General features: G+C 35.5%; 1 protein-coding gene across 1 annotated transcript; it reads right to left on the reverse strand.

Annotated features, from left to right (window-relative positions):
• Positions 1–10,569: 10,569 nt before the first annotated feature.
• Positions 10,570–50,720, reverse strand: LOC148950644 (uncharacterized). Its single transcript, XM_089091912.1, has 4 exons — positions 50,678–50,720; positions 42,736–42,909; positions 11,810–12,116; positions 10,570–11,725 (listed from the first exon to the last, which is right to left on the reverse strand). Exons 1-4 carry the CDS (start codon positions 50,718–50,720, stop codon positions 10,570–10,572), a joined length of 1,680 nt encoding a protein of 559 aa, XP_088948038.1.
• Positions 50,721–72,089: the final 21,369 nt, after the last annotated feature.

Consider the following 72,089-nt stretch of genomic DNA (forward strand, 5'->3'; position numbering starts at 1 on the left):
AGACTAACTAGAAATAAAAAAAAACGAGACAGATAGTCTAAATGAGAAGTAAAGCTGGCACAAGCAAATTTACAAATTGTAACTGAGAGGACTGTGATGAAAAACTTGAGAGCCATGACTAACTATAAATAAAAAAAAACGAGACAGATAGTCTGAATGAGAGGTAAAGCTGGCACAAGCAAATTTACTAATTGTAAGTGGGAGGACTGTGATAAGAAAGTTGAGAGCCATGACTAACTGGAACTGAAAAAAAAAACAAGAAAGATAGTCTGAATGAGAGATAAAGCCGGCACAAGCAAATTTACGAATTGTAACTGGGAGGACTGTGATGAGAAAGTTGAGAGCCATGACTAACTAGAAATAAAATAACGAGACGGATATTCTGAATGAGAGGTAAAGCTGGCACAAGCAAATTTACGAATTGTAACTGGGAGGACTGTGATAAGAAAGTTGAGAGCCAAGGCTAACTATAAATAAAAAAACGAGACCGATATTCTGAATGAGAGTTAAAGCGGGCACAAGCAAATTTAAGAATTGTAACTAGGAGGACTGTGATGAGAAAGATGAGAGCCATGACTAACTGGAAATAAAAACGAGACAGATGGTCTGAATGAGAGGTAAAGCTGGTGCAAGCAAATTTACGAATTGTAACTGGGAGGACTGTGATGAAAAATTTGAGAGCCATGAGTAACTTGAAATAAAAAAACGAAACAGATAGTCTGAATGAGAGGTAAAGCTGGCACAAGCAAATTTACGAATAGTAACTGGGAGGACTGTGATGAGAAAGTTGAGAGCCATGACTAACTGAAATGAAAAAAAACGAGACAGATAGTCTGAATGAGAGGTAAAGCTGGCACAAGCAAATTTATGAATTGTAAATGGGAGGACTGTGATTAGAAAGCTGAGAGCCATGACTAACTGGAAATTAAGAAAAAACGAGACAGATAGTCTGAATGAGAGCTAAGGCTGGCACAAGAAAATTTAAGAATTGTAACTGGGAGGACTGTAATTATACAGTTGAGAGCCATGACTAACTGGACATGAAAAAAAAAAACGACAAAGAGAGTCTGAATGAGAGGTAAAGCTGGCACAAGCAAATTTACGAATTGTAACTGGGAGGACTGTGATGATAAAGTTGAGAACCATGACTAACTGGAAATTAATAAAAAACGAGACAGATAGTCTGAATGAGAGCTAAAGCTTGCACAAGCAAATTTACTAATTGTAACTGGGAGGAATTTTATGACAACGTTGTGAGCCATGACTAACTGGAAATTAAAAAAAAAACGAGACAGATAGTCTGAATGAGAGGTAAAGCTGGCAAACGCAAATTTACAAATTGTAACTGGGAGGAATGCGATGAAAAAGTTGAGAGCCATGACTAGTTGGAAATGAAAAAAAAACGAGACAGATAGTCTGAATGAGAGGTAAAGCTGGCAAAAGCATATTTACGAATTGTAACTGGGAGGACTGTGATGAGAAAGTTGAGAGCCATGACTAACTGGAAATGAAAAAAAAGAGACAGTCTGAATGAGAGGTAAAGCTGGCACAAGCAAATTTACGAATTATAACTGGTAGGACTGTGATGAAAAAGTTATGATCCATGACTAACTTAAAATAAAGAAAACGACACAGATATTCTGAATGAGAGGTAAAGCTGGCACAAGCAAATTTACGAATTGTAACTGGGAGGACTGTGATGAGAAAGTTGAGAGCCATGACTAACTGGAAATAAAAAAAAAACGAGACAGATAGTCTGAATGAGAGGTAAAGGTGGCAAACGCAAATTTAAAAATTGTAACTGGGAGGCCTGTGATTAAAAATTTGAGAGCAAAGACTAAATAGAAATAAAAAAAAAAAGATACAGATCGTCTAAATGAGAGGTAAAGCTGGCACAAGCGAATTTACAAATTGTAACTGAGAGGACTGTGATGACAAAGTTTAGAGCCATGAACAACTGTAAATAAAAAAAAACGAGACAGATAGTCTTAATGAGAGGTAAAGCTGGCACAAGCAAATTTACGAATTGTAAGTGGGAGGACTGTGATAAGAAAGTTGAGAGCCATGACTAACTGGAACTGAAAAAAAAAACTAGACAGATAGTCTGAATGAGAGATAAAGCCGGCACAAGCAAATTTACGAATTGTAACTGGGAGGACTGTGATGAGAAAGTTGAGAGCCAAGACTAACTAGAAAGAAAATAACGAGACGGATATTCTGAATGAGAGGTAAAGCTGGCACAAGCAAATTTACGAATTGTAACTGGGAGGACTGTGATAAGAAAGTTGAGAGCCACGACTAACTAGAAATAAAAAAACGAGACCGATATTCTGAATGAGAGTTAAAGCTGGCACAAGCAATTTTACGAATTGTAACTAGGAGGACTGTGATGAGAAAGTTGAGAGCCATGACTAACTGGAAAAAAAAACGAGACAGATGGTCTGAATGAGAGGTAAAGCTGGTGCAAGCAAATTTACGAATTGTAACTGGGAGGACTGTGATGAAAAAATTGAGAGCCATGAGTAACTTGAAATAAAAAAACGAAACAGATAGTCTGAATGAGAGGTAAAGCTGGCACAAGCAAATTTACGAATAGTAACTGGGAGGACTGTGATGAGAAAGTTGAGAGCCATGACTAACTGAAATGAAAAAAAACGAGACAGATAGTCTGAATGAGAGGTAAAGCTGGCACAAGCAAATTTAAGAATTGTAAATGGGAGGACTGTGATGAGAAAGATGAGATCCATGACTAACTGGAAATTAATAAAAAACGAGACAGATAGTCTGAATGAGAGGTAAAGCTGGCACAAGCAAATTTACGAATTGTAACTGGGAGGACTGTGATTATAAAGTTGAGAGCCATGACTAACTGGACATTAAAAAAAAAAACAACACAGATAGTCTGAATGAGAGGTAAAGCTGGCACAAGAAAATTTACGAATTGTAACTGGGAGGACTGTGATGATAAAGTTGAGAACCATGACTAACTGGAAATTAATAAAAAACGAGACAGATAGTCTGATTGAGAGCTAAAGCTGGCACAAGCAAATTTACGATTTGTAACTGGGAGGACTGTTATGACAACGTTGAGCGCCATTAATAACTGGAAATTAAAAAAAAAACGAGACAGATAGTCTGAATGAGAGGTAAAGCTGGCAAACGCAAATTTACAAATTGTAACTGGGAGGAATGCGATGAAAAAGTTGAGAGCCATGACTAGTTGGAAATGAAAAATAAACGAGACAGATAGTCTGAATGAGAGGTAAAGCTGGCACAAGCAAATTTGCGAATTGTAACTGGGAGGACTGTGATGAGAAAGTTGAGAGCCATGACTAACTGGAAATGAAAAAAAAGAGACAGTCTGAATGAGAGGTAAAGCTGGCACAAGCAAATTTACGAATTATAACTGGTAGGACTGTGATGAAAAAGTTATGATCCATGACTAACTGAAAATAAAGAAAACGAAACAGATAGTCTGAATGAGAGGTAAAGCTGGCACAAGCAAATTTACGAATTGTAACTGGGAGGACTGTGTTGAGAAAGTTGAGAGCCATGACTAACTGGAAATAAAAAAAAAAAACGAGACAGATAGTCTGAATGAGAGGTAAAGTTGGCACACGCAAATTTAAAAATTGTAACTGGGAGGCCTGTGATTAAAAATTTGATAGCAAAGACTAACTAGAAATAAAAAAAAAACGAGACAGATCGTATTAATGAGAGGTAAAGCTGGCACAAGCAAATTTACAAATTGTAAATGTGAGGACTGTGATGAAAAACTTTAGAGCCATGACCAACTTCAAATAAAAAAAAAACGAGACAGATAGTCTGAATGAGAGGTAAAGCTGGCACAAGCAAATTTACGAATTGTAAGTGGGAGGACTGTGATGAGAAAGTTGAGAGCCATGACTAACTATAACTGAAAAAAAACAAGACAGATAGTCTGAATGAGAGATAAAGCAGGCACAAGCAAATTTACGAATTGTAACTGGGAGGACTGTGATGAGAAAGTTGAGAGCCATGACTAACTAGAAATAAAAAAAACGAGATAGATAGTCTGAATGAGAGGCAAAGCTGGCACAAGCAAATTTACGAATTGTAACTGGGAGGACTGTGATAAGAAAGTTGAGAGCCACGGCTAACTAGAAATAAAAAAACGAGACAGATAGTCTGAATGAGAGGTAAAGCTGGCACAAGCAAATTTAAGAATTGTAACTAGGAGGACTGTGATGAGAAAGTTGAGAGCCATGACTAACTGGAAATGAAAAAAAAAACGAGACAGATGGTCTGAATGAGAGGTAAAGCTGGTACAAGCAAATTTACGAATTGTAACTGGGAGGACTGTGATGAAAAAATTGAGAGCCATGACTAACTTGAAATAAAAAAATTAAACAGATAGTCTGAATGAGAGGTAAAGCTGGCACAAGCAAATTTACGAATTGTAATTGGGAGGACTGTGATGAGACAGTTGAGAGCCATGACTAACTGGAAATGAAAAAAAACGAGACAGATAGTCTGAATGAGAGGTAAGGCTGGCACAAGCAAATTTACGAATTGTAACTGGGAGGACTGTGATGAGAAAGTTGAGAGCCATGACTAACTGGAAATGAAGAAAAAACGAGAAAGATAGTCTGAATGAGAGGTAAAGCTGGCACAAGCAAATTTACGAATTGTAACTGGGAGGACTGTGATGAGAAAGTTGAGAGCCATGACTAACTGGAAATGAAAAAAAAAAACTAGACAGATAGTCTGAATGAGAGGTTAAGCTGGCACAAGCAAATTTACGAGTTGTTACTGGGAGGACTGTGATGAGAAAGTTGAGAGCCATGACTAACTAGAAATGAAAAAAAAAACGAGACAGATAGTCTGAATGAGAGGTAAAGCTGGCACAAGCAAATTTACGAATTGTAACTGGGAGGACTGTGATGAGAAAGTTGAGAGCCATGACTAACTTGAAATGAAGAAAAAACGAGACAGATAGTCTGAATGAGAGCTAAAGCATGCGCAAGCATATTTACGAATTGTAACTGGGAGGACTGTGATGACAACGTTGAGAGCCATGACTAACTGGAAATGAAAAAAAACGAGAGAGATAGTCTGAATGAGAGGTAAAGCTGGCACAAGCAAATTTACGAATTGTAACTGGGAGGACTGTGATGAAAAAGTTGAGAGCCATGACTAACTGGAAAAAAAAGAAACAGATAGTATGAATGAGAGGTAAGGCTGGCTCAAGCAAATTTACGAATTGTAACTGGGAGGACTCTGATGAAAAAGTTGAGAGCCTGACTAACTGGAAATGAAAAAAAAAAAACGAGACAGATACCCTGAATGAGAGGTAAAGCTGGCACAAGCAAATTTATGAATTGTAACTGGGAGGCGTGTGATGAAAAAGTTGAGAGCCATGACTAATTGGAAATGAAAAAAAACCAAGACAGATAGTCTGAATAAGAGGCAAAGCTGGCGTCAGCCGTTTTACGAATTGTTTAAAATTGATTTCACTTCACTTGCTGATAGATAATTTGATACATCCTTTCACCATTCCCTCTCAACATCCCTGAAAATTTTACCCCAGTATTATTAGCCGTCCCAGAGATGTTACAGAGAAGTCCTTTTTTCATCCCCGATGCATATCGTTTCTGTTTAAAACATTCTGATCAAAGTTAAGAGCAAGGTTGAAACTTAAAACAGACAAAACTAATGCTTTGCAGTTTATCCAACATGTTTTTGATAAATTGCTTCGAACAAACTGGCTCGTGATTTTTCCAATATTGGCAGAATTCTGAAAAACTAACACTTTACTGAAAACAAATAACCAGCTAAACAAAATAGGAGGAGAAAGAGGGAAACCCTTAAAGGCCTCAAAAAAAAAATTGAATAGTTCTTAAAGTTCGAGTTCTAGTAAAACAATACTTTTTAACAATCCTCCAAATAAAAGAAAATTCTCTTGAATGTAGGGAAATGCCCATATTTGATGAACCTATGCACCCACTAAGACTGTTTTGATCAATTCTTGGATCCTGTAGTGCAAAACTGATCTTTGTTTGTATTAAGATCTCCCTGGCATAGAGACACTTGGTCTAAAGTTTCCAGTGGTTGGCAGTCAAAAAAAGAAAATTATTGGGATGCTGTGTTGTGGGAAAAAAAAAATTTTCTTTTTATATTTTCCACTCTGCTGAGCTCTAGTAGAGTCAGAGATCTCATGAACCCAAGATGTCAGGACATCTCTTAGGCGAATCGGATAAAATTGTTGTTTCTTTCTCGGGCCAACTTTTATTGGAGAGGATGGGAGAGGGGGATGCAGAAAAACCAAACCATTGTTTTACTTTATGTTCCTCTTGACCTTAAAACTCCTATTTGCTGGTTCTTTTGTCGGGTAAACTTTGATTCGCAGGGTTGGCATGAAAACCCAAGCCTGTTTTTGCATTATGTTCGTCTTGCCCCAAAGACTCGTGCTTGTAAGTTTCAAACCATTTTTTGGGAAAAAAGTTTTGTTTCCTATTTTCTGATATCCTTGCACTCACACCAGCTTGTATATTTCTCCACTCTCCCGTACTTTATGAAAGATATTCATTAATGTAAACGATCAACATCTTTTGGATCAACTGTTTTATAGTAAGCACCTATAAATAAAGCTCAACTTTTTCAATAAAATAGCATAACTCTATTTTTTTTTTGAAAATATATTCTCAGTGGTTTCACCTGCGTTAATAGACATATAGTATATATATATATATATATATATATATATATATATATATATATATATATATATATATATATATATATATATATATATATATATATATATATATATATATATATATATATATATATATATATATATATGTATATATATATATATATATATATATATATATATATCCTCCTGAGACCTCGTGTCCACGTCTGTGGACACCTCAATAAAATATTTTTTGTGCAAAGGCCTCACCATCTAGCAAAGGTTTCGTTGTTTCAACGTGCTTTTTGGACCTGAAATGCCATCGGTGATTTTTTTTTTTTAGAAAGTTTCTGCGACTTTTAATGGTGTTTTAACAATCTAGAAAAGGCTAAAATAAGGAGATGGAAAAAAGAAAAGGTAAGAAAAAAGAAAGTGATGAGTACGAGTTCTGAGAAAAATCAGGTGTATTCTCTTGATTGTAGACAGTGCTTAGATAGTTTTAAAAGCAGTTAGCTTGACAAGTGCCATCTTTTGGAACTTCGAAAACCTCCATGTCCACGCCTATGGCCGGGCGGTTCCAATCGAGTAAAAAGCTAGGGTTGATTTTTCGTAGTTCAAATCTCGATTCTAATGGGGTCAGCAGAGGTCAAGGATTGTTTTATTTACTAAATTGGCAACAACCTAGCCGCCACTCACCCATAAGAAATCGCCACCCCCATATAGTATCCCCACCCAGCCCCATCCTGTCTCCCATACCCTTTTCTACCTTACGTTATAAAAAACTTTTATTGCCTTTTTTACAAATAAAATCAACCAAAATCACAACCCGTAAGTCTGCTAAAAATTAAACTATTTTGTATATATTATTTTTCATTGTTGAATATTTGGTTATTTTATTTGTTACCCTTTCTACCTTTTAATATTATGACCGTTAAAATATTTTATAGTTACGACCTATATTTATGACTTTTGTATTTCGTATTTTCTGTCTGTTACCTGTCGTATTTTTGTTACAGTGGCAACTATGTGTTGTTATTGTATTATTTTGTTATTGTATTTTTTTTTTACTAAGAAATGCAAATTCGGTCCACTAGGTTCTGTGATAGTTATTTTGCCAATCACTATCTATCTATCTACCTATTAGTTTCAAGCTTACTGAACCTGTTCCTTTATTGTAGTTTCCCTTGATGACGCCCTCGGAATGCTCGATGAGAGCGACCTGGACCTCTCTGATTTAGATGATGATGAGAAATGGAAAAAAAAAACACTTTTTGTCGTCTTCAGACTCTGACGGTGAACCAGCTGTTGCAGCCATTCCGTCATCAAGCACTTATGCTGTTCTTCCAGATGTTGAGAGTGAAGAATCTGATGATAACGTACCCTTAGCAACCCGTGCCAAACGCTTGAAGGCTGACAAAGTAGCAGCAACCTTGTCCTGGAGGAAGTCTCGGCGGTTCGATAATCATCGTGGCCCGGACGTGGGCCCTGCTCATTTCCAGGACCACGACAACTGGAGTACAGAACGAATCTTTTTGCAATATTACCCGGAGATCTTCTTCGAACGTACAGCTTTTTGCATGAACGACAACTATCAGTTGGCCCACCACAAAAGCTTAAATGTAACTCCAGACGAGCTGAAAATTTTTGTTAGCATTGTCATCCTGATGGGCAACCTCAAGTTTCCTCGGTTCCGCATGTACTGGACTGGGAAGTTTGGGGTGGAAGCCATATCGCAAAAGATGACTCGAGACAGATTCTTCACAATCCAGTCGAACCTGAAGTTCGTTGTTGATTCAGAAATCTCAGACGAAGAAAAAACCAAAAATAGGCTTTGGAAGGTGCAGCCGATCCTTAACAACTTCAGGAATATCTGTCTCCAGTCGCCACGTGACAGGAACTGTTCAATTGACGAACAGATGATACCCTTCCAGGGTATGTCGACTCTCAAGCAATATGTCCCTAACAAGCCCAATCCAGTTGGATTAGAGAGTTTTGTCCTTGCCAGCTCCTCAGGGCTGATACTTGACTTCCAAATCTACCAGGGAACCACCACCCTGGGAGAACAGCTGGTAGCACAATGCTTGTCAGCTGGGATCGTACTGCGCTTGTCTGAGACCCTACCAGAAGGTACATACCTCTATTTTCACCGATTCTTCTCCTCTGTTAAGCTCCTCGACATGCTGTCTGAAAGAAAAATAAATGCGACCGGAACTATCATGAAGAACCGTTTGGGTGCCAACGGCCCATCACTTTTTACCGAAACAGAAATGAAAAGAAAGGGCAGAGGAACCTCTGTCATGTCTGTGCGCTCAGATAGAAAATTAGCCGTGACCCAGTGGTATGATAACAAAGTGGTTCTCCTGTCTTCAAACTGCAAAGGTATAGAAGAGGAGACAGAGGTAAACGGTATGACAAGCGCCAGGGGTCTTTCGAGCAAGTCAAATGTCCATAAGTAGTCTCCGACTACAACACTTACATGGGTGGGGTCAACCTTGTGGGCCGCATGATCAGCTATTACCGGTTTTAGACGAGTACTAAAAAATTGACTGTGCGTCTGTTTCATCATTTTGTCGATTCTGCACTAGCCAATACAATTTATGAGCTGAGGGGCCATGGCCCAGAACTTTCTGGTGACCTCAAACAGATCACTGATCTTCGGTTCAGCGTGGCCGAGTGTTTGCACAGTTCTAGAAGCTCAGAGTCACGAGGTCCGGAAAATAGCAACGAAAAACTCTTGGGTGAAACTCAACACCGTGTTTTGAGTGTGAAAAAGAGGCCAATCCCTCCACCATATGCCAGTGCTGCACTGCATCTACCAGAATTTTGTAACTTGGCGAATGCAGCCCGGTGCAGAAGGCCTGGATGCTGTAAAAGGTCACGATGGATGTGCTTGCAGTGTAAAATCATTCTCTGCTTGACACGAGACAACAACTCTTCAAGAAATTTCATGAAGAGTAATGTTTTGTTTTCAACGTTTTGACAAATCTCTTTTAATAGACGAAACAGATTTTTACTATACTCTTAGCTCGATAGGGACCCAATGTACACACCTGTGGACATCCTTCAGAGGGAGGGAGAGGGGGGGACTTTTTTTTAGTTGATCCATTGTCAAAATGATTTTTTTTTAAGTCAACTACAAAGAAATGAACATAATCAGAAAAGTATTTCTATAGTCAGGTCTCAGGAGGATATATATATATATATATATATATATATATATATATATATATATATATATATATATATATATATATATATATATATATATATATATATATATATATATATATATATATATATATATATATATATATATATATATATATATATATATATATATATATATATATATATATATATATATATATATATATATATATATATATATATATATATATATATATATATATTTTATATATATATATATATATATATATATATATATATATATATATATTTATTTTGCATACGATCAAAATTTATATTTTCGATAGTTTGAAAGTGAATAGCAAGTAGTCAAATAAAACAAAAGCATAAAATCAACACTAAAAATATACATAATAGACTTGTACAACAAAACCCAAGTTTTTCACTACAAGATAAATTACAGCTTGGTATAAAACGTTTCTCGCATATATCATGTTCGATCAGCTTTTAACATGTATGATTTCTCTGTCGATGAGATAAATCCAACCTAAAAGTAAAATTTTCTTACAAAAAGGATATTTGAAAGAATTTTCTCTTGTATGCGTTATTTGATGATTAGACAATGTGGAGCATGAAGTAATCGTTCCTTTTATTTATCACACTCCAAACTTTTTTTTTTCAGTACGAATTCTTTGAAGGGCAGATAGTGTGGACTTTTTGGGGAATGTTTTCTAAGATACTTAACATTAGAAAGGTTTTTCAGCAGCATGAGTTCTTTCATGGTCAGATAGTGAATTTTGCGCTGAATATTTTGTCTCATATAACACAATTCTATGGTTTTCACCAGTATGAGTTCTTAGATGTTTAGAAAAATTAGGACTATAAGCAAAACCCTTTTTACATATTTCACACTTGAAAGGTTTTTCTCCAGTATGACTTCCTCGATGAATAGATAGATACGATTTTTGGCTGAATGTTTTCTCACATTTAGTACATTCGAAAGGCTTTTCTCCAGTATGAATTCTTTGATGGATAGACAAAGTTGAATTTAAAATAAAACGTTTTTTACATATATTACATTCAAAAGGTTTTTCTCCAGTATGAGTCCTTCGATGATAGGATAGGGTCCATGTTTGGCTGAACCTTTTCTCACATAAATCGCATTTAAAAGGTGTTTCTTCTGTACGAATTCTTCGATGAGCAGACAAATGGGAACTTAAAGTAAAACATTTCTTACATATATCACATTCGAAAGGTTTTTCTCCAGTGTGAGTCCTTCGATGATAGGATAGGGTGCATTTATGGCTGAACTTTTTCTCACATAAATCACATTCAAACCTTTTCTCATATATGACATTCGTATGAGTTCTTTGATGTTTATGCAAATTGGTGTTTAAAGTAAAACGTTTCTTACATATATCACATTCGAAAGGTTTTTCTCCAGTGTGGGTCCTTCGATGATAGGATAGGGTGCATTTTTGGCTGAACTTTTTCTCACATATATCACATTCAAACCTTTTCTCATATATCACATTCGTATGCGTTCTTTGATGTTTATGCAAATTGGTGTTTAAAGTAAAACGTTTCTTACATATATCACATTCGAAAGGTTTTTCTTCAGTATGAGTCCTTCGATGATTTGATAGGGTACATTTTCGGTTGAACTTTTTATCACATATATCACATTCGAAAGGGTTTTGTTCAATATGAGTTCTTTGATGACGAGATAGGTCGAATTTTTGACGGAATTTTTTTTCACATATACTGCATTCGAAAGGCCTCTCTCCAGTATGAGTTCTTTGGTGTTTAGATAAACTTGAATTTAATATAAAACGTTTCTTACATATATCACATTCGAAGGGTTTTTCTCCAGTATGAGTCATTCGATGATAAGATAGATTACATTTTTGGCGGAATGTTTTTTGGCATATACTGCATTCGAAAGGCTTCTCTCCAGCATGAGTTCTTTGGTGTTTAGACAAACTTGAATTCAATATAAAACGTTTCTTACATATATCACATTCGAATGGTTTTTCTCCAGTATGAGTCATTCGATGATAAGATAGATTGCATTTTTGGCGGAATGTTTTATCACACACATCACACTTGAAAGATTTTTCTTCAGTATGAAAACTTTCAGGTTTTGCTAGATCATTTTCAGCAAATACACTAATGTTAGCTGGTATCACATGTTGAAAATTCAAATTCATTTCTTTTTTTAGAGATATTCTTGTCAGGCCGGACATGTTAGATGTTCCACATTCTCGTAGGGTGTTATCGTTATCATAGAACACTGCAACAGGGAAAAATAAAATAATATAAATTTTACTCATAATAAATCACCCCGCTTTTAACAAGTTTTACCTTACAAAGCTACATTCAGTTATTTTTAACGACCCTTTTGCAGGTAATTAGCTTGTGATAGCAAATTTGAGATGTTATTCTAATTCATAAATAAATTCTTTATTCCTCTGATACTGAATAGTGCCGAAGTATTATCCTTTGCAATTGTTCTTTACTCTAAACTTAGACTTTTAGTCCTTATTTCCTATTTATTTTAAACTCTTAAGCTTGAGGTTAGACATTAATCTCCTTAAACGTTGGGTTCGTTCAGTGAATTTCTACTTTTATCAATTAACGTAGTTTTTCCACATCGATTTGTAATAATTTCTAAGTCTACTACTCATTAGAAGCCTCCCCAGGCCACCCAGTGCGTCCACAAGTAGTAAATAGAGGAAAGTCCTACAAATATTTAAGGTACGTCCATAGGTGGCGCGGACCAAGCTGGGACCTAGTCGTTGGGCGTCTATAAAATAAACAGGGGTACCCGCGTCTGGGACCGCAAATATTGGCGAAAGAGGAAGAAAGCCCCTCGAGTGTACACTCGGCATGACTCACTGGCGTATGAACACACCTTGTGAGTTAAAAAGCAATCGGTTAAATTGCGAGGTGACGCAGAGCTCCATCTTATCGCAGAGATTCTTTGAAATGTTCTTTTCCTGAGGCCATAATAGTTTCACTGATTTACAGAATATGAAAATTACAAGTTGAATGTTACGATATTAAAGAATAACTATCGTATGAAAATTTTGACTGACGACTTCCGACACTTTGAACTGGACTTAATAGGAGTTTCAGAAACAGGAAGTAGGGCTCATGATGAATAAGGAAGCTGGTAAATCCTGTTTAGGTTGGGAAATTACTAATTATAGAATGCTAATCACTCATTTTATGACTAAAAAATGGAGGATTTCAGTCATAGTAGTATATGCCCCGGTGACTGACAGAGATAATAGTTACTCCGATGAATTGTACTTACAGTTACGGGAACAAATAGACAGAGTCCCAGATAGAGATATCATGTTTTTATTAGTTCAATTTCTTTCTTTTATTTAATAAATATAAAAAAAAAACACTGCAATCCGAAAAAATCCCAAAGGGCTCAGAGGCACGTTAACCGGAAAAAAGAAATTGAAACTACATATTAATCGTTTGCAGGTTACTGAACTAGGCCTAGACGAAAATAAATAAGAATTACTGCTCATACGAAGACAACCGATCCCTACGTCACCTAACACCAACAACAAATCATACTTTATCATCGATATAAAGCACCAACGCTAAAACAAACCAATAAAAATCCAATTTAAACTACAATATTTAGAAAATATTTTAATCCTTCTAGAACAGAAATCTTTTTATGTGATTTTTAAAAGAATCCAGCGTATGGGAATTCCGAACCCCAACAGCAATAGAGTTCGAGGTATGCCCCACAGCAACGGCAAGACCAAAGTCTGAACGTACTGAGGGGGTGGAAGGAATCGGTATATCCTCCCAATTTCAAAATCTGTATGGGTTGACTTCACTCAATCCTTGAAACATGCCAGAAAAACATTCTGGGATATATCCGTGGAAATAAAGGAATTCCATTGAACACAGCGAAAGTGTATAGATATCATCTGAATGGCAGGATCAATGCAAGAAACTAAGGTATATAGAAGTACTTTTATTAATAAAAAATTAAAGATCACCATCTAATAGTAGCTAGAGTCAATTTAAAGCTGAAATTTCAGAAGGGTAACTACCTTCCGGAAATCTAGGACGTTAGTAGAATCCAGGATGAGAATTTGAGAGAAACTTTCTCGGAACGGTTGAACACTAAACTGGAGAGTTTAAAATTTGACAATGTAGAAAATGGATGGAATAATGTTTCGAAAATAACTTGTGAAGTTGCTGACAGTGTTTTAGGGTAGAAAGTTCGGAACACAGCTTGGAATATTAGTGAAAATGCTTTATGTTTAATAAATAGGAGAAAGAGCTTATACAAGAATTATCTGAGTTATAGATAATATGAATATAAGAACAATGCAAAGAAAGTGGATAAAGTATCAAAATATTAACTAAGGAGGTGTGAAGGGGAGACCATGGATAAAATTGCCGAATCTTGAAAATGCAGCAATAGGACATAATAGTAAAATATTGTATGGACATATTAATAAGTTAGGAGGGAGCAGTTAATCTGGACTTGTCCCAGTTTAAGACAGGATCGGGGTCACAATTAGTGATTAGGAAAGAATTAAAAAGAGATGGCAGAACATTTTGAGGATGAGCTAAATCGGGAAGGAATTACAGGCAAAAGATATAGAAGAACATAAAAAACTTTGCGGCACCTTGAATGTGAACGAATTTCGCGAGAAAGAATTAGTACTAGCATTAAAAAGGATTAAAAATAAGGCCCCGGGTGCTGATAATGGGATAAATGAGTTTCTTCAAAATGAAGGCTATGAGGTTACAAATAATTTGCTGAAAAGTAGGAATAATTTTTTGAAAAACATGAAGCACCTAGCGATTTTAGGAAAACCTTAATTAAACCCCTGTACAAGAAAGATGACAAGAGTGAGTGTGGTAATTAAAGAGGCATTATTCTGGTTTCTGTAGGTTGCAAATTACTTAATATTATGATACTTTCTAGACTTTGAGATGCTCTAGACAAAGTTTTAAGAGAAGAACAGTGCAGTTTTAGAAAGGGTAGAAGATAATTCGACCGAATTTTCACCCTTAAGTAAATAATTGAGAAGTGACTGCGTCATCAAAACCTTTAGTCCTCAGTTCTATAGATTATGAGTAAGTGTTCGATTCAGCAGACAGAAGAGCTTTACCAAAGGTCTTCTCCTTGCATGGCATACCAGACAGATACATTAAAATGATTATTACTATGTACGAGAATAACACTGCTAAGATTAAAGTAGGAAATGACGTTAGCAGCTGGTTTCATATTCAATCAGGTGTTAAGCAGGGCTGCATTCTATCCCCATTTACATGGGTCATTTTGATGGACTTAGTCTTAAGGAGCACAGGAAATGTAATTGGAGAACACAGAATCATATGAATAAGAAAAATTTTTTGGACTTTGAATATCCTGATGAATTAAGCATCCTAGATGAAAATGTGACCAAAATGAATGAGCTTTTAAAGAATTTATCAATTCTGAGTGATAGAATAGGTTTGAAAAATTAATATTAAGAAGACTAGGTAACTAAGGCAAGGAATAAGAGAAAATGAAAAGTTGATGTTGGGTAACAAAAAAATTCATCGAGTGGATGGCTTCACTTACCATGGTAGTATCATACGTAGCGCAATAGCTCTCACTAAGTAAAGAACAAAGCGGACACAATGTATTATTATTTTTTTTTCTGACCAAGGTACTTCGTAATAGAAGCTGTCGTAGAAACTTCGAGAGTGTACCGTGAGTAACATGATATATTTAAAATACAAAGAATAAAGTTCCTTCTTTCTAAAGATAATTCCGACTTCCTCTAATTAAGTTTAAATCTAGTCCTTAATCAGCAAAGAGAAAAATTGCATTTAGCCTCAGAAAAAGAACGGCGCTATCCAAGCTTTGGATTTCACTAAGATAGTGGGCAATAAAAAAGATGCTACGCACAATATTTCGAAGGAAGTTTAAATTATAAGAGTCGTGTGAACGTTTGAATCGTCAGAAATATTTAAGACAGATTATTGGACGGAGGGTTTGGCCCGCCTCAGGACTTAGGCCAATCGTGGGGTAGTTCCCACGGCAAATGATCAGGACTTTGAATATATAGTGAAGAAAAGTGTTTTTCGTGCTCTGATTATTATTATTATTATTATCGAAAGAATTATTTCGGCGTTCAAGCTTTGCAATTCTATCATTGTTGTTATATCAGTCACCTTGTTTGTCATTTAATGTAACCCATTGCTGTTCATCAAATTATATAAGTCTCAATGAATCTATTACTTTTTACCTGTGTTTATTTTAATTTATATGTCTGTATCTAGTCTAACGACAGGTAATTAGTTCGTAGATCTCCAAGGTACGTTCCCAGGGAATCTGATCTCCAGATAGCTCAAGGAAAAGAGGTCACATTTATATTGCTACACATTTTATTTTCTCTCAATAATTGAGGGTGGCACGGTTATAAATTTACTTCACTCCCCATTGCTATGGCGCAGGCCCTGATGGCACAATCTTTAGCACTATAAGCGGCGCCATCGGAGAACTTATAAGGTGTAAGTTCACCTCTTTTAAGCATAATATTAAATTTGACGCGGTCAATATTTATGACCACAATTGCCTCAGTCATTTCATTTATCGCCACAAACAATCCATTTATCGCTACAAATGGCGCAGTCTAAAATTGGAGGAAAATTTGCGAGCTAGTTAGGGTATAAACCTTGCAATTTAAATTTAATCATTGGAAAGATACAGACATATAAGTAAAGTGATTAGGCCTATAACCGCTAAGCTACTACAGGAGACCCTTTAAAATGTCTCATAGGAGAAAATAGCCTCCCCCAAAATAGGTTAAGTGAAAAAATGCATTTATTTCGAATTATTTAAACGCAAAAAAAATGGCTGAGGATTTAGAAGAACAATTAATGACGCAAAAGTTGGTCGCAAAAAATATTGAAATAACAAAGTCTATCCCGGAGTACAATGGTCAATCAGATATTGACGAATTTAATATCCAATTGGCCCAGTTTGTAGAACTAACAAAAACAGAGCTAGAAACGTTAGTCCACATGCTTCTACTACGATTAAAAGGCCAGGACTTAACCTTTCTAAAGCAAATTGAACATACCACAGACGATGACGCCAACTTGCCAATAAATACGGTGGACAAATTGTTAAAATTATTTAAAGACATATTTATCAAAACATGTTCCATAAATAAATTAAAACACGGAATAGTGTGCTTTGACTATTCACAAAAAATAAGAGAATATCTTGATAATATACACATTTCAGTAGAGGCAAAATACGGAAGAGGTTCAGGACAACTTTATGAAAAAGTCATACTAAATACCTTTTTGCAAGGGCTACCTCCAAAACTATATAGAATGGTAATATCCAAAAATATTCAGACGTTGGATCTTGCAGTTCAGGAGATAGAGCGATTGATCGAAGTCGACACGATTGTCGCAAATCACAGTAAAGCAAAAATAAATAGCCTAGGTGATTCAAACGCGAACCTAATCTTCAAGGGCGATCAGGCATCTCCCAATTTCTTTTCAAGGGATAACTCCCCAGTGCCACAAAGAAATAAAACGCAAGGACCTTCTAGGCAGAAAACAGTACGTTTTCAGCCTGTCAAACAATCATATTACGAAAATAACCCTACAATAATAAGGTGCTATATTTGTAATCGTGTTGGGCATATTGCGAGAGAGTGCCGTTATGTCCCCAATCGGATACCACGAAGTGCTGTCGGTAGTACGCAAAATTACGGCAACCATTTGTTCGGAGGAAAAAATTTTAGCGCCGGTGGTGCACTAGGCTAAAGTCAGGGAAGATTGCGCCAATCAGTACCTTACAACGCGTACCAACCAATTTTGTATACCCCTCCCCCCAATAGACAAATACTTACCGATTTGAAAACCCAAATAATCGCCAAAGCCAATATAATGCGAGAATGCTATATAGAAATCAAGAAAATTTGCCGACGGGAAATGAAAATTTTGCAAGCCAACGGCATTGGCAGTCAGCGCCAGTAATGGCACTGACGCAAGACATCCAAGTTACCATAATAATATATGGCGAAGGCAGACAGATGTGAATAAATTAGATATGCATAATGAATCTAATATATCTGAACATCCGTTGCAGGCCCCACCGTTAGGAAAAAATTTCGCAAGAAAATATTTTAATCCCCTTAGAAACATAAATTGTTCCCGAAGGGCGCCCAGGAAATTTAATAGGTCCATACTGATGGTATTTCCATCTTGTAGTGATAGTATTAACAAGTTACCTATATTTAATGATTTTTGTGTAGCAAACGTTTACTTTAAGGCTTTAGGTGACAGTGGAACTTTAGTGACGGTTAATATCATAAGCTCATACGTATTTAATATGTTGCCTCTGCATATTAGGAAACAAAGTAATTTTAATAATCTCAATTTAACTAGCGTGACAGGGCATAAATTGGATGCAAGAGGTTCAATTCGGTTTAACGTAAAAAGGGATAATAGTATCTTTCCGGAAAGATTTATAATATGCGATAACATTCCGTAAGAGGCAATTATATGTGCAAATTTTTTAAGGTCTAATAGAGCACTAGTAGTCGTAGTAAAAGAAAGACTTGTCTACCCGGCTAAGGTAGGGGAAGAAATTTCTACCTTAAGAAATTGTAACAGAGGTTACGAAGACAACGTAACAGTAAATAATATTTCTGGCGGTATAATGTCGCAATCTTTTGAACCTCATGTCTCGCAAGGAGGAAAAGGAATATTTAGAAATTTGTTCAATTATTCTGAGAGACATTGCAGAGATGAAGTAAATTTAAATAATAAGTGTATTGAATCTGCGAAAATAAAACTAGGAGATATGCGACAGTATAGATCAAACGAAATTAAGAAAATAGCGGAATTATGGAAAAACATAGTAAAACCAAGTGTGACGCCGCAAGATGCCGCAATGGCGCAGCATAGCGCCAGTATGAATCTAATAAACAATGAAAATAAAGAGATATATTATGGATTCGCGATAAGAAAAACAAAAGTCCCTCCCAAAACGATGCAAAAAATTTAAATATCACAGGTGATTAAACCAGCGGTTAGCAAACCCGAAATATGGTTTGCGACCCCATCACATGAAATTCCTGAAAATCCGCATTGCGAGGAACAGATTATATCTTACGACAAAGAAGAAGTTTTTTTTTGGGTAACTAATAACCTCGAAAATGATAGAATTACAATAAAAAAGGGGACTTGTTTAGTTCAAATCCAAGTTTTATCGGAGAATGATTTAAATGGATGGGAGAATTCCAAAAGAAACCTAGTAAATGGCATTAAAACCTCAATTAACAAATACCCTCTAAATAAATCGCAATTTTTAAACAAATTTAATATGGATAATATTACGGACTTGTAACTTAAGAAAAAATTATGCTAATTATTTTGTATTTTTAATGATTTTTTTTCCGCATCTTAATATGACATCGGACTTATACCTTTTTTTGAACTATAAATTTTAACGAATGGTAATCCCGTAGCAAAACAGCCATATCGTGTGCCGTATAAGCACAAAGAATGGTTAAAAAATAAAATCCATGAATTAGAAAAAAATGAAATTATACGCCCAAGTATAAGTCCGTATAGTGCACCAGTGATCTTAGTACCAAAGAAGAATGGTGACCTTAGACTTGTAGTAGACTATAGAGCCCTTAACAAAAAAGTAGTTAGTGATAAATTTGCTCTACCAAGAATGGATGAAATTCTTGACTCTATTTCAAGCAAAAATAAAATTTTTACTTCTTTGGACCTTACCCAAGGCTACCACCAAGTGAAAATAGCCGAAAAAGATGTCCATAAAACTGCATTTTCAACATCCGAATGTGGTTCATATGAATACTTGAGAGTACCTTTTGGACTTAAAACAAGTTCAAGCGCGCTATGTAGACCCCTATTACACCTGTTAAGAGGATTAAAGAATAACATTCATTTTGTTGATGATATCATATGCGTGGGAGAAAACACAGAACAACACTTAGCAACATTAGCTAAGGTGTTCGAGAAGTTCAGACAGGGCAATTTAAAATGCCAGCCTGAGAAAGTAAATTTATTTCAACCCAAAATTAAATTTTTAGGAGTAGTAGTAACACAAGAAGAGATATCCCCAGACCCTGATAAAATAAAATGTGTTGAAAACCTCAAGCCCCCCAGAACTATCAAAGATTTAAGGGGAATTTTAGGTCTTACTGGCTACTTTAGAAAATTCGTGCGCAATTACTCCCAAGTTACGAAACCCCTCACGGAATTAACTAAAGGGAACTCCCGTAATGTTACCTGGTCCCAGGAAGCTCAAACTTCCCTAGACCGTCTCAAAAAGGCACTCACTTCTGAACCAATATTATCGCTTCCTGATTTCGAAAATGGACAATTTGTGGTCACAACCGATGCTAGTTCAAAGGGCATTGGCGCTATTCTTTCGCAAATAATTTCGGTAGAAAACCCTAATCCTCTAGTGGGAACGCCTAAACAAAAACAAATAGAAAAAGTTATATTATATTTGAGCAGAAATTTGTCAAAAGGTGAAAGTAGTTGTTCAACCACAAAATTAGAATTATTATCTATAATCCACCTCTTGGACAAGTTTAGACACTATTCATTCGGTAGAAAATTTATAATACGATCAAACCATAAAAGCTTGCAGTACCTGCGCACATTTGAAAACCCCACGGGTATTCTAGCTAGATGGATTATGAAAATCCAAGATCTAGATTAAGAATTTGAATATTTAAAAGTCAAACAAAATGCAGCTTGCGACTTTTTGAGTAGATACTCAGAAAATATTCCGTCGGAACTTGAAGAAAATGAAGTTAACGCTATCAATGCTAAGAGCAAACATGGACGAAAGAAAAACAAAGTCAAGGACGCGGTAAAAGAAAATAAGGTTAACTATTGTCCCCTGTTTTTATAAAATATAAAAAGAAAGCAAAAAAAGGACGAAATGTGTGTAGCAGTTATCAATTATTTTGTGAATGACGATGTGCTACTGGATAAATTCAAAACTATTAAAAAAGAGATAGATAATTTTCACTATGAACTTGATGAAGAAATACTAGGTAGAATCGTCACTTCTGAGACAAATAGAAATCTAACATCATTAATACCTGTATTACGCCAAAACTCGATAATACATGCCTTCAAGTATTTTCATTCAGATACAGGTGGACACTTAGGAGTAACGAAAACTTTCTATAAATTAAAACAACATTTTTACTTGCCGTCGGCAATAACAAAACTTAAAGAATTTGTAAGTACATGCGAAGCGTGTAACTTAAGAAAAAACTCCCAAGCTTATCCTAATCCTCCAATGGGAAGGGTCCCGGTAGCAAAGTACCCCTTCGATATTATCTCATTTGACTTATATGGAACCAGCGGAGGCTTGCCTGTTTCCAGCAGAGGCCATACTTGTATTCTTTCGGTTATAGATCACTTTTCAGGATTTAATTTTGTAAAAGCACAAAAAAATCAAGGTGCCTACGCCACCAGTAAGGCGTTAGCGAAATTACTTTTAAAATGTGGCATTCCAAATAAGGTTTTGAGCGACAACGGAAGCAATTTTGTTTCAAAGGTAACAAAAGATTTAATGATTTTTCTGAATATAGAGAAAATGGTGACAACTCCGTACCACCCACAAGCTAATGGTAAAATAGAAAATAGGCATAAAATATTTTCGAACGTATTAAGCGTTGATACAAAAGACAATAGGAATGATTGGGATCAATTTTTACCTTATTTAACTAACGTAATCAATACTGCTTATTCAGAAACAACTAAGGATAATCCTTTTTATTTACTTTTTGGTCGTGATTTTAGAATCCCGTTTAATGAGATTATTGAATCTCGGCAGTATTATAATAACTCGGAGGATTATAAACAAGAATTCCTAAATAGGATGAGGAAAACTTATAAAATAGTTAGGGAAGAGTTGGAAAACTGTAAAATAAACCGAGAGCTACGAAACCAACCCAAAGTCAAGGGGAGTATAGATTTCAAAGTAGGAGACTGCGTCTACCTAAAGAACGAAGCAAAAACGGAAGCCAAAACCTTTCCAATAAATATCCTGGACCGTACAGAATAGTCAAAAAGTACGATAACGACTATACATGTAAAATGGAGAACCCCGATGGCGGAAGAAATTACATGGCAAATGATAGCAGAATAAAAAGAGCCAAATTTCCAGAGAGATGGCCATCACATCCATCCTCTACTGATTCGTCAGATGCCGAAAAAGAGCCCCCTAAATCAAGATTGGCAGAGCTAAAACCCTAGAATTTTAAACAAGATTATTTTGAAGATGACAGTGATGAGGAAAACTTTAAAGAATTTTTAGCAATGAAAAATCTAGTTATTCCTAAGAAAAAAATCCCTAATACCAGGATTTTTCCCTGAAATAAAAACGCCAAAAGATCCAAAAAGTTATTCATCGGTGAGCACAGGAGAACTAGATTATAAATTTTTAAAAACCCAAATTTTCCCCGATAGAATTTCAACCCCTTGTCCCCCCAAAAGATTTCCAGGCAATATGGTTTCATTTTCAGGACAGATAGAAACGCCTCTATCTTTACAGGGGGAACTGATCAGATCTTTAAATAATACTAGTATTAATCCAAGGAAGACTCCTTCCAAGGATTTAAAGAGAACGAATCTGCAAGAAGCTCTTTATTTCATCAATATTCCCATAAAAACGTGTCAAAGTACATTGCCCGAGAATAAAACTCCCAAGGATGACCGGCAAGGACAATCTCATGATATAACTGTGTCCAAGGTCAAGCCTAAACAGTGGACTTCATGGAGGGAAATCCTAGGGCAAAAAATGCCTCATTCTCATGAAGACATGGCGTTGAAACAATAAAGAAACCCTGTGAAACCTACTGATTCCTCTCAAAGTCCTCAAGAGTCTTCCAAAACCCCCAGGCTGGACAATCAAACCGAGAACTTAGGGAATAAACCTTATAATTCCAGAGCAGTCGGAATTTACTAGGCAATGGGAGGCTATTCCTCAAAAATACAAGGTGCAACTTCTAAAACTTATAATACAGAATCATCGAAAACTCTGTTAGAATAGTCTGACAGTAATGAAGAAAATAAGGTAGCTAAGAATTAAGAGAAAGTAAAAACAACATCTTCAGCTGCGAATACAACGCAAAAGAACTGACAATAGGAAAAATTTTTGAAAAAGCTGTAAACAAAGTTTGACCTTTTGTCGCTAGAAGAACCGAAAAAGAAAAAACCGCAAGAAGTCGAGGAGAAAGTAACGACATAATCGGGTAGAACGGTTAAAAAACTCGATAGATGGAATTACACTTAATCAGTATAGGATTAAAATATTTTAATGGATAGGCGTCATAAAGGAATAATAATTTAAAGACTTTTAATTTACGAGTAAAAATCATAAAATTATAAAAATGCTGTAGAAAAATTTTGTTCAACATATAACATGGCTCCGCATGAATCAAAACCGTCTGATACCGTCTGTTCAACATTTATCAGTTCCCGAAAATAAATTCTAATTAAAAAGTTGCATATAATTAATTCGAATAATTTCCTTTAATATGAAAAGTCTACCCGTACCATTCCAGTACGATGCATCCAGTCTAACTGAAAGAAGCCGTGATAGGAAGTACTAAGCGAGAAATATTCATAAACCTTAGAAATGATCTTTGGTTATTTTCTGTTCCAAGAGAAACTGTTGGAACTTTGTCTTGTTATAATAATACAGAAAGAATAGACCCAAGTTACAAAACAGAGTTACTGTTACAAAATGTGGGTACGATAACCATAAAACAAGGATGTCGACTTGTAGCTAAGGAGTCAACTGTTCGAACGCCGTTAATTACCACGAGCACAAAGATAATAAGTCCCAAAATAACCAACTTCAAGGCAATTAACCTGTCGTACACTTTTCCCAATATAGAAAACGAGGAAATGAAAACCTCAATATGGTCCGAAATTGATAAGAATAAAGGGACAATAAGGCTTACAAAAATAAGAGAAGCATTAGATTCCCAGATTCCCCTATTTACAAATGAAGACCAGAGATTAACGTATGTGGATGATACATACGGGTTATTCTCAACAAATTTCTGGTGGAAAATACTATTGACCGTATGTTTCGTATTCGTGATATCTCTGACCATGAGAACCCTATTGATTTTTGATTATAGAAAAATCCTGAGACTAAAAAGACAAAAACCAAGAGAATAACACGGGAAAACAACTGAACTGCAGAGGTTAAACCTGGAACCCAATGAGAACGCCTAAGCCAATAAAAAGGGAAGACGTTAGAAAACGAATGGGTATAGAGGTCTCCACTCGTCCTCCAACACGACGCTCCAACGACACTCCAACATGCGTTTCTTAAACAGCACGGACGTGCGTGAACAATGCAGGCATACAATATGATGTAAATTAGACCTCAAAATTAATCATGTAGCATAAACTCTGTTTAAATGATTATTTTAAATCCAATGTAAAATTAGCTAAGTGTTGAAAGAAGTTAAAATAAAGTGTATGTAGTAGTGTATATTAGAAAGCATAATAAGAGACCACACTTAAAGTTAAAGAATTAATCTTTTATATCGTCGTTAGGCTATAACAACTTAGAAGAAACTTCTATGTATTGAATTTCCCAATGGGACCTTTACATATATATTTCAAACAACATGATACAAATTTCGTTTTGTGTACTAATATTAGTGTATTTATTCAACTCTGTCTCGTAGCGTAAAATTCATGTACCCAATCGATGCGTGACTTATTTGTACTATGAGTATTTACTTTAAAGAACGTGTGATTCTGCCTCGTTATTTTTATTACAGGAAGTGGATTGACATATTAGATATCGAGCATTACAATGAGTTGCCCAGTGCAGATACAACCTAGTAGCATCTATTTTCATCATACCTCAACCAACGAAGAGTACTCACCATACACTCCAGGCAATTTTCATTCCAGCTTCGTCTACGAAAACAACGATTACCTTTGATCGTTGTTTCTTCGACCACGAACCATGTTACGTATCAAGTAACATTATATTTGAATCTCAGTATCTAGTGCATTATCGAACTATATAATCACCTAAATTCTGAGAACCCCATCGATCAGTACATAAATATCGCCTTTGATAATCATTATGGACCCATATACCAAATGACCGTATAGTTATGATATTTGATGACCCCAAAAACTATTTATGTGTCACAGACTCACGCGTCGAATCCCTTTCGATCATCTCTCAGAATCCATCCTATCCCCTCTGTGTGGAAAGTTCATATCTCTGTTATTCCATAATTTTACGAGATAATTTCTTAAAAATGGACCTGGAAACCAACCATTGAATTACAGGAACCAAAATTAACCCCAGTGACTAACCCCTTAGTGACAATTTACCCCTCCCACAAGTTAGAGACAATATGTTAAAGGAGTCACTATAGTTTGATGTCGACCTGTTCCAAATCCAAATTTCAATTCCCCAGTGATTAACCTAGGAATTACCGCAAAGGTTAATAGACACAAGCCATGAGCTAACAATTTTATAAGAGACACAAATGAACAATTTTATACGAGAATACATTCTCTACTTGCCTCAAAATATCCCAAAAATGATATGCTGAGAAGAAAATAAACGCACTCCCAGTGTTCAACCCCTTAATGATAAGGCACCCTATGAACTGTCAAAAAGCAGGTGAGAATGAACTCTGATAGCATATTCCCATACCTGTAATTGGAAGCATCATTTCCCAGTTGACAATTAGAGAAAGCTTGTCGTGTGAATACAATCGTGCTTGAACTGTTCCATGAAGAAACCATAACGTAAGTGCTTTAAAAATTTTGCCAAGACGAAAAGAGTGAAGGACAATAATTTACAACAGAAGGATTGAGTACGCTAAAGACTAGAATGGTGATGAAATAGATGTTACTTCTTAATAACTTTGATAACTCAAAAATTCGAATGTTCTATCATTAATATTACATAGCAAACATCCCCAGTGAAAGTGTTTTAATGTTACCAGTAAACATGGTAAACCCAATATTGTGTATTTTAAATCGTTCTTATGCGTAGTGTTAGATGTTCAAATAGATTTATGTGTAACGTTGGCGAGCTATTAATTTAATGTAGCATAGATAGAAAGTAGTATGCCATATAGACAGCAAAATAAAAAAAAAGCCTTGTAAAAAGTGAATTCAAAAAAAATCTTAAGTAAAGGTAGAATAGCCCCAACCTTGTTACAAATGTAAAAGTAATCAATTTTAGTTGTAGAAAAAAAATCTTTAGTATAATAACTAGCCTGGAACCATGAATAATCTTAGTCCGGTAGATGAATTTTAGATAGGGATGTAGAATAAAATAAGAAGAGCAATAAAGAATATTATTATGACTCCTGATTAAGCCAAAATAAAAATATGAAATAATACAACACCAAACAAAATTAAGTATAATAAATAGCTCATAAGTATCGGACATTTCAAATGCCCAAACACAAACAAATCCTAATGTCGGGACGACATTAATTAATGGGAAGGGTAATATGTGCCGTGAGTAAAATGATATATTTAAAATACAAAGAATAAAGTTCCTTCTTTATAAATATAATTCCGACTTCCTCTAATTATGTTTAAATCTAGTCATTAAACAGCAAAGAGAAAAATTGCATTTAGCCACAGACAAAAAACGGCGCTATCCAAGCTTTGGATTTCGCTAAGATAGTGGGCAATAAAAAAGATGCTACGCACAATATTTCTAAGGAAGTTTAAATTATAAGAGCCGTGTGAACGTTTGAATCATCAGAAATAATTAAGACAGATTATTGGACGGAGGGTTTGGCCCGCCTCAGGACTTAGGCCAATCGTGGGGTAGCTCCCACGGCAAATGATCAGGACTTTGAATATATAGTGAAGAAAAGTGTTTTTCGTGCTCTGATTATTATTATTATTATTATCGAAAGAATTATTTTGGCGTTCAAGCTTTGCAATTCTATCATTGTTGTTATCTCAGTCACCGTTGTTGTCATTTGAAGTGACCCACTGCTGTTCACCTAAATATGTAAGTCTCAATAAATCTATTGCTTTTTGCCTGTGTATATTTCATTTTTTATGTATGTATCTAGTCTAATGACAGGTAACTAGTTCGTATATCTCGAAAGTACATTCCCAGGGAATCTGATCTCCAGACTGCTCAAGGAGAAGAGGTCTCATTTATACTGCTACACATTTTATTTTCTTTTATTAATTGAGGGTGGCGCGGTTATAAATTTACTTCACTCCCCATTGCTATGGCGCAGACCCTGATGGCACAATCTTTAGCGCTATAAGCGGCGCTATCGGAGAACTTATAAGGTGTAAGTTCACGTCTTTTAAGCATAATATTACATTTGACGCGGTCAATATTTATGACCACAACTGCCTCAGTCATTTCATTTATCGCCACAAACAATCTTTTATCGCTACAAGAGGAACTCATTCGATTGGCAATTGATATTCTAGCTCCCTTTTTTAGAGTTACGGGAATTAGCCTACCCTCCAACCCCTAAATTGACCATGCGGATTCGAAAATACCAATGGCACTTGCTTGCGAGTAGTGGGACGCTCCGAAACTTGACATTTTATTATATTTTGGTGTTTCATGCAAGAAAATGCATGTTCCACAAAGTTTGAGGTGCATTTTTCCGCTCAAATAGAAATGCCTTGAAGCCATAGAATGTTTTCATAACAAACCAACACGATTTTTTAGAAAAAATGGCAGAGTTAAAAAAAATGGCAAAACTATATGAGTCTTGAACAGTCTTGGAAAGCATAAACAAAATCAAATTGAATATTAGATATATAATGATATTAATTGTTGAAAGATCCATCAGTCCAAGATTTTTTTCAATGCTGTAGATTTTTTTCAATGCATTTTCAATGCTGTAAGAACTGGAAAATAATAAATTTGTAATATACGAGTAATTCGTTTTCAGTAAAGCACCAATGACGCAGAAGGCTTTAGGTTTTTACAGTTAAATAAGGGGCAGTATCCAAATTTTGTTTGTAGTGAAACTATATTTGTCTTGACTAATCTTGAAAAGAACTAATAAGTTAAACTGAATATTTGATGCATAATGATATTAATTGCCAAAAGCTCATCAGTTCAAAATTTTACTGTAATTTTAATATTTATTTTCAATATTAAGTACAAAAGAAAACATTTATAATATAATAAGTTTTCAGTAAAGCGCCATTGACGCAGTAGGTTTTAGGCTTCTGCAGTGAGGCGATACCCAAACTCTTGTTTGTAGTTATTTTTATTCGAGTCAAAATTGATTTGCGTATTAAATTTAAGTTTCACTCGTTTTAAGATTTATTTATTCATTTACATTAATATCTGTTGTATGTTTGTTCGCATTGATTGTTATTTAATTTCTGTTCGTTTTAAGTTTCATTTATACTTTAATAGCAAAATATTTGTTTTCGTTTTAAGCCTGATTTTCATATTCAATCTAAGCATTACTCGCTTTAAGATCTATTTATTCATTTATATTATTACTTGTTGTTTGTTTTTTGCTATGATTGTTTATTTAATTTCTGTTCGTTTTGGGTTTCATTTATTCTTTAATAGTAATTTCTGGTCGTTTTGAGTTTGAACTTTAACAGGTACTTGTATCTCCTGAGCTTAAGTTTAAAATGGCCTTTACTTTTCTTTGAAAAACATATTTTTCGGACAGTTTTTTTTAATTAATTTTTGGTCGTTTTTGATCGCAAAAAGTTTCAAGTTTTTATGGCATGGGGGGGGGGCGCTTACTGTCCGATTATTCTTAACTTTAAAAAACGAATCTAGAACTTTCAATTTAAATCGAATGAGGCTTTTTTCAAAGTCTATACGATTACCTCTTTGATAAAAACCTTATACATGAACGATAGACAGCTTGTATTACTTGTGGACAGCGATTGACAACAATGAATGGATTGAAAAAATAGCTCCAATAAGGGGGTTTAGAACATTTCACTTGCTGACACAAAGGGATCATGACTGTTTGGAATTGACCTTAATAGGATTTTGTGTGTCAAAGCAATTTTACATATATCTCAGAGTATGTATTTTAACCTTATAATTGGATAATTATAATAGATTTCCTATGTGTTCTTCCCATACAAAACCCCTTCCCATAAGTTAAAAATCCCTTTAATAAGTTATGCCCCTGGGAATAACTTATAACGCCTACCCCCGGGCCCTGGTGGGCTGTGTCGACACCGGAGTTTTTTGTTATCAGAACTTTGAACTATTTTAACAAAATGTCTATCTCAAAATTTTTACCTGATGCATTTAGGGCGGGGAGACGGGGGGGGGGGGCTAGTCACCCTCCAATCTCTTTTGACTCTTAAAAAGTGAATAAGAACTTTCAACTTTCAGTCAAATGAGACCTCTCCAAAGTTTATACAAGCATCCCTTCCATGAGAAATAATGGAAAGGATTCGGAGAATCCTTAAATTACAACTCTTGCCCTGAGGGCTGTGGGGGAGTTGTCATCCTCAAAGACCTAATTTCCAGAACTTAAAACTACGTTTAATAAAATGGATGTCTCAAAATTTTGATTGGATGTGTTTAGGGAAAAGGTGGGCGTGAGAGGGAGATTATTTACCTTCCGATCACTTTTGAAAGTTAAAAACGACACTCTCCCTTTGAATTTCCAATCGACTGAGCTTGTTCTGGTTTCTACGGTACGACCTTCTATAAAAACCTCATATGCCCCCATGGTATAAATTTCAACCCTTGCTCTGAGGGTTGTGGGGGATTGTCCTCCTAATAATTATATTTTCTATCTGGAAATCAACTATTCTGAACAAAATGGCTATCTCAAAATTTTGATTGGATGTGTTTGGGGGAATGATGGACGGGGGGGGAGGGGGGGGGGGCAAGTTGCCCTCCAATCATTTTTGACTATTAAAAAGGGCACTAGCCATTTAATTTCCAATCAGATGAGCCTGTTTAGAAGTTTCTATAACAATGGCTTAAATAAAAACCTCATATGCCTCCAGGGTATAACTTAAAGCTCTTGCCCCGAGGGTTGTAGGAGAGTGTCCTGCTCAAAAATATATTTTCTGTTTGGAAATCAACTATGCTAAACAAAATGGCTATCTCAAAATTTTGATTGGATGTGTTTGGGGGAATGATGGCATGGGGGGCTAGTTGCCCTCCAATCACTTTCGACTATTAAAAAGGGCACTAGCCCTTTGAATTTCCAATCGAATTAGCCGTTTTTGAATTTTCTAAGACAACGCCTTCTATAAAAACCTTATATGCCCCCAGGTCATTCTGAAAACCCTTGCCCTGAAGGTTGTGGGGGAGTGTCCTCCTCGAAAACTTATTTTCTATCTGGAAATCAGCTACGCTGAACAAAATGGCTATCTCAAAATTTTGATTGGATGTGTTTGGGGAAATGATGGGCATCGGGGGGGGGGGGCGAGGGGCACTCCAATCACTTTCAACTATTAAAAAGGGCACTAGCCCTTTAATTTCCGATCAAATGAGCCTGTTTTGAAGTTTCTACCACAACGCCTTCTATAAAAACCTTATATGCCCCCAGGGCATAACTTAAAACCCTTGCCCTGAGGGTTGTGGGGGAGTGTCCTCCTCAAAAACATATTTTCTACCTGGAAATCAACTACGCTGAACAAAATGGCTATCTCAAAATTTTGTTGGGAGGGGTTTGGGGGAAGGATGGGCGTAGGGGGGGGGCTAGTTGCCCTCCAATCATTTTCGACTATTAAAAAGGGCACCAGCCCTTTAATTTCCAATCGAAAGAAAAACAAAGTCAAGGACGCGGTAAAAGAAAATAAGGTTAACTATTGTCCCCTGTCCTTAGAAAATATAAAAAGAAAGCAAAAAAAGGACGAAATGTGTGTAGCAGTTATCAATTATTTTGTGAATGACGATGCGTTACCGGATAAATTCAAAACTCTTAAAAAAGAGATAGACAATTTTTATTATAAACAGGATGGAGAAATACTATGTAGAATTGTGATCTCTGAGACAAATAGAAACCTAACATCAATAATACTTCAATTACCGCACAGCTTGAGAAGATATGCTGTCTAATATATTCATTAGGTTGTAAGTTGACAGTTAGGGTAAACTAAAAATCTCCAAAAATTAAATAAATGTATAAACTTTTCGTCGGTAATGAAAAAAATGACATAATTCGTAAATATATAAGAAGTGTTCAACTTCAGGAAATTAACCCAAGCTTACCCTAACCCCCCAATGGGAAGAGTCCCAGTAGCAAAATTCCCATTCGATATTATTTCGTTTGACTTGTATGGAACCAGCGGAGGCTTGCCTGTTTCCAGCCGAGGCCATACTGGTATTCTTTCGGTTATAGATCACTTTTCAGGATTGACTTTTGCCAAAGCATTAAAAAATCAAGGCGCGTATGCCACAAGCAAGGCATTGGTGAAATTATTTTTAAAATTTGGCATTCCAAATAAGGTTTTGAGCGACAACGGAAGCAATTTTGTTTCAAAGGTAACAAAAGACTTAATGAGTTCTGAATATAGAGAAAATGGTGACAACCCCGTACCACCCCCAAGCTAATGGTAAAATAGAAAATAGGCATAAAATATTTTCGAACGTATTAAGCGTTTATACAAAAGACAATAGGAATGATTGGGATCAATTCTTACCTTATTTAACTAACGTAATCAACACTGCTTATTCAGAAACAACTAAGGATAATCCTTTTTATTTACTTTTTGGTCGTGATTTTAGAATCCCGTTTAATGAAATTATTGAATCTTGGCAGTTTTATAATAACTCAGAGGATTACAAACAAGAATTCATAAACAGGATAAGGAAAACTTATAAAATAGTTAGGCAAGAGTTGGAAAACTGTAAAATAAACCGAGAGCTACGAAACCAACCCAAAGTCAAGGGGAGTATAGATTTCAAAGTAGGAGACTGCGTCTACCTAAAGAACGAGGCAAAAACCGAAGGAAAAAAACTTCCCAACAAATATTCTGGACCGTACAGAATAGTCAAAAAGTACGATAACGATTATACTTTTAACATGGAGAACCCCGATAGCGGAAGAACTTACAAGGCACATATTAGCCGAATAAAAAGAGCCAAATTTCCAGAGAGATGGGCATCACGCCCCTCCTCTACTGATTCGTCAGATGCTGAAAATGAGCCCCCTAAATCAAGATTGGCAGAGCTAAAACCCTTAAATTTTAAACAAGATTATTTTGAAGATGAAAGTGATGAAGAAAACTTTGAACAATTTTTAGCAATGAAAAATCTAGTTATTCCTAAGAAAAAATCCCTAATACCAGGATTTTTTCCTGAAATAAAAACGCCAAAAGATCCAAAAAATTATTCATCGGAGAGCGCAGGAGAACTAGATTATACGATATCTCCAAAAACCCAATTTTTCCCAGATAGAATTTTGACCCCTTGTCCCCCCAAAAGATTTCCAGACGATATGGTTTCCCCTGCAACACCAATAGAAAGGCCCCTGTCTTTACAGGGGAACTAAACAGAGTTGTAGAAACCCCCTGTATTACTGCAAATAAAACTCCTCCCAAAGATTCAACTAAAACAAATCTGCGAGAAGCTATGGATTTAATAAATTTCCCCATAAAAACGAGTCAAAGTACATTGCCCGAGAATAAAACTCCCGAGGATGACCGGCAAGGACAATCTCATGATGTAACTGTGTCCAAGGTCAAGCCTAAACAGTGGACTTCATGGAGGGAAACCCTAGTGCAAGAAATGCCAAATCCCCCTGAAGACATGGCATTCAAACAGTGGAGGAACCCCGCAAAAACTCTTGATTCCTCCCAAAGCCCTCAAGAGTCTTTCAAAACTCCCAAGTTGAAAACTCAAGGCGAGGACTTAGGGAATAAACCTTCTACTTCCAGAGGAGTAGAAATTTACGAAGGAAGGGGAGGTGATACCTCAAAAATGTGAGATGCAACCTCTAAAACTGGTAATACAGAATCATCGGAAACCAGTTCCGAAGAGTCTGACGGCGAATCAGACCATATAGTAGCCAAAGAATTATATAAATCAAGACCGATTTTAGATGCCATACACACTAAGGAAAAAAAATTAAACTGGAAAGAATTTTTGAAAAAACCTTACAAAACGTTTGATCTTATGTCTCCAGCAAAACCGAAAAAGGAAAAAACGCAAGAAATCGAGGTGAAGGTAAAGACACAATCGGGTAGAATAGTTAAAAAACCCGGTAGATGGAATTACACTTAATCAGTATAGGATTAAAAGATTTTAATGGATAGGCGTCATAAGGGAACAATAATTTAAAAACTTTTAATTTACGAGTAAAAACTATACAATTATAAAAATGCTATAGAAAAATTTTGTTCAACATATAACATGGCTTCGCATGAATCAAAACCGTCTGATACCGTCTGTTCAACATATATCAGTTCCCGAAAACAAATTCTAATTAAAAAGTTGTATATAATTAATTCGAATAATTTCCTTTAATATGAAAAGTCTACCCGTACCATTCCAGTACGATGCATCCAGTCTAACTTAAAGAAGCCGTGATAGGAAGTACTAAGCGATAAATATTCATACACCTTAGAAAAGATCTTTGGTTATTTTCTGTTGCAAGAGAAACTGTTGGAACTTTGTCTAGTTACAATAATACAGAAAGAATAGACCCAAGTTACAAAAGAGAGTTACTGTTACAAAATGTGGGTACGATAACCATAAAACAAGGATGTCGACTTGTAACTAAAGAGTCAACTGTTCGAACGCCGTTAATTACCACGAGCACAAAGATAATAAGTCCCAAAATAACCAACTTCAAGGCAATTAGCCTGTCGCACAGTATTCCCAATATAGAAAACGAGGAAATGAAAACCTCAATATGGTCCAAAATAGAAAAGAATAAAGGGACAATAAGGCTTACAAAAATAAGAGAAGCATTAGACTCCCAGATCCCACTGTTTACGAATGAAGACCAGATATTAATGCATGTGGATAATACGTATGGATTATTCTCAACAATTTTTTGGTGGAAAATGCTATTGACCGTATGTTTCGTATTCGCGATTTCTCTGACCATGAGAACCCTATTGATTTTTGATTATGGAAAAATCCTGAGACTAAAAAGGCGAAAACCAAGAAAAGAACACGGGGAAACAGCTGAAATGCAGAGGTTAAACCCGGAACCCCATGAGAACGTATAAGCCAAGAAAAAGGGAAGACATTAGAAAAAGAGTTGGTATAGAGGTCTCCACTCGTCCTCCAACACAACGCTCCAACGACGCTCCAACATGCGTTCCTTAAACAGCAAGGACGTGCGTGAACAATGCAGGCATAAAATATGTTGTAAATTAGACCTCAAAATTAATCATGTAGATTAAACTCTGTTTAAATGATTATTTTAAATCTATTGTAAAATTAGTGAAGTGTTGAAAGAAGTTGAAATAAAGTGTATGTAGTAGTGTATATTAGAAAGCATAATAACAGACCACACCTAAAGTTTAAGAATTCATCTTTTATATCGTCGTTAGGCTTTAACAACTTAGAAGAAACTTCTATGTATTGAATTTCCCAATGGGAACTTTACATATATATTTCAACCAACATGATACAAATTTCGTTTTGTGTACTAATATTAGTGTATTTATTTAACTCTGTCTCGTAGCGTAAAATTAATGTACCCAATAGATACGTGACTTATTTGTACTATGAGTATTTACTTTAAAAACCTGTGATTCTGTCTTGCTACTTTTATTACAGGAATAGGATTGACGTATTGGATATAAAGCATTACAATGAGCTTTCCAGTGAAGATACAGCCTAGCAGTATCTATTTTCATCATACTTCAACCAACGAAGAGTACTCACCATACACTCCAGGCAATTTTCATCCCAGCTTCGCCTACGAAAACAACGATTACCTTTGATCGTTGTTTCTTCGACCACGAACCATATTACGTATCAGGTAACATTATATTTGAATCTCAGTATCCAGTGCATTATCGAACTATATAATCACATAATTTCTGAGAACCCCATTGATCAGTACAAGATATCAGTACATAATTATCGCCTTTGATAATCATTATGGACCCATATACCATATGACCGTATAGTTATGATATTTGATGACCCCAAAAACTATTTATGTGTCACAGACTCATGCGTCGAATCCTTTTCGATCATCTCTCGGAATCCATCCTATCCCCTCTGTGTTGAAAGTTCATATCTCTGTTATCCCATAATTTTACGAGATAATTTCTTAAAAATGGACCTGGAAACCAACCATTGAATTACAGGAACCAAAATTAACCCCAGTGACTAACCCCTCAGTGACAATATACCCCTCCCACAAGTTAAAGACAATATGTTGAAGGAGTCACTATAGTTTGATGTTGACCTGTTCCAAATCCAAACTTCAATTCCCCCGTGATTAACCTAGGAATCACCTCAAAGGTTAATAGACACAAGCCATGAGCTAACAATTTTATAAGAGACACAAATGAACAATTTTATACGAGAATACATTCTCTATGTGCCTCAAAATATCCCAGAAATTATATGTTGAGAAGAAAATAAACGCACTCCCAGTGTTCGACCCCTTAATGATAAGGCATCCTATGAACTGTCAAAAATCAGGTGAGAATGAACTCTGATAGCATATTCCCATACCTGTAGTTGGAAGCATCATTTCCCAGTTGGCAATCAAAGAAATCTTGTCGTGTGAACAAAATCGTGCTTGAACTGTCCTATGAAGAGACCATAACGTAAGTGCTTTAAAAATTTTGCCAAGACGAAAAGAGTAAAGGACAATAATTTGCAACAGAAGGATTGAGTACACTAAACGGACTTGAATGGTGATGATATAGGTGTGAATTTACATATGTTACTTCTTAATAACTTTGATAACTCAAAAATTCGAATGTTCCATAACTTATATTATGTATCAAATATCACATGTAAAATTGTTCTAGTGTCACCAGCTGATAGTGTAAACCAAAGGGAGTTGGCACTAAGTAAAACTCTCATGTGGCTCAAAAGGTTCATACGTTTCTTTACATTATATAGCCGAACCACTCGCTCATTGTTGCACAGGTAAAAATCAAAGGTCCCCGTAGACGGCAAAATAAAAAAAAAGCCACGTAAAAAGTGAATTCAAAAAAATCTACGGTAGAGGTAAAATAGCCCCAAACTTGTTGGAAATGAAAAATCATAAATTTTAGTAGTAAAAAAAAAATCTCTAGTATAATAGCTAGGCTATAACCATGAAGAATCTTAGTCCGGTAGATAAATTTTAGATAGGGATGTAGAGTAAAATAAGAAAAGCAATAGAGAGAACTTTTAGCACTCCTGAGTAAGCCAAAATATAAACATTAAATAATACAATGTCAATCAAAATTATGTAGAATAAATAGTTAATAAATTGCGAATATTTCAAAAGCCCAAAGGCAAGCAAATCTTAATGACGAGACGTCATTAAATAATGGGAAAGGTAATATATACCGTGAGTAAAATGATATATTTAAAATACAAAAAATAAAGTTCCTTCTTTATAAATATAATTCCGACTTCCTCTAATTAATTTTAAATCTAGTCCTTAATCAGCAAATAGAAAAATTGCATTTAGCCTCAGACAAAAAACGGCGCTAACCAAGCTATGGATTTCACTAAGATAGTGGGCAAAAAAAAAGATGCTGCGGACAATATTCCGAATGAAGTTTATGCTATAATAGTCATGTGAACGCTTGAATCATCAGAAATATTTAGGACGTATGATTGTGTGGAAGGTTCGCCTCGCCTGAGGAATTAGACCAATCGTGGGGTCGATCCATTGGTCCATGATCAGAATTTAGAATATATAGTAAATAAAAGTTTTTTTCGCGCTCTCATTTTTATTATTATCATTATCGAAAGAATTATTTCGGCGTTCAAGCTTTGCAATTCTATCATTGTTGTAATCTCAGTCACCGTTGTTGTCATTTGAAGTGACCCACTGCTGTTCACCTAAATATGTAAGTCTCAATAAATCTATTGCTTTTTACCTGTGTCCAATTTTATGTCTGTATCTAGTCTAACGACAGGTAATTAGTTCTCAGATCTCCAAGGTACGTTCCCAGGGAATCTGATCCCCAGATGGCTCGAGGAAAAGAGGTCACATTTATATGGCTACACATTTTATTTTCTCTCAATAATTGAGGGTGGCGCGGTTATAAATTTACTTCACTCCCCATTGCTATGGCGCAGACCCTGATGGCACAATCTTTAGCGCTATAAGCGGCGCCATCGGAGAACTTATAAGGTGTAAGTTCACGGCTTTTAAGCATATTATTACATTTGACGCGGTCAATATTTATGACCACAATTTCCTCAGTCATTTCATTTATCGCCACAAACAATCTTTTATCGCTACAAGAGGAACTCATTCAATTGGCTATTGATATTCTAGCTCCCTTTTTTAGAGTACAAAGTGATTGAAGGGCAACCAGCCCTCCACCCTCCCATGCCCATCATTTCCCAAAACAAATCCAATCAAAATTTTGAGATAGCCATTTTTTCAACACAGTTTAAAAGTGAGATTTAATCCTCCCCCAGAGTCCTCAGGGTGAGGGCTATAATTTTCTCTAGTTGCCAATTATTAACATATTATGTTTTTATTGACGGGGTGGTCGTATAAACTTAGGTCGTATAAGATTAGAATACTGGAAGCTACAGTGATGATAGTGGTCAGGTATGGTTCTGACAAACGGAGGAGGGCTTGCTAGATGTTTTCAAGAGAATCTGCCTTTAAATTGGTTGGGTGTACGACTAACTAACCGAATCTCAAATATCAAGCTGTGAGACATTCGTGGGTCTTTCTCGCTTTCTATGACTATGATTAAAAAAAAGTTGAGATTGCTAAGATACGTTCAGCGGATAATTGATTGCCCAAGATCGTCCTTTTAGCCCTGGGCAACTGTTTAAAGCAAAACAAAAAGCAGGTCACACCTGAATGGGGTGGGAGGTTGTCGAGAGAAAATATTTAAGGGAAATGGAAAGTCTAATTTACTCAGACACAGAAAAAAAATACATCCTTTACACCCCGCTATATTTTCAAGGGAAGTGTAAGATACATATTGGACATATAAATGAGCAGACGAATATATATGACGCCTAACTTTATCCCTATCGATGTACAACTCAAGGTTGTGACGGTGAGAATTAGGCTTACAATCTGAAGGTATACAAGAAGAAATAATAATATGGATAACATATTGATATTATATAATCAATTGAGGAGGTATATTCTGTTTCTATGACAAGTGCAGTATAATTCACAAAAAATAAAAATAACCCTGTTATTTATACAGCACTTAGAATGTCACAATTTTTATATGACAAATACATGGATGAGCATAGGGTTTGAAAAAGATGTGATTTTAAAAATTAAGAAATTAAAAATTTGCAACGATAAGGAATTTAGACAATTACCAAAACTTTTATCAAAATTTCCTTCATCATGGTTGAAGCAAAAGCTGTTACTTAGCAAAAAGCAACCCCTTGTTCATTTTAAGATTAAATAAAAAAAACAAGTTTTTTTTAACTGAAAGTAAGGAGCGACATTAAAACTTAAAATGAACAGAAATTATTCCGTATATGAAAGGGGCTGTCCCCTCCTCAACGCCTCGTTCTTTACGCTAAAATTTTTTATTGTTTTAAAAAATAGATTTGTGAGAAAGAGTCAAACTTTAGCGTAAAGAGTGAGGCGTTGAAGAGGGGACAGCCCCTTTCATATACGGAATAATTTCTGTTCGTCTTAAGTTTTAATGTCGCTCCTTACTTTCACTTAAACAAAACTTGCTTTTTTTCATTTAATTTTTGAACGTTTTTGAATAAATGCAGGTTTTGATCTTGGCTCACCGTACATGAATAATTAAAACAAAATTTGTATATTAATTTACTTTTATTTGGTTAAATGGCTTTCTCGAAACTTATTTAATTTTATTTACGAACGTTTTTATTAGTAATAAATATACGTAACTTACGAATTAACTTACGTAACGAACTTCTAAGGTCGTATCCAGGGGGCGGGGGGGGGTTACCCGGTTTCAACCCCCCCCCCCCCCGAAATTTTTTACCGAGTCGAAAATTAGTCTAAAAAATACCTGTAAAGACAAAACCTTACCAGAAAAAAATATGCTCCCACACTAAATCCTATTGCATTTTGTGGGTTAACGGTTCTGATCAGCTTACGCAATTAGGTAACCGTAGGTAACCCCATGTTCACCTGACCTTGCATAGCAAATTAGGGTTAATAATATGCGCTCTGATCAGCTTACACAATTATGTAACCCCATGTTCACCTGATCTTGCATAATAAATTAGGGTTAATAATATGCGCTCTGATCAGCTTACGCAATTAGGTAACCCCATGTTCACCTGACCTTGCATAGTAAATTAGAATTAATGGGCGCTCGAGGTATGGTATAAGAAAGTGCAAGATTGTCAGTTCAGTTCAGTTCAATTTCGGACTTGGCTAAGAGAAGAGCGATTTTCAACATGAAGAGGAAGTGTGACATGACGTCGTTTTTCGCGCCAAAGCGGACCAGGGATGTTTCTGACAGTGGCATTAGCAGGACGTCTGCGGAGCATTCATCTACACCTATGGATTTGAAGGGCACTGGAGCCATCGTTGAAGCTTCTGAATCACGCACACTGGAACGAACCACGACGCAACACGCACTTGCACCAACCCAGTCTTTGTCGTTGTTTGCAAATGACATCGGTCGTTTTGTCAACAAATCATCCAGTCTCGATTCAAATTCTAAACTTCGTTTGCTGAAGAGCTCCTGGACTTCAGATGTCTCCTACATTTTTCCAGTATCCGAAAAACGGAAGCTGAAGTTTTAGTTAACTTGGCACGATCCAGACATTCTCAACCACTATATACCCTCGCTTTGCAGTCCTTTCCTGGACCACTTCAGTTTCGAGCGGAAACAACAATTTGTGCTTCACCAGAAACTGCTGTCAAATCAGAGCGTCTTTTCTCCTGCGAAAATTGTTTCTATCGATCTGAAAGCATTAAACCTGGAGTCATTGGTTGAATTGTATGGCAATATTCCTCAACGCTCAAAACCTGGCTGAGAAATTCAACAGGAGAAGAACGATTGAGTGGCTTAGCCCTCCTTGAAGTCGATAGGGACGTTGACATCTGTCCTGACAAGGTCATCGACATTTTTGCAGGGAAGAAAAATCGTCGCCTGGATTTCGTTTTATCGATATTCGCCCTTACTTTTAGCTAAAAAAAACCTAAGAAATATATAGACTACTTCTAGCCTACTATTGGGCTTCTTTTTGTGCAAAAAAAAATAGCTTGTAGTATTTAACTATATGTAAATACTTGTCTTGTTTTTGCGTTATTAAAAAGAAAAAAAAAAAAAAATGCCCCTTATAGATACGAAATTATGCCTAGTGGACGTGTCCTCGTTCGCAAGGGGCGGACTAACGGTCTCGAGCTAACGTAATGTTGCTCGAGGATGTTAGACAAAGTCCACGGGAAAAAAATCGGGTAAAACCCCCCGAAAAAAATCCTGGATACGGCCCTGCGAACTTCTATATTCATATATTTTTAATACGTATATTAGGGGGTTCGCCCCCTAGTCAATACCTTGCTCTTTAAGCGAAAGTACGAATTTTGTTCCAATTCTTTAAAATGACCGCTTAATCACAAAGGCCATTAATTAGAATAAATAGCTCTTATGAAAGTACTAAAACATTTTTGACTTAAAGAGCGAGGTATTGACTAAGGGGTGAACCCAATTATATATGTAATATTTTCTGTTCGTTTAAAGTTTTGATGTTGCTGCTGTTGCAGTTGAAAAACTTGTTTTTTTATATTTAATTTCTGATCTTTATTTAAATAATGCTGGGAAGTCCAGCGTCCCCTTCATAGCAATGTCCCTTCCCCAATGAAAACTTCCTTCATGGAAAGATCCTTCCACATAACCCCCGACCCACCTCCCCCCCCCACCACCAGGAAAAATCTCCCCTGAAAACGTCTGTATATTTCCCAAGAACCAATGCTATATGTTAACATTGGGTAAAGTTCATAACTCTCAGGCCTCCCCCCGGAACTTCGGGGGATTAAGTCATCCTAAAAGACATACTTATAATATTTTTGAACATGCTGAACAAAATGGCTATCTCAAAATTTTGATCAGGTTACTTTGGGAAAAAAATGAGCTTGGGAGGGGGCCTAGTTGCCCTCAATTTTTTTTGGTCACTTAAAAAGGGCACTAGAACTTTCAATTTCCATTCCAATGAGCCATCCAACGATATTCTAGGACCACTGGGTCGATACGATCACCACTGGAAAAAAAAAACGAAAACAAATAAACACGCACCCGTGATCTTTCTTCTGGCAAAAAATGCAAAATTCCACATTTTTGTAGATAGGAGCTTAAAACCTTTACAGTAGGGTTCTCTGATACGCGGAATATGATGGTGTGATTTTCATTCAGGTTATATAGCTTTTAGGGGTCTTTCTCCCTTTTTTCGAAAATCAGCCAAATTTTCTCAGGCGCGTAACTTTTGATGGGTAGGATTAAACTTGATGAAACTTCTATATTTGACATCAAAATTAAAATCTGATTCTTTTTATGTATCTATTTGTACCAAAATACCGTTTTCTAGAGTTTCGGTTACCACTGAGCCGGGTCGCTCCTTAGCCTACTTACAGTTCGTTACCACGAACTCTTTGATACAGTTTAAGACTTGTTTTGAGAAAAAAAGCATGTGTAATGAGAAAAATTTGGCAAATTGGTGACCCAGAACTCGTAAAATTTTGCTGATTGTGAAGAATGGTGACCGTTATATCGGTTCATCCTAATAGTACAATTTTACAGCGAAAATAATTCTAAGGAATTTTAAAAAAAGGTTGAAAACCCTACAAATTGGCACCGGAGTGAGAAAGAACACGACTTGAATAACCATAGTAAAGATTTTCACCGAAGGTTTTCAGTCATTTAAATAAAAACCTCTAAAGTTGCTAATTTTGCCTTTGGATCACTATGTGGACATACAAGCTAAATTTCGAAGAATACTTTTCCTAGGTGTTGACATGCGGTGGTGATACCTTGTAACTCCCCTCTCCCCACCTTAAAACGCCCCCCCGCCTACTTAGCTGCACCCTTGACTGCATACCATGGTTTAAACCGATTGAATCTTTCACCCACGCAAGTGAACATTCAATAAACAAAGATGTATGGCTTATTGTATTCTTTTCAGGTGTTTTTGTAAAGGATATAAAATCTTGAAGTCACCATCCATTTAGAACACTGCTGCACAGGGTGTTTTTTGGACAAGTATTGACAACAAGTGTACTTTGACTGCGTCTGACTAAACTAAACTGTATACTAAACTGTGCTGCTCTCCATCATGGTCAGACTTAACTGGTGGCTCCGCCCCCAAGAGCTAGGTAAGCAAAAACTACCTGAGGAAATCAGGTGCCATCTTCCGCACAACCTGCGCAAAATAAAAAAAATATATCGGCCGATAACCGAAGTTTTTCTGATAACCGATAATGACACTGACCCTCATATTTCTTGAGCCCGGGTTATTTCTTCAATTTTCAAAATATTAGACGAGAGTTTTTAATTATGACCAACAGTCTATGCATTTGAACTGGTTTTTCTTCAAAGACCCATTTTAGACACGAAAATGCCATGTCCCAACTACTCCAGTCCTTGAAACCCCTAATTAAATAAATATAGTCCTGTACTTCCACAAGTTGGACTTTTAGATCGACATTTTCTGGTCTACTGACTTGTGGATCATCCACTAAAAGCATCCACTAAAATTCATCTGGGCACGAAAATATAAAAGAAGATACGAAAAAACATACCACCATCCGTATTTATATTTGGCTCCAATTTATGAGGGTGGCAGTCTGGCTCAAGCTTTGCACATGCGCCTGTAGAAAAACTCTTCTCTGCGGAAACTTCTTCTTTAGGTGGTAAAAAAGGATTAGGACTTCCAAACAGACTCTTATCATCATTTGGTAATGCGTCTCCGAACTCTAAAGAAAATTTATTTAAGAAATCTCAAACGATAATTTTATGACGAGTAAAAAAGCTTAAAAAGAAAACTTTCGAAAAAGTTTAAAAAAAAGAGACAAATATTATTTGGCAAGATTGACTGACTTTCCTCGTTTTCTTAAGTACACAACTGATCAGCTTGTAGTAAATAACCATAAATAAAGCAGAAAGTTACTCACGCCAATGGTAAACAAAACAAAGAAATATATGTTTGGAGACAAATATGCATCGAAACAATATCCTTTTTATACTAGTTAGAAAAAAGTGAAAATCATGTGGCACCAAATAAAATCCATCAAATATAAGCTCATGTGGCACCAAATATAAGCTAAGCTGCAGAATGAGAAAGTCTGAAATGAGGTCCGATCCTTCCCAGAATTTAAAAAAACTACCCAAAGTATTACTACTCTTTAAAGCTACCTTTAAATCATTAATTTATAAAAGAGTCGAACTTCATTGAAGTAGAACAGTGGGGATTATCAGATCCAATGTACATGCAGAAGCTCATATGTGGAATTTAAAAATGAGATTTCTGCAACATCAAGACTGAATTTCGTCGGCTTTAAAACACAATTCCAAATATGAAGATTTAATTTTAGCCCTATCGGAACACGTTTTTGACTTTCCAGGCCATTTTATCTTATTCGATAATGTGTCATTGATTTCTAGGGACCAGGGTTCAAAGCAAAATTTCCGGGAAACGATTTAAATTAAGAAAATTTTATTCAAGAGCCTCGGTTTGAATAGGGATACATGTGAATTTGACTTGAACACTATTTACGATAATTTATTGAAGTCAGATAAAGTAGCTTTCATTCCTCCCAATGCGTTTAGCCTCTACCTACTTGTTAGTTCAAATCACAGTATAAAGATAATAGCAGTAAGTTTACCGCAGATCATTTCTGGTCATCATTCTCGGTGCGTACAAACAGCTCCTCCCACATCCTCTTGGATTAGCGGGTTAGTATGTATTCGTCAATCAATGAAAAATGGTTCGAAATCCTATTATTCGTAATTGCGAAAGCAGAAAGAAACTTGGTGAGCCGGCGAAGTGGTTTACAACTGTCCCATCTCACAGGTATGACTTAATTTATATACAAATTATGACTTAATCTATTATTTATATACAGTGGACTTAACTGAATGGCCTATGTAGGATTTCTAAAAAGGGGGGCGAGGGGTTGATGAAATTTGTGAAAATAATGAAATATCTGGTGTTAACTTCTAATCAATACTGCAACAGGGAAATAGCTAAAATTTCATAGTGGAGAGGGATCCACGAAGTGGTGGGAGTATTTGAAATTTGCAAAAAATGTTTTACCACAAAGGGGCAACCTAACAGTTTTGGCACAGATGATCTATTAGGTTTCACAATAGTCTGTGGTTTTAGATAGTAATATTGCGCCATGGACCGTCGAAACTTTTTCTTATTTTTTTTTTTATTGGTAAGGAAAAATGTTCCCTTTAATTTCCATTTAATTTTTTGTCCTTTTATTTTCAGTTAATTTTAATTTAATTTTTCCTCGTTTATGCTCTTTTTTGGGCCACAGAAATATCATTCGAAATATGATAGAGGATCTTTGTTTTTCTTGTAATAAATGGTGGAGTAGCTGTCAGTGGCGGATATATATATATATATATATATATATATATATATATATATATATATATATATATATATATATATATATATATATATATATATATATATATATATATATATATATATATATATATATATATATATATATATATATATATATATATATATATATATATATATATATATATATATATATATATATATATATATATATATATATATATATACATATATACATATATATATATATATGTATATATATGTATATATATATATATATATATATATATATATATATATATATATATATATATATATATATATATATATATGTATATATATATATATATATATATATATATATATATATATATATATATATATATATATATATATATATATATATATATATATATATATATATATATATATATATATATATATATATATATATATATATATATATATATATATATATATATATATATATATATATATATATATATATATATATATATATATATATATATATAATCGGTACTAATTACCGATTTTCATATACGTATTGGATTAAATTAATTTAGAATTAGTTTCTTTAAAATTTAGTGTTCCAACGTTGAAGCCAAGTTTCGCGTTCAAGAGAAATCTGACTTGTCTACCCGTGAAAAGATCTAATGTCACTTATGTTTCTACGTTCTCTGGAGCACTCGCACCTCGGTCCGGGTTTTTATAATGGGTGAGATAGGGAACGATCATACTGCCTATAATTTATCACAACGAGCAGATATTAACACAAGTTGGGCTCAAAACCCTTATACCTCCCCAAGGCCAGAATATAATTTGCACTTTCCTGAAAAAAATATAAATGTTTTTACTTTTATCAAATCAAAAAATGTGTCAAATCAAAAAAACATTTTGATTACTAAATATCAGTATATGTATATTAAACTGACAATACAAAATCATTTGAATTTTTGTCATTAAAGTGCAAATTATGTTCTGACCTTGGGAAGGCATAGGGGTTTGGGACCAACTGATGTTAATTTCTGCTCGTTTTGAGTTTAACTCGGTTATTTATTGTAATTTCTGTTCGTTTTGGGTTTCATTTATTTATCAATGCTGATTTATGGTAGTTTCACGCTTGGTAGATTATTTGATTTTATTTTTGCTCATTTTTGGTTTAATGGAGTTCTTTACTTTTCTTTGAAAAACTTATTTTGTGAAAAAAAGTTTTTTTAATTAATTTCTGTTCTTTTTATATTGACATACTCTTTTCAGGGAAAAAAATTAATCCTTTAAATCTTTTCGTTTTTTTAAGAATTTATAGTTTGGCCTATTTGTATGCTGGAGAAAAATTTTCAGCAATTTTTAACAACAAATACCCTTTTAAAAATCTGGACACAAATAGTAGTGTTTAATTTAGTTTCATACCTCCTCTAGTTGACCTGAAATGGAAAACTTGATACCATTTGCAAAAGAATATGTTTACCCTCTTTAATACCTAGGATACACTTACGCTATTTTGATGTTAACTTTTAAGAGCAGAAGTAGCCCCGAAAGTTTGAACATAATCCCCCCAGTCGTTATCGGGATACTGCTGAGATGCCTTATTGGGAATTAGCATTACCACAGTGCATTTTGATTTAATCCAAGGCAACATTTTTTTTTTAAAAATAAAATCAAATGGGAGGGTGGGCGTGGGAGGGGGATTAGTTTCTCTCCAATCACTTTCGACCAAAAAGGGCATCAGCCCTTTCTATTTTCAATCGAATGAGCCCTTTTCGGTTCCTACGACAACTCCTTCGATACAAAGTGCCCTGGTCTAAACAACAACAAAAAAATAATACATTATACCCACATCGATCTTTACTATAAAAATGTCATGCCCTCCAATCACTTTTGACTATTAAAAAGGGCACTAGGCCTTTCAATTTCCAATCGAATGAGCTCTCTTTTAGTTTCTACGACAACGCTTTGTATAAACACCTTATATGCCCCCAGGGAATAAATCATAACCCTTACCCTCCCTAAGTGCTGTGAGGGGGCGTTGTCATCCTCAAAGACCTAATTTCCAGAACTTTCAACTACGTTAAACAAAATGGCTATCTCAAAACTTTGATTCGATAAGTCTGGGAAAATGGTGGGCGTGAGAGGGGCGTTAGTCACTCTCCAATCACTTTCAACTATTATAAAAGGCAATAGCCCCTTCAATTTCCAATCAAATGAGCCCTTTTGAAGTTTCTACGACAACGCTTTTAATAAGAACCTTATATGCCCCCAGGGCATAAATTAAAACCCTTGGCCTGAGGGCTGGGTGGGGGGGGTTGTCATCCTCAAAGACCTAGTTTTCAGAATTTTTTGCAACGTTGAAGAAAATGGCTATCTGAAAATTTGTATTTGATGTGCGTGGGGGAATGGTGGGCGTGAGAGGGGGGTTATTTACCCTTCAATCACTTTCAACTATTCAAAAGGGTACTAACCCTCTCAATTTCCAATTGAATGAGCCTCTTTTGAAGTTTTGGCGACAAATCTATCTATAAAAACCTTATATGCCCCCAGGGCATAACTTACAACCTTTTTGTCGTGGGGGCTCTGGGGGGTCGGTTATCCTTAAATACATAATTTGCAGAAATTTCAACTACGTTGAACAAAATGGCTATATCCAAACTTTGATTGAACGTGTTTGGGGAAATGGTGGGCGTAAGAGGGAGGTTTATCACTCTCCACTCACTTTCAACTATTAAAAAGGGCAATTTCAATTTCCAATCAAATGAGCCCTTTTTAAAATTTCTAAAACAGCTTTCTACTTAACTCTTATACGCCCTCAGGACATAACTTACAACCCTTGCACTGAGGGCTTTAATAGGGTTATCATCCTAAAAGACCTAATTTCCAGCTCTACGTTGAACAAAATGGATGTCTCAAAATTTTGATTGGATGTGTTTGGGAAAATGGTGGGCGTGAGAGGGGGCTTAGTTACCCTTCAATCACTTCCGACTATTAAAAAGGGTACTAGCCCTTTCAAATTCCAATTGAATGAGCCCTTTTTGAATTTTCTACAACGCCGCTTTCGTTATGCCCCCAGAGCATAACTTACGACCCTTGCCCTGAGGGCTGTGGGGGGAGGAGTTGTCATCCTTAAAGACCTAATTTCAAAAACTTTCAACTAAGTTGAATAAAATGGCTATCTAAAAATGTTGATTGGATGTGTTTGAGGAAAAGGTGGGCGTGAGAGGGGGGTTAGTTGCCCTCAAATCACTTTCGAGACTATTAAAAAGGGCACTAGCCCTTTGAATTTTCAAGCGAATGAGCCCTTTTTCAAGTTTCTACGACAATGATTTCAATAAAAACTTATATACCCCCAGGGCATAACTTATAACCCTTGCCCTGAAGACTGTGGGGGGAGTGTTCGAATCCAAGGTATAATTTCCTGAGCTTTAAACTGGGTGGAAAATAATGGATATCTCAAAATTTCGATTAAATATTTTTGGGGAAATGGTGGGCGTGGAAAGGATGTTAGTTGGCTTCCAATCACTTTCAACTATTAAAAAGGGCATTAGCCATTTCAATTTCCAATCAAATGTGCCCTTTTTGAAGTTTCTACGACAGCACGTTCTATAAAAACCTTATATGCCCCAAGGACATAAATTACAACTCTTGCCCTGAGGGCTGGGGGAGGGGGTTGTCATCCTCAAAGCCCTAATTTCCAGAAATTTCAAGTACGTTGAACAAAATGGCTATCTTAAAATTTTGATTGGATCTGTTTAGGGAAAAGGGGGGCGTGAGAGGGGGGTTAGTTGCCCTCCAATCACTTTCGACTATTGAAAAAGGCACTAGCCCTTTGAATTTCCAATGGAATGAGCATTTTTTGAAGTTTTTACGACAACGCTTTCTATAAAAACCTTATAAGCCCCCAGGGCATAACTTACAACCCTTGCCTTGAGGCCTGGGGGGGAGTGTCCTCCTCAAAACATAATTTCTATTTGGAAATCAACTACGTTGAACAAAATGGCTATCTAAAACTTTTGAGTGGATGTGTTTGGGGAAAATGTGGGCGTGAGAGGGGGGTTAGTTGCCTTCAAATCACTTTCGACTATTAAAAAGGGCACTAGATCTTTGAATTTCCAATCGAATGAGTCCTTTTTCAAGTTTCTACGGCAAAGATTTCAATAAAAACTTATATGCCCCCAGGGCATAACGTATAACCCTTGCTCTGAAGACTGTGGGGGAAGTATCCTACTCAAAGGTATATTTTCCTGAACTTTAAACTGCGTGGAACAAAAAGGCTATCTAAAATTTTGATTGGACAAGTTTGGGGAAATGGTGGGCGTGGAAGGGGTGCCATCTGCTCTCAGGTTCCTTCTGGCTTTTGTAAAGAACACTAACGATTTCAATTTCTAGTCAGTTGTATCATATTTGAAGCTTCGTCGACAACGCTTTCTTTAAAAATATCATGTACCCCCATGCCGTAACTTACGAACCGCGTATTATGTGCTGTGGGGAATTGTCGTCCTCAAATACATAATTTCCAGAACTTTCAACTACGGTGAACAACATGGCTATCTTCAAATTTTGATTGGATGGGTTTGGGGGAAACGTGGGCGTGAGAGGGGGGTTAGTTGCCCTCCACTCACTTTCGACTATTAAAAAGGGCAATAGTCCTTTGAATTTCGAATCTAATGAGCCTTTTTTGAAGTTTCTACGACAATGTTTCTATAAAAATCTTATATGCCCCCGGGGCATAATTTACAACCCTTGCCCTGAGGGCTGTGGGGAAGTGTCCTCCTCAAAAACATAATTTCTATCTGGAAATCAACTACGCTGAACAAAATGGCTATCTCAAAATTTTTATTGGACGTGTTTCAGGAAATGGTGGGCGTGGAAAGGGCATTAGTTGCCTTCCATTCACTTTCGACTATTAAAAAGGGCACAAGCCACTCCAATTTCCAATTGAATGAGCGCTTTTCGAAGTTTCTAGGGCAACTTCTTCGATACGAAGTGCCCTGGTCTAAAGGAAAAAAATAATAAATAATATTACGTACCAACATCGTTCTTATATGCCCCCAGGGCATAACTTAAAACCCTTGCCCTGAGGGTTGTGGGGGAGTGACCTCCTCAAAAACATATTTTCTATCTGGAAATCAACTACGCTGAACAAAATGGCTATCTCAAAATTTCGATTGGATGTGTTTCGGGGAATGGTGGGCGTGGAAGGGGTGTTAGTTGCCTTCGAATCCCTTTCGACTATCAAAAAGGGCACAAGCCGCTCCAATTTACAATTGAATGAGCCATTTTCGAATTTTCTACGACAACTTCTCGATACGAAATGCCCTGGTCTAAAGGAAAAAAAAAAATAATACATGTGCCAACATCGTTCTTATATGCCCCCAGGGCATAACTTAAAACCCTTGCCCTGAGGGTTGTGGGGCAGTGACCTCCTCAAAAATATATTTTCTATCTGGAAATCAATTACGCTGAACAAAATGGCTATTTCAAAATTTTGATTGGATGTGTTTGGGGGAATGATGGGCGTGGAGGGGGGGGGGGGGCTAGTTGCCCTCCAATCACTTTCGACTACTAAAAAGGGCACTAGCCACTTCAATTTCCAATTGAGTGAGCTTTTTTCGAAGTTTCTACGACAACTCCTTCGATACGAAGTGCCCTGATCTAAGACCAAGAAAAAAAAAAAAATTAATACATTGTGCCAACATCGTTCTTTACTTAGGCAGCGCTATTGCGCTGCCTATGAAAGGGATAATCTTTCAACCTCTATTTAAAATTTGTAACAACTTTCTGGGGAAAAGATGATCTTATTCAAATAAATGACTTGTTCATAAATTTGAGGGCAATAATTACACAATTACAAAAAGGCATGACTAATAAGACATTGGTTTGAAAAAGTTCTTTTATAATTTTGTTAATTAATAACATACAGGTTTTACAGTTTGCTTGTTCTATTTCATATAATAACAAGTAAGGAAAATAACAAGTAAAGGAAAGGAATATAACAAGTTTAATGATTGTTCTAATTTTTGAGCAAAAAAGCGAAAAAGTAGCACATATTGGTAGAATCCCACATAATACTATAATACTATAACCTTGACCTATAATACTATAACTTATAATACCCACATAATACTATATACCTTGCTTAACAGCAGTAACACCGAAAGGGACATTTATTTCCATATTTCATCAGTTGAGTTATACAGTCAGCTCCTCTTCACGTCAGCTCCTCTTCACGTCAGCTCCTCTTCACGTCAGCTCCTCTTCACGTCAGCTCCTCTTCACGTCAGCTCCTCTTCACGTCAGCTCCTCCTCACGAATTTTAATAAAATGTCTTCAAAAGGGAGGAAGAAGCACAAGATCTAAAAAATAAGTATTGCTATTAGTAGGAAATACAAGAAAGGAGAATACAGATCAGGAACATACCAATACTGAAGATAGATTTGTTGTCATTTCCAAATTTATATTGACCAACTACAATAAAGATTGCTGAAGGTAAATAGAATTCTGTTGATGTTTTCCATATCAATCCACTTCAAATCTTCAGTTCTTAGAAAAGTTTACAGCTTTCAAATGAAAAAGTTAATAGTTAAAGTACAAATCTTGAATCGATCTCCTGCTATTATGTAGTACTTACTGCTTACAGCACTTTTCACTTTTTAAAACACTTCACTTATTAAACTGTTCCAATTGGACCAATGTGTTTTTAATTGTAGTTACTGTACTAGAATGTTTTTGCAAAATGTTGGCCCCTTAGAGGAAAATCAGCTTAAGTCCCTAGGCTTGGAGTCAAAATGTGCAACTAGATGCTCTTGGAGGAGGGGGAATCCCCTTCCCTGAGGAATTTATAATACTGTAAAAATATTTCACACTTAATGGACTAGTATGGACTTGTTTTATGGACTGTCTTTATGGACAGCTTTGTCTTTGGACTTATAAATAAAAGTGAGTTTTACCATCACCTTGTTGAGCAATAAAAGATTTATTTAAAGGAAAGAACTTCGATTAAAAAAACAATTAAGGAAAAAACTGAGAACAAAATCACTCACATAAAACACATCTTTGCATCATGCTGCTATACTCCATTCAATTCCTATTTGTTTTATATTTTCTTTTCATTTCCAATTTTTAAATGATAAGAATGGTTCTTCCTCTCCAAAAGACCAGAGTAAAAACCATATAAAATTATGATTTTTAAAAATGGGATTAAAATACTTTTATCCTCATAGTTTAGGGTGAAACCATAAGATACAGAGATTTCAAGGGCAAAGATACAATCCCATGTGAAGAAATTAATAAAGATGCAGTGTGTGCCCAATTTTACGGACCTACTGATGAGACCTACTGACATTTTCTGTAGATGTAATATAATTCATCTTAGTGACAGTGACAAGGCTGACTTAGATATTCATACTCCCTATCCCAAATGAAAGAACAATTAACCATCAAAATTAAAATAAAATATTTTTTTTTTCAAAATTTAGGTAGGCTAGGAAGCCTATAGACTACCCATGCCATGAATAAATTTCATTAGCCCCAGAAATAAGAAACAGGTAGTGATAGTAGCTTGGTAACAACTTCCCATACTATGCTTCACATTGTTGTGTCCAGAACTTTTATTTTTTACTTAGGTATAAGTATCAAGTAGCCTACACCAGGAATATGACGTAGATATTTTCGGAGACCACGCTGCCTTTCCATGACGATAAATAAAAGTTCAAATAGGGATAAAATCCTTTTATTAAACTGTGTTTCACAAAGAGTGATAAAATATCACAGAAAATACTAAATATTTCGGTCACATATGCAGTGACCGTCATCAGTAGTAAAACTGAAACATATTTTACAACTGATGACGGTCACTGCATATGTGACCGAAATATTTAGTATTTTTGTGAAAATTTTATAAAAAAAAATACTGAATTTTTCGGTCACATATTCAGCAGTGGCGGATCCAGGGGGGGGGGGGCCCTAGCGTAGTCTAAAGTAGTGTAATTTACTTAATTAATCCAAGTTTGCGTTAATTAAACTTGCTCCTAACGCAGGTTTATCGGATCAACCTATTTTGCCCCCCCCTAAAAAAAAAAATACTCGATCCGCCCCTGATATGCAGTGACCGTCATCAGTAGTAAAACTGAAATATGTTTTACTACTGATGACAGTTACTGCATATGTGACCGAAATATTTAGTACTTTTTGTGAAAATTTTATTACTGTTTGTGAAACACTGTCAATTAAAAGGATTTTATCCCTATTTGAACTTTATTTACTCCAGGAAATTTTTACTTAAGTGTTCCTCCAAAATTCTACTTAGTAATAAGTGTTTTTAGATTACTTTAGTACTTAGATATTCAAATATTTCTACTGTACTTCAGTACTGAACTAATGAGCTTTTACTTATAATCCACAAGTCACAAACTATAGTATCTATTTGATTTCCGGGTAAGTACTGACAAAGACCAAACAAGCCAGGTAAACAGTAAGGAATACTACTTGTGGTTATCTCACAGAGTCAACTACCAAAAAGCTTCAATGTTGTTATTTGTTACAAAAGCTCCAATGGCAATGATACCATATAGTCTGTGATCATGCTATTTACTAAATGTCAGAAATGAAATGTTCCTCCTCAGATATCAAATTTTGAACCCTTTCAAAAGGTACCTAGCAAAGACAATACACACTGTTTCCTACTTTGATTAATATATACAGCAAATATATAATATGGGCTATATGCTTTGATTAACAGATACATCAAATACTTAATACGGGTTATATATTTGGCTAAGGTTAGAAAGGAGAGGTTAGGTTAAAATTTAATTGGCAATAGAAACAAATATCATATTTGGATTCAAGATGAAATTCTTGTAAATGTAAGTTTGTTTCTCTGCTACCTCAGTAATTCATTATTATTAATTTTTATTTGAAACAAAAGGCAATTCATATTCTATGGCTTCCTTGTTTAAAATTAAATAAAAAAAAAACAAGTTTTTTAAACTGAAAGTAAGGAGCGACATTAAAACTTAAAACGAACAGAAATTATTCCGTATATGAAAGGTGATGTCCCCTCCTCACTGCCTCGCTCTTTACACTAAAGTTTTTTACTGTTTTAAAACATAAAGTTGTAAGACAGAGTCAAACTTTAGCTTAAAGAGTGAGGTGTTGAGGAGGGGATAGCCACTTTCATATACGGAATAACTTCTGTTCGTTTTAAGTTTTAATGTCGCTCCTTACTTTCAGTTTAAAAAACTTGTTTTTTTTATTTAATTTCTGATCGTTTTTCAGTTGATGCAGCTTTTATTTTGGCTCGCCGTCATTGAATAAGTAAACAAAATTTTCATAAAAATTTTACTTTTCTTTTGCTAAATGGCTGTCTTTAAATTTAGTTCTGACGTAATTTACAAATTAACTTACGTAACGAACTTGTATATTCGTATATTTTTCTTCTGGAAAAAAATACAAAGTTGCAGATTTTTGCAGATATGAGCTTGAAACCTATGTTAGAGGGTTTTCTGATACGCTGAATCTGACAGTGATTTTCATTAAAAATTTTTCACTTTTAGGGGATGTTTCCCCCTCTTTAAAAAATCAGGTAAGTTTTCTCAGGCTCGTAGCCTTTGATGAGTAATACTAAACTTAACAAAATTTGTATATTTAGAATCAGCATTATAAGCCCATTCTTTTGATACATTTATTGACATCAAAGTTCCGTTTTTAAAAGTTTCGCTTACTATTGAGCCGTATCGCTTGTTTTTTTTATTACGTATATGTTATTACGTATATGATGGGGTTCTCCCCTTAGTCAATAACACGCTCTTTACGTTAAAAGTTAAAAAAATTTTTAATTCACACACCCCTGAATCACAAAGGCCGTTTAATTAGAATATATAGCTCTTTTGAAAGCACTAAAAAAAACTGTAGCGTAAAGCGCGAGGTATTGAATTGGGGGCGACCCCCCTCATAGTCATAATAATTTCGGTTCATTTTAAGTTCTAATGTTGCTTCTTATTTTCAGTTGAAAAAACTTGTTTTTTTTAATTTAATTTCTGATCGTGTTTTAAATAATGCTTGGAAATCCGGCGCCCCCTTCATAGAAATGTCCCTTACCCCAAAGAAACATCCTCCACGGAAAGATTCTCCCGAGTAACCCCCTCCTCCAGCCCCCCTCCCACAAAAAAAAAATCTTCCTGAAAATGTCTGTATACTTCCCAATAACCAATACGATATGCAAGCAATGGGCAAAGTTCATAACTTGCAGCCCTTCCCCTGGGAACTGTGGGGGATTAAGTCATCGTAAAACACATATTTATTAAATTTTCGACTATGCTAAACAAAATGGCTATCTCAAAATTTTAATTGGGTGACTTTGACAAAACAATGAGCGTGGGAGGGGGCCTAGTTGCCCTCCATTTTTTTCGGTCACTTAAAAAGGGCACTAGAACTTTTAATTTCCGTTCCAATGAGCCCTTTTACGATATTCTAGGACCACTGGGTCAATACGATTACCCCTGGGGGAAAAAAAAACAAACAAATAAACACGCACCCGTGATCTTTCTTCTGGCAAAAAATGCAAAATTCCACATTTTTGTAGATAGGAGCTTGAAACCTCTACAGTAGGGTTTCTCTGATACGCTGAATATGATGGTGTGAATTTCATTAAGGTTCTATAACTTTTAGGGAGTCTTTACCCCTTTTTTCGAAAATCAGCCAAATTTTCTCAGGCGCGTAACTTTTGATGGGTAAGATTAAACTTGATGAAACTTACATATTTGAAATCAAAATTAAAATCTGATTCTTTTGATGTATCTATTGGTACCAAAATTCCGGTTTTTAGAGTTTCGGCTACCATTGAGCCTGGTCGCTCCTTACTTACAGTTCGTTACCACGAACTGTTTGATTTTAGCTACCGTACTGGCTCAGTTTAGAAAATTATAATACCTTATTTTTATTGCTACCAAGAAGTCTTTTATCCCTCCAAAGTTGGACACGTACAAAGACTTTCAAAAATCATGTAGGTAGGCATGGACATTATAAATTCCCCTTTGATGTTTTACTGAATACCAGAAATATCTTTTTTAACATACAAAACTATTCTATGAATAGTTTTGCTTTTTGTACATTTTGGGTCTTTGACAGGCAGGAGAGATCTACCCTCTTTTAGCTGTTATTGAACAGCAGTAGGCTATACACATCAAGAGCTTAAACCTCGTCCCTCAAATGATTCCTGTAATTTCTGATGATTCGCCCCTTTTCCTTATATTTACATATTTTGTAAAATTATTCATATTCAGGGAAATATTAACTGAATGTTGATTTAACTTTAATTTGGCATTTATTTGTATCAATTCTCTAGTAAAATCAAGCAGGACCTAGTTCTAATAGATTTGTATGCTTGGTATAAAATGCCTAAGGCAGCGTTCACAAGCGTGTCTAGCTAGAATCCCATATCTAGCCAGAATTCAATGTTTTGGCAACGACCGTTCACAAGTGAAATTCGGCACTTAGAGAGACACACTCGACAAGGCGCTTGGCTAGACATTTAGTTCTAGACTCTAGGACTCAATGTTTAGGATTTTCGATTACAGCCAATCAGAATATGCCAAATCCCATTATTTTCGTCATTTATGTTTACATTTTTAAACTGAAATTTAATTTTTGTATTCTTATTAATTGTTTTTTTTTTTATTTTTAGGCAAATATGCAACACCAGACATAATAGTGAAGCACACTAATTCAATTGTTTCACTTATCTCATCCATTATCTTGTGACAGTAAAAATAGGGATTACAATTTTGAAAGTTTTGCCCGCATAGTCTAGCTTGATTGGCTAGAAATGACAATTTGAAACTAAATTTGTAGTTTTAGCTAAGCATCGGATTTTACTTGTGAACGGTCGTTGCCTAGACATTGAATTCTGGCTAGACACGTGTCCAGACATGGGATTCTAGCTAGACACACTTGTGAATGCTGCTTTAATAAAATAATTTGTGGGCCATAAAATTCAAATATAGACGTGAATTAAACATTTATCTATAAGAATATCCAAGTGAACTATAGCCAATCATAACATATCATAAGCATGGTACATACTTGAAGTTTCATTTAAATTGTTTTCAAAATGAAATAAATCTAATTACAACAGAAAACAAAAATTCAGAAGACACATTTCTATTCTCAGATTTAACCACTTTTATCTTAATTTTCTGGTACAAAATATGGATGCTTAGTACATCAGAGTACTACAGCCTTATTTAAACAGAGCCCTCTCCAAATATAATTTATGACTATGGTAACCTTGTTTACTGACAACATGAGTAAGAAATTAGAAATCAGTTAACAGCAAAAAAAAGAAAGTTAACCAAAAAAGAGGTATTTTTACACCCCTTAAAAATGAAGCTGATCATAATTAACTGCAATAACTTATTGAATACATACAAATGTTGCATTCCATAAATCCAGTCACTCTTTCTGTAAAAATCAGCTTTGCATAAACATTCGGTTATATATTAGAGGGTGAAAACCAGGTATGGAAAAAGTTCCAAAGCTGCCAGTAGCAGAATTCGAAAGAATTCCAAAAGCTGCCGACACGTAAGCAGCACAACTTGTGTTTTGACAGCTTTTCTTTGAGCAAAAAGTATTTTCATATGCAAAAATGGTATTTTAAGACCAAATCTGCCAGCAAACTTGAAAACTGCCAATTAGCATTGCTACTTTGCTACCCCCCCCCCTTTTCCATCATGAGTAAAAACATTTAAGAGGCCACATGTTCAACTTTGAAAAAATAGGCAAAATTCATGTAAATTATATAACATTTAAGCAAAAATTGCCAAAATCACAAGACTCCAGGGTCACAGACTTTTTGGCCCTTTGAAGCCAAAAGGGTTGAGATGGATACATCAGAAAATCTTCCCAGGGCAATAGTTTAGTCTACAGTGGCATTAATTCACAAAAATGTATATAGGGGGAGGGGCGAAAGTATTTTCAAAGAATAGGGTTGTAATATTGGTGTTTGCCAATAGATATACCAAAATTATTTTTCTCAATAAATTTACCCCCCCCCCCTAAGCCTAATTTCCATATAAGTAGAAATGTCATCGTCTAGGTTTCAACCTATCAAACTAGCCTCTTCCAAAATTCTGACTTTTACAACTTAGCTGAAGGTTTAGAGTAATCTTCCAACAAGTTTCAAAAATCAAGCTTATTGGCTGTTAGCTCTGAAACTAATGCTGAAATTGATGTGAAAACTAGATATTTGTAACAAGTCAAGTCTAAGCTAATGTATACAAACTTCACAGATTACTAAGTTAAAACCTTTGCATACTGAATCTATTATTAGGCTAATTATGCAATTTTCCACTTTCTTTTTTTTTTCGCAAGAAATTAATTCAATTTTATACAAAAGGTCAATTTAAAAAGTAGGTTGGTCAATCAATATACAGTACATGACAAAACCAAATTCTTCAAATAGACTTCTGAGGGATTGGACAAAACATAAAAGTGAAAGTAAATAAAAAAAAGGGGTATGTTTACCCATCTTTAAAATGTACCTGATCATAATTAATTGCAATAACTTACTTAACATATACAAATATTACACTTTATAAATCAAGCCACACTTTGTATAAAAAACAGCCTTTGTACAAAACAAGATGATATCTTAGGGGGGAAACATTTGAGAGAGCACAGGTTCAGCTTTGAAAAATAGGCAAAATTGATGGAATCCATAAGACATTTCAGCAAAAATTGCAGGGACATAAACCTTTTGGCCTTTTTGAGCCAAAAAGGCTTAGATAAATACTTCAGAAGATCTTCCCAGGGCAATACTTTAATCTCCAGTGGCACTTATTCACAAAAATGTATATAGGGGGGGGGGGGGGAGGGGCAAAAGTATTTTTGAAATCTAGAGTGGTAATATTGGTGTTTCTCCAATGGAAATACCAAAAAAGATATTTTAAAATGAATTTACCCCCTCAAAGTATTTCTTAAGATATAAGGGAGGTCCCTCTTAATTGATGCCACTGTGGATTGTAGATCCATTCCTGAAAACTTTATTCAGCAAGCTCAATTAATTTTCATACAAGTAAAAATGCCATCATCTAGGTTTCAACCTATCAAACTAGCCTAGTCTCAAATTCTTACCTCAATAATTTAGCTGAAGGCATAGTGTAATGTTCCAACAAGTGTCATCAATCAAGTTTATTGAGTGTTATCTCTGAAACTAATGCTGAAATTGACGTGAAAAACAGACATTTATAGTAAATCAAATCTAAGCTAATGTGTGCAATTCTAACTGATTGCTAAGTTATTACCGTTGCATACCGAAGCTATTATTAGGGTAATTATGCAATGCCCCACTTTCTTTTTTTTTGCAAAAAATTAATTCAATGTTATACAAAACATTAAATTTAAAATATGGTTTAGTCAATCAGTGGAACAGCCGCCTATAGCACAAAAGTGCTATTTTAGCCCCGTTACAATCATTTTTCAAACAGTTCGTGGTAACGAACTGTAAATAAGGAGCGACCCGGCTCAATGGTAACCGAAACTCTAAAAAACGGAATTTTGATACCAATAGATACATCAAAAGAATCAAATTTTAATGCTGATTTCAAATATATAAGTTTCATCAAGTTTGATTTTACCTATCAAAAGTTACGCACCTGAGAAAATTTGGCTGATTTTCGGAAAAAGGGGGTAAGACCCCCTAAAAGTTATAGAACCTTAATAAAAATCACACCATCATATTCAGCGTATCAGAAAACCCTACTGTAGAGGTTTCAAGCTCCTATCTACAAAAATGTGAAATTTTGTAATTTTTGTCCGAAGAAAGATCACGGACGTGTGTTTTTTTGTTTTTTTCCCCAGGGGTGAGCGTATCAACCCAGTGGTCCTAAAATATCGTGAGAGGGCTCGTTGGAACGGAAATTAAAGTTCTAGTGCCCTTTTTATGTGACCAAAAAATGGAGGGCAACTAGGCCCCCTCCCACGCTCATTTTTTTCCCAAAGTCACCCGATCAAAATTTTGAGATAGCCATTTTGTTCAGCATGGTCGAAAATATTATAACTATGTCTTTTAGGATGACTTAATCCCTCGAAGCCCCCAGGAGAGGGCTGAAAGTTATGAACTTTACCCAATGTTAACATATAGTATTGGTTATTGGGACCCGGCTCAATGGTAACCGAAACTCTAGAAATCGGTATTTTGATACAAATAGATACATCAAAAGAATTGGATTTTAATGCTGATTTCAAATATATAAGTTTCATCAAGTTTAATCCTACCCATCAAAAGTTAAGCGTCTGAGAAAATTTGGCTGATTTTCGAAAAAAGGGGGAAGGACCCCCTAAAAGTTATAGAACCTTAATGAAAAGCACACCATCATATTCCGCGTATCAGAGAACCCTACTTTAGAGGTTTCAAGCTCCGATCTACAAAAATGTGGAATTTTGCATTTTTTGCCAGAACAAAGATCAAGGGTGCGTGTTTATTTTTTTTTTCCCCAGGGGTGATCGTATCGACCCAGTGGTCCTAGAATATCGTGGGAGGGCTCATTGGAATGGAAATTAAAAGTTCTAGTGCCCTTTTTAAGTGACAAAAAAATGGAGGGCAACTAGGCCCCCTCCCACGCTCATTGTTTTCCCAAAGTCACCTGATCAAAATTTTGAGATAGCCATTTCGTTCAGCATGGTCGAAAATATTATAAGTATGTCTTTTAGGATGACTTAATCCGCCGAAGTTCCCGGGAGGAGGGCTGAAAGTTATGAACTTTACCCAATGTTAACATATAGTATTGGTTATTGGGAAGTATGCAGTACAGACGTTTTCAGGGGAGATTTTTCCTGGTAGTGGGGAGGGGGGTCTGGCAGGGAGGTACGCAGGGGGGTGGACTCCGCCCCCCCCCCCCGAAATCTCACGATTTTTTTCATTTTCCCATAATTTTCTGATTTTTCTGACAGAATAATGGGTTTGAAGGATTTGGCCCCCCTCGAAACAAATTGGGCCCCCCCGAAACAAATTTCTGCGTACGTGCCTGGGGTCGGGGGTTACGTAGGAGGAACTTTCCATGAAGGAAGCATTATTTAAAAAAAGACCAGAAATTCAATATAAAAAAACAAGTTTTTCAACTGCAACAGCAGCAACATCAAAACTTTAAACGAACAGAAAATATTACATATATGATTGAATTCACCCCCTAGTCAATACTTCACTCTTTAAGCCAGAGATTTTTTAGTACTTTCATAAGCGCTATTTATTCTAATTAACGGTTTTTGTAATTAAGCGTTAATTTTTAAAGAATTGGAACAAAATTCGAACTTTCGCTTAAAGAGCAAGGTATTGACTAGGGGGCGAACCCCCTAATATACGTATTAAAAATATATGAATATAGAAGTTCGTTACGTAAGTAAATTCGGAAGTTACTTATATTTATTACTAATAAAAACGTTCGTAAATAAAATGAAACAAGTTTCGAGAAAGCCATTTAACCAAATAAAAGTAAATTAATATGCATTTTTTTTTAATTATTCATGTACTGTGAGCCAAAAACAAACCAGCATTAATTCAAAAACGTTCAGAAATTAAATAACAAAACAAGTTTTTTCAACTGAAAGTAAGGAGCGACATTAAAACTTAAAACGAACAGAACTTATTCCGTATATGAAAGGGGATGTCCCCTCCTCAACGCCTCGCTCTTTACGCTAAAGTTTGACTTTCTCACAACTCTATTTTTTTTAAACAATAAAAAACTTTAGCGTAAAGAGCGAGGCGTTGCTTCACCAGTGCTTCACCAATTCAATTGACGGGTCCCTTACTGGGAACAACACCCCCTTTTTATTAGACCGTGCTCCATCTTGAAATTCAGTTTCATACTGAACCACAGTAACGCCGATATTTAAATGACCATTGACCCTTTCAAAAATATCAATGGATCTTAACGTTACTGGGAATTTTCCCTCTAAACAAGTGAAATCTACAGGGGGAAAATTGGACCCCACCTTCCCATGTGCAGCCCAATATTCTAAATTTGTCTATGTAGCGTCACGTGCTAGAGGCTCGAATGCTGACATGAGGAAAGCAGACATGAAACATTTTTTACCTGTTTCAAAACAGATTCTCTGAACGCCCTTGCAACCCTCTAAATCTGGATAATATTTTAAAACTATAGCCTTCTCCCCCGCCCCTCCTGCTCCCCTAATTAAAATTAAATTTTTTTAAAATTTACAAATATTTACGTTTAAATTTTCAACAAAAAGAACCATAGATCCACTCCCGTTTTCGTTATAATTTTCGAGATGCGTAATGATGTTTTCTACCCAATCCATAAAAACTGTTTCGTAATTTTCCAAATGCGGGTAGACCACTAGCATCTCGGTATGTACATAATGATAATAAACTTCACTTTTAACCCAAGTTTGCGTTAATTAAACTTGCTCCTAACGCACGTTTATCGGATCAACCTATTTTGCCCCCCCCCCCAAAAAAAAAATACTCGATCCGCCCCCGATATGCAGTGACCGTCATCAGTAGTAAAACTGAAACATGTTTTACTACTGATGACAGTTACTGCATATGTGACCGAAATACTTAGTATTTTTTGTGAAAATTTTATTACTGTTCGTGAAACACTGTCTATTAAAAGGATTTTATCCCTATTTGAACTTTTATTTACTCCAGGAAATTTTTACTTAAGTGTTCCTCCAAAATTCTACTTAGTAATAAGTGTTTTTAGATTACCTTAGTACTTAGATATTCAAATATTTCTACTGTACTTCAGTACTGAGCTAATGAGCTTTTACTTATAATCCACAAGTCACAAACTATAATATCTATTTGATTTCCGGGTTAGTACTGACAAAGACCAAACAAGCAAGGTAAACAGTAAGAAATACTACTTGTGGTTATCTCACAGAGTCAACTACCAAAAAGCTTCAATGTTGTTATTTGTTACAAAAGCTCCAATGGCAATGATACCATATAGTCTGTGATCATGCTATTTGCTAAATGTCAGAAATAAAATGTTCCTCCTCAGATATCAAATTTTGAACCCTTTCAAAAGGTACCTAGCAAAGACAATACAAACTGTTTCCTACTTTGATTAACATATACAGGAAGTATATAATATGGGCTATATACTTTGATTAACAGATACATCAAATACTTAATACGGGTTATATATTTGGCTAAGGTTAGAAAGGAGAGGTTAGGTTAAAATTTAATTTGCAATAGAAACAAATATCATATTTGGATTCAAGATGAAATTCTTGTAAATGTAAGTTTCTTTCTCTGCTACCTCAGTAATTCATTATTATTAATTTTTATTTGCAACAAAAGGCAATTCATATTCTATGGCTTCCTTGTTTAAAATTGTAGCTACCGTACTGACTCAGTTTAGTTCTGGAAATTATATCTTTGAGCAGGACACTCCCCGTACAGGCAAGGGTTATAAGCTATGCCCTGGGGGAATATATGGTTCTTATGGAAAGAATGCACGTATAAACTTCAGAGAGGGCTCATTTGATTGGAAATTGAAAGTTCTAGTTCACTTTTCAAGAGTCAAAAGAGATTGGAGGGCACCTAGCCCGTCCCTCCACGCCTTTTTTCTCAAATCCATCTAATAAGAACTTTGAGATAGCCATGTTTTAAAAAATAGTTCAAAGATCATATAACAAGAACTTCGGGGTCGACACAGCCCCCAGGGCCCAAGGGCAGGCGTTGTAAGTTATGCCCTGGGGACTATATCGTTCTTATGGAAGTAATTCTCGTAAAAACTTCAGAGAGGGCTCATTTGATTGGAAATTGAAAGTTCTAGTTCAGTTTTTGAGAGTCAAAAGAGATTGGAGGGCAACTTCCCCCCTCGCCCTTTTTAATAGTCAAAGGTGATTGGAGGGCAACTAACCCCCTCTCACACCCACCTTTTCCCCAAACACATCCAATCAAAATTTTGAGATAGCCATTTTGTTCAACGTATTTTAAAATTCTGGTAATTAGGTCTTTGAGGATGACCACCTCCCCCCCCCCCCCAGATCCCTCAGGGCAAGGTCTGCAAGTTATGCCCTGTGGGCATATAAGGTTGTATAGAAATCGTTGTTGTAGAAACTTCAAAAAGGGCTCATTCGATTGAAAATTTAAATGGCTAGTGTCCTTTTTAATAGTCAAAAGTGATTAGAAGGCAACTATCACCCCTTCCGCGCCCACCGTTTCCCCAAACACATCCAATCAAAACTTTGAGATAGACATTTTCTTCAACATATTTGTAAGTTCTGGAAATTATATCTTTGAGCAGGACACTCCCCGCACAGGCAAGGGTTATAAGCTATGCCCTGGAGGAATATATGGTTCTTATGGAAAGAATGCACGTATAAACTTCAGAGAGGGCTCATTTGATTCGAAATTGAAAGTTCTAGTTCACTTTTTAAGAGTCAAAAGAGATTGGTGGTACCTAGCCCGTCCCTCCACGCTCTTTTTTCTCAAACCCATCTAATAAGAACTATGAGATAGCCATTTTTTAAAAAATAGTTCAAAGATCATATAACAAGAACTTCGGGGTCGACACAGCCCCAAGGGCCCGAGGGCAGGCGTTGTAAGCTATGCCCTGGGGAATATATAGTTCTTATGGATGGGATTCTCGTAAAAACTTCAGAGAGGGCTCATTTGATTGGAAATTGAAAGTTCTAGTTCAGTTTTTGAGAGTCAAAAGGGATTGGAGGGCAACTTCCCCCCCCCCCCTCTCCACCATTTTCAAGGAAATATTTTTGCACTTTGCAGTTAAATACAATTATTTTATTTAAAATTTTCAGGAATTATTCTAGTTTGAGTTGACAAATAAGATTTTTTTTTTCAAGGAATCGAGCAGCTAACTAAGTCCAATCTATGCAATGGTATGTTCTTCGAATGATCGTCTTTTAATGTAATTAATTTAAGAAAAACTTTCCGAAAAATAAGTTTTTCAAAGAAAAAAAAGACCATTTAAACTTAAGCTCAGCAGATACAAATACCTGTTAAAATTCAAACTCAAAACGACCAGAAACTACTATTAAAGAATAAATGAAACCCAAAACAAACAGAAATTAAATAAACAATCATAGGAAAAAAAATACAACAAGTAATAATACAGATGAATGAATAGATCTTAAAGAGAGTAATGCTTAGATTGAATATGAAAATCAAGCTTAAAATATAAAAAAATATTTTCCTATTGAAGCATAAATGAAACTTAAAAGGAACAGAAATTAAATAAACAATCAATGCAAACATACATTCAATAGATATTAATATAAATTAATAAATAAATCTTAAAACGAGTGAAACTTAAATTGAATATGCAAATCAAGCTTGAAACCAACAAAAGTCACTACGAACAAGAGTTTGGGTGTCACCTCCTTCCTTTCACTGTAAAAGTCTAAAACCTACTAAGTCACTGGCGCTTTACTGAAAACCAATTTTATGACAAATATTTTCTTTTGCCCATAATATTGAAAATAAACATTAAAATTATAGTAACATTTTGAGCTGATGATCTTTCAGCAATTAATATAATTATAAATAAATATTCAGTTTAATTTATTAGCTCTTTTTAAAGTTGTTCAAGACGAATATAGTTTCACTACAAACAAGGATACTGCCTCCTTCCTTAACTGTACTTAACCTACTTCCTTAACCTACTGCGTCTTTGGCGCTTAACCGAATTATATTACAAATATTTTCTTTTCCAGTTTTTACAGCATTGAAAATAAAAATAAAATTACTGTGAAATAAATTCTTGAACGGATGGATCTTTCAACAATTAATATCATTATACATCAAATATGCAATTTGATGTTGTTTATACTTTCCAAGACTGTTCAAGACGCATATCGTTTTCAGTAAAGCACGAATGACGCAGTAGGTTTTAGAATTTTACAATGAGAGAAGGAGGTGACACCCAAACTCTTGGCACTTTACTGAAAACAATTCTTTCATTAATTAAGATTTTAGGGAATAAATATCAGCATATGTATATTAAATTTACAATGCACATTTTTTTTCCGTAAACTCATTTGAATTTTTTTTCAGTAATGTACAAATTATATTCTGGCTTTTAGAAAGCATAGGGATTTTGAACCCTACTCATATTAATTTATGCTTGTTTTGAGTTTTAATCTAATATTTATTTTAATATTGTTTTGGTTTGGATTTAATTTATTTATTGATACTGATTTGGGATAGTTGTATGCTTAGTAGATTATATGATACCCTAGACGCCAGCTGTTGAAAATGTGAACCAAACAACAACAGCATTGGGCTGCTACAAGAATTAGCCTACCCTCCACCCCCTAAATTGACCATTCGGATTCAAAAATACCAATGCCACTTGCTTGCGAGTAGTGGGACACTCCGAAACTTGACATTTTATTATATTTTGGTGTTTCATGCAAGAAAATGCATGTTCCACAAAGTTTGAGGTGCAGTTTTCCGCTCAAATAGAAATGCCTAGAAGCCATAGAATGTTTTCATAACAAACCAACACAATTTTTCAGAAAAAATGGCAGAGTTAAAAACAATGGCAACACTATATGAGTCTTGAACAGTCTTGGAAAGTATAAACAAAATCAAATTGAATATTAGATATATAATGATATTAATTGTTGAAAGATCCATCAGTCCAAGATTTTTTTTTTACTGTAATTTATTTTCATTTTCAATGCTGTAAGAACTGGAAAATAATAAATTTGTAATATACGAGTAATTCGTTTTCAGTGAAGCACCAATGACGCAGAAGGCTTTAGGTTTTTACAGTTAAAGAAGGGGGCAGTATCCAAATTTTGTTTGTAGTGAAACTATATTTGTCTTGACTAATCTTGAAAAGAACTAATAAGTTAAACTGAATATTTGATGCATAATGATATTAATTGCCAAAAGCTCATCAGTTCAAAATTTTACTGTAATTTTAATATTTATTTTCAATATTAAGTACACAAGAAAACATTTATAATATAATTCGTTTTCAGTAAAGCGCCAATGACGCAGTAGGTTTTAGGCTTCTGCAGTGAAGAGATATCCAAACTCTTATTTGTATCTACTTTTATTTAATTCAAATTTGACTTGCATTTTCATTTCTAGTCTTATTTGTTTGAAGTTTTGTTTATTCATTTACATTAATATATATTGTATTTTTGTTCACATTGATTGTTTATTTAATTTCTGTTTATGTTAAGTTTCATTTATACTTTAATAGCAAAATATTTGTTTTCGTTTTAAGCCTGATTTTCATATTCAATCTAAGCATTACTCGCTTTAAGATCTATTTATTCATTTATATTATTACTTGTTGTATGTTTTTTGCTATGATTGTTTATTTAATTTCTGTTCGTTTTGGGTTTCATTTATTCTTTAATAGTAATTTCTGGTCGTTTTGAGTTTGAATTTTAACATGTAATTGTATCTCCTGAGCTTAATTTTAAAATGGCCTTTACTTTTCTTTGAAAAACATATTTTTCGGACAGTTTTTTTTTTAATTAATTTTTGTTCGTTTTTGATCACAAAAAGTTTCAAGTTTTTATGGCCTGAGGGGGGGTCGCTTACTGTCTGGTTATTCTTAAATTTAAAAAACGGATCTAGAACTTTCAATTTAAATAGAAAAATGTTTTTTTCAAAGTCTATACGATTACCTCTTTGATAAAAACCTTATATATGAACAATAAACAGCTTGCATAACCTGTGGACAGTGATTGACAACCATGAATGGGTTGAAAAAATAGCTCCAATAAGGGGGCTTAGAGCATTTCACTTGCTGAAACAAAGGGATCATGACTGTTTGGAATTGACCTTAATAGGATTTTGTGTGTGAAAGAAATTTTACATATATCTCAGAGTATGTATTTTAACCTTATAATTGTATAATTATAATAGATTTCCTATGTGTTCTTCCCATACAAAACCCCTTCCCATAAGTTAAAAACCCCTTTAATAAGTTATGCCCCAGGGCATAACTTATAACGCCTACCCCGGGCCCTGGTGGGCTCTGTCGACACCGGAGTTTTTTGTTATTAGAACTTTGAACTATTTTAACAAAATGTCTATCTCAAAATTTTTACCTAATACAATTAGGGTGTGGAGGAGGGGGGGGCTAGTCACCCTCCAATCTCTTTTGACTCTTAAAAAGTGAACAAGAACTTTCTATTTTCAGTCAAATGCGACCTCTTCAAAGTTTATACAAGCATCCCTTCCATAATAAATAATGGGAAGGATTCGGAGAATGCTTAAATTACAACTCTTGCCCTGAGGGATGTGGGGGAGTTGTCCTCCTCAAAGAGCTAATTTCGATAACTTACAACCACATTGAACAAAATGACTGTCCCAACAGTTCTAGTGGTCATGCTTGGGGGAATAGTGGGCAAGGGAGGGGGGTTAGTTGCCCTTCAATCACTTTCGACTTTTAAAAAGGGCGCTAGCCCATTGAATTACCAATCAAATTATCCCTTATCGACGTATCTACAACAACGCCTTCTATAATAACCTTATATGCCCCATAACTTAAAACCCTTGCCCTGAGGGTTGTGGGGGATTGTCCTCCTAAAAATTATATTCTCTATCTGGAAATCATCTATGCTGAACAAAATGGCTATCTCAAAATTTTTGATTGGATGTGTTTGGGGGAATGATGGACGTGGGGGGGGGGGCTAGTTGCCCTCCAATCATTTTCGACTATGAAAAAGGGCACTAGCCATTTAATGTCCAATCAAATGAGCCTGTTTTGAAGTTTCTACGACCACGCTTTCAATAAAAACTTTATATGCCCCAGGGCATAGCTTAAAACCCTTGCCCTTTGGGTTGTGGGGGAGTGTCCTCCTCAAAAATATATTTTCTATCTGGAAATCAACTATGCTGAACAAAATGCTATCTCAAAATTTTGATTGGATGTGATTGGGGGAATGATGGGCGTGGGGGGCTAGTTGCCCTCCAATCACTTTTGACTATTAAAAAGGGCACTATCCCTTTGAATTTCCAATCGAATGAGCCTTTTTTGAAGTTTCTACGACAACGCCTTCTATAAAAACCTTATATGCCCCCAGGTCATATCTGAAAACCCTTGCCCTGATGGTTGTGGGGGAGTGTCCTCCTTAAAAACATATTTTCTATCTGGAAATCAACTACGCTGAACAAAATGGCTATCTCAAAATTTTGATTGGATGTGTTTGGGGGAATGTTGGGCGTAGGGGGGGGCTAGTTGCCCTCCAATCATTTTCGACTATTAAAAAGGGCACTAGCCCTTTAATTTCAAATCAAATGAGCCTGTTTTGAAGTTTTTACGACAACGCCTTCTACCAAAACCTTATATGCCCCCAGGGCAAAACTTAAAACCCTTGCCCTGAGAGTTGTGGGGGAGTGTCCTCCTCAAAAAAATTTTTTCTATCTTGAAATCATCTACGCTGAACAAAATGGCTATCTGAAAATTTTGATTGGATGCGTTTGGGGAAATGATGGGCGTGGGGGGAGGGGGGCTAGTTACACTCCAATCATTTTCGACTGTTAAAAAGGGCACTAGTCCTTTAATGTCCAATCGAATGAGCCTGTTTAGAAGTTTTTACGACAACGCCGTCGATAAAATCCTTATATACCCCAGGGCATAAATTAAAACCCTTGCCCTCAGGGTTGTGGGGGAGTGTCCTCCTCAAAAATATATTTTCTATCTGGACATCAGCTACGCTGAACAAAATGGCTATCTCAAAAATTTGATTGGATGTGGTGGGGGGAATGAGGGACGTGGGGGGGGCTAGTTGCCCTCCAATCATTTTCTACTGTTAAAAAGGGCACTAGCCCTTTAATTTCCAATCGAATGAGCCTGTTTTGAAGTTTCTATGACAACGCCTTCTATAAAAACCTTATATGCCCCCAGGGCATAACTTAAAACCCTTGCCCTGACGGTTGTGGGGGAGTGTTCTCCTCAAAAATACATTTTCTATCTGGAAATCAACTACGCTGACAAAATGGCTATCTAAAAATTTTGATTGGATGTGTTTGGGGAAATGATGGGCGTGGGGGGGGAGGGGTGCTAGTTACACTCCAATTACTTTCGACTATTAAAAAGAGCACTAGTTCATTAATTTCCAATCGAAAGAGCCTGTTTTAAAGTTTCTACGACAACACCTTCTATAAAAACCAGTAGAGTACTAAGTACCATTTCTACGGGACGTATAGGAATTACCATGCTATTCTACGGGACCTATACACCTTTTCAAAGAGAGTGAGTATCCTCTCACATGGTCTTCCATTTGGCTGGGACGTATAGGAATTACCATGCTATTTGCTGGGACGTATATGAAAAACATTTCCAGAGCATGTACTTATGGATTTGCTTGCCTTATGTTCCTTGGCGTCTTTCCAGAGCATGTACTTATGGATTTGGGTGGATTATGTTGCTTCCAATTTTATTCTACGGGACCTCTACACGTGATTAAACATGTTTTGCTTGCCTTTCCTTGGTACCTTTCTAAACAAGCCGAGATTCCCCTCCGGTTCCTACGCATTGCAAAAAAGCATGCAAAAATCTATAAAGTTATTAAACACGTTTTGAAACTAAATGCTATTTGCTTATGTCCCCTTGGTACCTTTCCAAACAAAGTGATAAAAAAAAGAAAAAAAAACACGTTTTGAAACTACATGCAATTTGCTTGCCTTTCCTTTCTGCCTTTCCAAGCGAGCGGGGATTCCCCATACAAGTTTGTTTCAACTCCAAGTTTTTCAACCAGACTGGTTTTTGAGTCAAATTTTTTTACAAGTAAATTTGTTGTTTCTCCATAATTCAATCCCAGAGCCCCCCTGCTCTGAGTGTTGAAAATGATTTTACGACATTATTTTAGGTTTTTTTTTTCTTGTCCCAAACTATTTTTTTTTATCATGAACCGTTTAGAGACCAATTTGATCAACTTTGAAGAAGTTCAAATAGAATCTTTACTGATATTGATATTAGTGCGTAAACTACAAACTGACAAAAATATCCAGAACTTTTTTTTCTTATAGCCTTGACTTTGAAGACATTTCTTCATCTTAATTGGCTTTAGAAATATAATGCAAAATAAACTAGCCTAACCGTCGTTGCTTTGTCGAATTTTGAGCAAACAATGGAATTGTAACACCTGATTGGCTCGTTTGTATGCAATATCAAGCCAGTGAAACGAACGAAACGTCTTTGAGTCACATTTTTTTTACAAGTAAATTCGTTGTTTCTCTATGATTCAATCCCAGCGCCCCCCTGCTCTGAGTGCTAAAAATGATTTCACAACATTATTTTAGTTTTTTTTTCTTGTCCCAAACTATTTTTTTTATCATGAACTGTTTAGAGACCAATTTGATCAACTTGGAGAAAGTTCAAATAGAATCGTTACCGTTATTTATATAAGTGCGTAAACCACAAACTGACAAAAATATCCAGAACTTTTTTTTCTTATAGCCTTGACTTTGAAGAAATTTCTTCATCTTAAAAGGCTTTAGAAATATCATGCAATATCATCTAGCCTAACCGTCGCTGCTTTGTAGAATTTTGAGCAAACAAAAGGATTGTAACACCTGATTGGCACTTTTGTATGCAATTTCAATCCAGTGAAAAGAACAAAACGTCTTTGAGTCACATTTTTTTACAAGTAAATTCGTTGTTTCTCTATGATTCAATCCCAGCGCCCCCTGCTCTGAGTGTTGAAAATGATTTCACGACATTATTTTAGGTTTTTTTTCTTGTCCTAAGCTATTTTTTTATCAAGAACCGTTTAGAGACCAATTTGATCAAGTTGGAGATAGTTCAAATGGAATCGTTACTGATATTGATATTAGTGCGTAAACTACAAACTGACAAAAATATCCAGAACTTTTTTTTTCTTATAGCCTTGACTTTGAAGACATTTCTTCATCTTAATTGGCTTTAGAAATATCATGCAAAATAAACTAGCCAAATTGTTGTTGCTTTTTTAAGATTTTAGAAATAGTAAGGATTGTAACACCTTATTTGCTCGTTTGTGTGGAATTTAAAGCATATGAAAATAACGAAACGTCTTTGAGTCACATTTTTTTAAAAGTATTCGTATGGTTTCTCTATGATTCAATCCCAGCGCCCCCCTGCTCTGAGTGTTGAAAATGATTTCCCGACATTATTTTAGGTTTTTTTTTCTTGTCCCAAACTATTTTTTATCATGAACCGTTTAGAGACCAATTTGATCAACTTGGAGAAAGTTCAAATAGAATCGTTACTGATATTGATATTAGTGCGTAAACTACAAACTGACAAAAATATACAGAACTTTTTTTTCTTATAGCCCTGACTTTGAAGACATTTCTTCATCTTAATTGGCCTTAGAAATATCATGCAAAATAAACTAGCCTAACAATCGTTGCTTTGTCGAATTTTGAGCAAACAAAAGGATTGTAACACATGATTGGTTCGTTTGTATGCAATTTCAAGCCAGTGAAAAGAACGAAACGTATTTGAGGCACATTTTTTTACAAGTAAATTCGTTGTTTCTCTATGATTCAATCCCAGCGCCCCCCTGCTCTGAGTGTTGAAAATGATTTCACAACATTTTCTT

The sequence above is a fragment of the Artemia sp. Qi Xiang Cuo genome, chromosome 7 (genome assembly GCF_049724085.1).
Source record: "Artemia sp. Qi Xiang Cuo chromosome 7, ASM4972408v1, whole genome shotgun sequence".
Classification (NCBI taxonomy): domain Eukaryota; kingdom Metazoa; phylum Arthropoda; class Branchiopoda; order Anostraca; family Artemiidae; genus Artemia; species Artemia sp. Qi Xiang Cuo.

Coding starts and splice junctions, on each gene's coding strand:
- LOC148950644 (XM_089091912.1), bottom strand. CDS start 50,720: ATGGAAATAAATGTCCCTTTCGGTGTTACTGCTGTTAAGCAAG. Junction 42,910..50,677: donor TGTTACTGCTGTTAAGCAAG/GTATATAGTATT, acceptor AATTTTCTTTAG/AGTTCGGAGACGCATTACCA. Junction 11,726..11,809: donor AAACGTTTTATATTGAATTC/AAGTTTGTCTAA, acceptor CCGCCAAAAATG/TAATCTATCTTATCATCGAA.